This window comes from Perognathus longimembris, chromosome 20 (genome assembly GCF_023159225.1).
Source record: "Perognathus longimembris pacificus isolate PPM17 chromosome 20, ASM2315922v1, whole genome shotgun sequence".
Lineage (NCBI taxonomy): Eukaryota > Metazoa > Chordata > Mammalia > Rodentia > Heteromyidae > Perognathus > Perognathus longimembris.
The window spans coordinates 35,721,410-35,793,498 of NC_063180.1; the positions used below are offsets into that span (position 1 = coordinate 35,721,410).

Sequence of the window (72,089 nt, forward strand, 5' to 3'; positions counted from 1 at the left end):
ATTACCCCCAAGAGAAGATCTGACATAGTTTCTGGACATCCTGAGCTCTGCACTGATGCTCGTCCTGTTCACCTTGAGGCCCCTGCACAGCAAATGACAGTAAATGCTTCAATTTCATGGTAACAGTGGACTTCCCTTGGATTTGCTAATATTTAAACTCATAAACACCACACCCTTCCTCCACACAGTCATCATCTTCTTAAGCCTAAGTGGTGTGCCTGTAGGTAAGAAAGGCTGGATTCTATTACCCCCAAGCTCCAGTGATAATATTTCTGCATCCATTGTTAATCTTCTTACGTTTCTTCTTCACTGTAACCATGTTTAGCCTGTCATTTTTTTTTCCTTTTGTTCTGAAAACCAGGACCAATGTGCCTTAGGTAAAGGAAGACTCGATACAGTGTCTGAGGAGATTATCTAGGAGTAAGCTCTAAAGCGAATATCTCAGCCTCACGCAGCCCCATCTCTCTATAAATGCATCTTTACAAATGTCCCAAGGGTAAACTGGGTTACTAGACGCCCTTTCAGAGCATTTAGGAGAAGGCACTGGGGTGGGGCAGGACTCTGCCCCCTGCAAAAACTCTGTGCCAAGACTCCTGAGCATGCCATGAAAATGCATCTGTGACACACTCCAAGTGACTCTAAACCATTCACTTGTTTACAAATGTCCAAACTACTCATTATCTGCTTCTACTTCAAATAAGTTGGGTTTGGCAAGGACTCTGAGCTCAGATGCACAGTACTGCCTTCGGGTAAGCGCCAAATCCCTTCCCAAGCTAGTTTTTGGCAATTGGAAAACTAACCATGACTGAACTGAATGTCCATTTTACAGTTCTCACTGATCAAGGACCAAAAGCAAGCGGAGAGGCAGGGAGCAGAAGAGAGCAGGGTGGCAGGGGCGGGAGGGGAGGGGACATGGGGGGGGGAATGCTATGGCAGTATATGGCTCAGTTGAGTAGGATAAATAAATTTTAGAGATCTAACGTACAGCCTGAGAACTATCATCAGAGAAATGAGTTGGGCTGGGAGTGTAGTGCTGTGGTAAAGTATGCACAAGGCCCTAGGTTCCATCCTCAGCAGTGCAATAATAATAACAATAATAGTAATAACCATAGTAATAATGTATTATATGCTAGAACATTGCTAAGAGAGTAGATCATCAATATTCTGGTCATGGGAAGAAGAAAAGGGAATAATGTGACATAATGAGGAAATTCCACCTGCGTGCCTCAACTGTTCAACCTTTACCAGTTTCTCAGTAAATGTGGGGCTGAGGACATGTGGACATTAGTAGAAGACTAAGCCCCTTAAAACAGCCTACAAATCTACACAGGATGTGACAGTACCCTCCCCTGCCCCATAAGTATTCCAGATCAAGCATCCAGTACAGTTTTCAAGGCAGCCAGCAAGTTGATTCCCTTCCCAAACCACTTTATTCCATAGCTGCAATGTTCTTATATCAACAGAGACTCAGACTTTTCTAGTGTTGAAAGTCTTTCCTAAGAGAGGTGCTGGGAGAGCGAATCCGGGTTGTGCTCTCCTGCCCTGGGGTGGTGGTGGTGGTGGTGGTGTTCCAGGCCGTGGGGAGGGGCGATTCCGTTCGCTCTTCCCCACCCCCCCCCGACGCCTTGAAGATGCGGGGCCCGTCCTCCCCCACCTCTCTCCTCTGGGACAAGCTGGGTTGACCAGTTGCCACGCCCGGGACTAGCTACTCAGAAGGCTAAGATCTGAAGATTGTAGTTCAAAGGCAGCCCAGGCAGAAGTCTTAATTCCAACTCACTACCAAGAATCCAGAAATGGAGCTGTGGCGCAAAGTGGTAGAGTGCTAGCCTAGCACACTAAAACTCGGGGACAGTGCCCAGGCCCTGAATTCAAGGTTCAGGGCAACAACAAACAAAACACAAGTCCTTCCTAAAGCATGTGTTGATGGCTTATGCCCATGATCCTAGCTGCTCAGGGGACTGAGTTTTCATGATCATGGCTTGAAGCCAACCCAGGCAGGAAAAGTCCATGAGACTCTTAATGCTAATTAACCAGAAAAAAGAAAACATAGACATGTAACTGTGGTAGAGCACTAGCTTTGAGGACAAAAAAAGAAAGCTAAGGGCTGATGCCTAGGCTCTGAGTACAAGCTTCAGTACTGGTACAAAAACAAAACAAAACAAAACAAATCCCTACACATGTCCTTTCTTAAAGTGGCTTGCAATTCCAAGCTAGAAAACTTGGGATGCAATTGAGTAATGTGTTTTACGATTCTTGTTTTCTTTAAAATATTAATTAAGAAAACCAATGAGAGATTTTCCTGAAGGACTTCCCCAGGAGTTTGAGGACTAACCCTTAGATGGTAGCCATGTTGTTCTTCCCTCCTGATTAGCACAGACCAGCCATCACATTCCTAGTGATGAGCTCTCTTATCCATCTATCTCGCTTTGTGTGTGTGTGTGTGTGTGTGTGAGAGAGAGAGAGAGAGAGAGAGAGAGAGAGAGAGAGAGAGAGAGAGAGATCTGGCTTTCTCCTGCCTGAGGCTGATTAAATAGAGAGTAAATCTGGTTCTCTACAGAGATTCTAATGACTCCCCACTGAGCATGCATCAGGCAGGCCCCTGCAGATGCCAGCATCTCTGTGTCCATCCTAAAATGAAGCATCTGTTTGATGGGGGGGGGGGGGGGGGGGCGGTGCTATCTTTTAATCATCCACTGCACTGTGGTGGTCAGAGGAGATACAGCTCATTTGGTACCCCCAGGGACCCCTGAGGAAGCTTTCTTCTTATCAAGGGTCCAAAGTCACAACTTTGAGCAAAATTCAAAGTCTTCATGGCTCCTTCCTATCACACAACAATGTCCTTATTTATTTATTTATTTATTTATTTATTTATTTATTTATTTATTTTTGCTCCTTTCCTGTTTGTGCCAGTCCTGGGCTTGAACTCAGGACCTGGGTGCTTCCCCCCCCCCCCTTTTTTTTTCTCAAAGCTAGCACTTTTCCACTTGAACCACAGCTCTACTTCCAGCTGTTGGATGGTTAATTGGAGATAAGAGTTTCTATAAATAAGAGACTGGAAGGCACATTGCTATTAAGAAGCTGCACAACCATGTATTGAGTAGGAGTCCTTGAGCATTTCCTTACGCTGTACAGATCTTTGTCATGGATGGTCTCTAGCTATTCAAACACCCTTCTCAGTTGGCTATTCTTGGCCCTACTTTGTGGTGAGCTTAGGTATGGTGACAGCCCCATTCACACAGCTACCAAAAGGGACCCCATCACTAACAGTGGCCTGGCCCCCATTCTTTGACCTGCACCATATTGCCTGTCCTACCTGGACCAGATCCTGAACTGATAAGTGCTGACTACACTTCTTCAGCTTCTATCACTTTTTTCCCAATGGTTTGCCACTTCAGATTTTTTGATGTTTTGACTGATAAGCATGACAATTCCGCTTACATTGTGAAGAATTCAAGCCAGATGAGTCCACTTAACTTGTCATTAAGCTAGTCCCCCCTGTGGTAATAAAACAGCCTGAAACCTGGAGTTCAACTGAGCTGGGAACAAATCCTGGCTCTTCGTGCTTCATGGGATTCCCTATTCCTTGCACTAATTACACCATCATTCTTTTCTTCTCATCTACCTCCTCTAGTTCCACAAGCACATTTCTACCCTATTCCCAGCATCAGAATAACCCTATGGGGTTTAATAGGTGCTCAGTAAAACCCATGGAAATGTCTCAGCATGTAACATAATACCAAAGGAAAAGACAAATCATCACACCATCGATCCCAGAATTTCCTGCAGTGCTCAATGTTGGTTTTAAGTGTCTTGCCCTATGCCTTTCAAGGAGCTAACCATTTGGAGCATACTGAAACATGGGGAATTAGAAACAGACAAATAGAAAGTGGACTGAGGGCATAACTCACAATAGATGGGTAGATGATAAATGGATGAATAGATAGGCATGGATTGATGGAAAGATGGATAAATGGACAAACAGTTGGATAGATAGACAGAGAGGCAGATTGTGATGGTATTATGTATTTCTGTATAAAGGAATTCAATCTAGTGCGTACAGAAAACTTCATAAATGATCCTTGTTTGGCTTTCAATACCCTCAAAGCGTTTCAGTCAAATCATCATGCAGAATTTTTCATCTTTAAAAGACAAGAATAACAAAATTATGAACAGACTTCTTTTATGTGAAATTCTACCAATGCGGAATCAGATACACAAGCCTCAGAAAGTAGTCCTGGATTTCCAACCGCCTACCACGGCCTGCACAGGACCAAGGTGTAATGGGTCCACTGGACCAAAGACTGAATGGAGAATAGGCTTGAGGCTTGATCTGTAATGCAGGGTAAGGGATGTGTGGTCATGAGAAGTTATAGGGTTCCCCCCCCCATATCAAAAACCAGACATACTTGATACATTGTCAAAACTGCTTAAAGTGGGTTATATCTCCACTTGACTATGCAGTAAGTACAAAGAGAAAAAGCAGGGAAATTTATCAACAAAAGTTTCTGCCTTGCTTCAGCATTTAGGGTGAAAAGGAAAAAAAAAGAAACTTTCACGGACTCTCAGACGTACCACAGCTTGAATGTTACAAGGGCATAAAATATGTTTATTGTTACTAGGGCTCAAAATTTCCATCCTCTTCCACCCGAACACTGATCTGTGCACAAAAATAGCAGCAGCAACATCGCCAGAGAGATCCAATAACCTTAACACAAAGTAAATATGAACACAGAAAAGAAATGTAACCTTTCTAAAGTTCTCTGCATGCAAATACCATGAAGAAATCACCCACTACGGAACCCTCCCGCACTTCTCCAATAACTGCACCCCCACCGCCACTAGACAGTATGGCAAGCTTATTTTGATCTCTCACAGACCTTCTTAAATCCCTCCTCGTGTTCTCTGATCATTTCTGCATGTACATCCATCATCTAGGGGTAATAAATGTATTACGAGTCCAAGAAGCTACACACACACACACACACACACACACACACACACACACACACATCTTTTTATAAAATTTTTGGGCCTATTTTTTACCTATTGAGACTGAATCATTCTTTTATACTTAAGCCATGGTCCAAAGCAATCTATTAAAATAAATTATGTTGGGCTGGGGATGGAGCTCAGTGGTATAGGCCCAACTCTCAGCACTACAGACAGACAGACAGATAATGGTAGATCTATGATAGATGATAGACAGGTGGTAGATAGAGAGAGAGATATGATAGATAGACAGATAGATAAATAGATAGATAGATGATAGATACATAGACAGACAGATAGATAGATAGATAGATAGATAGATAGATAGATAGATAGATGATAGACAAACAGGCAGAGAGATAGCATTTGTTGAAGCAATGTGCTCAGATTTGGGGGGGCCTACAAACCCCTCCCATGCTAGCCCACCCACTAACATTGTTTTGCATGAGTTTATGGTTTATATAAGTGCTATTTTATTTTATTGTCAGTCGTGGGGCTTGAACTCTTGAACTCGTGGGGCCTGGGCACTGTCTCTGAGCTCTTCAGATCAAGGTTAGTGCTCTACCACTTGAGCCACAGTGCCACTTCTGGTTTTCTGGCGGTTCATTGGAGCTAAGATTCTCATGGACTTTCCTGCCTGGGCTGGCTTTAAACCATGATCCTCAGATCTCGGCCTCCTGAGTAGCTAAGATGATACGCATGAGCCACCAGCGCCCAGCCAGAGCTATTTTATTTTAGAATGTGGACTGAGAAGAGGTTTGGAGCAACTGTCGCTAAGAAAGTGTTCAGTGCCATACAGTGGGAGAAACGCAGTCCCATGAGAGAGAGGGGGGAAAGAAAAGAGAAGGAAGGAGGATGGGAGAGATGGAAGGAAGGAGAGAGAAAAACGATGAGGTGAGCGTTAAAGGAAAATATGTGTACATGATTTTTATCATTTTAAAAGCCTACATCTGTGGGAATCATCCATAAGCAAAGAAAAATTTTACATATGTCAAATGCAACGGCCAACATATATTAGTAACACAAAACACACTAAGTCTTTCAGGAGGTCCAACTTTCAAGATAGTTTAAATGACCAAAAAGAAAGAAAAAAAACCAACCCAAAAGAAAGAAACAGTTTGCTTCAGATTTTTCTTTTTGATATTTAAGGGACATGTTAAGGGAAAAAGCGAAAAGAAAGCAGCTCTTGTCAAAATAACATTTCATCTCTGGGTTTCGGTCTGTTCACAAGTGTAACAATGTTTTAAGTAGTTTATACTTCCCATCTTGATTAAAGACAGTCAAGGCCAGACCACATTTGTGTTGAGAAGATGTTTATTTGGCTTTTTATATTTTATTGTATTTCTTTTCTGCAGAAACAAATGTGTTTCCCCTATGCAGACATATGGGATGGGAGATTGTGTTCTCGGCCCAGAGGTGTCCAGCGGACATGGCTCTTGAATGTTCTTTCAAATCTTAGCTCCCCAAACAGAGGAGCAAATAATAAAAACATTCTGTCTGCCTCTTCAGAAGAGAGTCTGTATTTGTCTCACTCTAACTTACTGGTTTTGTTTTTTTCTTAAACGGTATGTGTACAAATAGGATTTGAACGAGGCAAGAACATTGTCATTCTAAAGGCAAATTGCTTCTTTTTCTGATTCGTGTTAATCATTCAGGTCAGTACCCCGGTGAGTATAATATAATCCCAGCAAATCCACAGTGATTGTGTGATTCTGTGTGTGTGTGTGTGTGTGTGTGTGTGTGTGTGTGTGTGTGTGTGTGAATCGTGTGCCTCAGGGCCTGGGCACTGTCCCTAAGACCTTCTGCTCAAGGTTGGCACTCTACCACTGTGAGTCTCAGCATCACTTCCAGTTTTCTGGCGATTAATTGGAGATAAGAGTCTCTTGGCTTTTCCTGCTGGGGCTGGCTTCCAACTATGATCCTCAGATCTTAGCCTCGTGAGTAGCTAGGATGACAGGCGTGAGCTATCAGCACCCAGCTTCACAGTGATATTTAAAACCACAAACTAACAAAAGCATCCTGAAGAAGCATGCACCAAATTCACATTTGTAACTTCCTTTCCAGGGATAGGAGTGTTCTTGTGGTCCTTTTTCCCAGCATAAATCCTCTGGCCTACTGTATACAAAGGTACTGTTGATTGTGAGGACCTCAACAGTTATGTGCAAAAGCCCAAGGGCTGGGAGTCCAGGAAACTCTCAACTGGTTTAACCAGATGGCGCACCACACCTTCAGCGAGTTCTAAAGTGACCAGAGTCACATAAAATCAAGCCATCAAGCCTACAATGAGAAATGGGAGAATCAGGGAGATAACCTCAGGTAGCTAGAGTCTAAGAGTTCAGAGAGGGCCGGTCATTCTTGTGTTACAGGTCACTCTGACCCATACCAGTCTCAAAAGGAAGAAAAACAGAGGGAGAGAGAGAGAGAGAGAGAGAGAGAGAGAGAGAGAGAGAGAGAGAGAGAGAGAGAGAGAGAGACAGTGGGAGGGAGCCAGAGCCAGAAATTAGATGAGGACCCATCCCCTACCCACACAATTGCCTCTTTCCAGATCTTGGTTCCGAAGCCCTCATGCTTCTAGTATGAATTAGCTTGTCCCATCTTCCTGTATATTTTTCTCCAACTTTTATCTTTCTTTTAGATCTATGGGCAGAGCACTGAGCTAGTTACCTCCAATGACCCTCTATGACTTAACTTGTAGCATGTGATCATTACAAGTTTGTTCCTGGGGCCCTTTATTGATTGATTATTTTTTATCCTCTCCTTCTGCCCCTGCTTTCATGTAAGCCATAATCAATGACAACGATTGTGTTTGAATTTGAGTATATTCTTGTAGAACACACAGAAGCTACTTCCTTTGGTATACTTGTCTCATGTATGTTTTAATGTCTTGCGTATGTGTCTTTAATTTGCCTAAATGGTATCTATGGACTTTGCCGTTCCTTGTTTTCACCCAAGATAGGTTTTCAGTTACTTAATCAACCCTGCTACATGACATGTCATGAATGTCCTCCCTACATCTCCTGACCCATCCCCTCAGTGACAAGAACCTTCATCACCCCCATGCTCACAAGGACACAGTGGCAACAGGCCTCCCCATCCAGCCCCCTTGCTCTGAACTCCGCTCTCAGTGGAACAGCTGGCTCTTGGGGTGGATGGACTGGTCTCCCTTCCTCTGACTCCTCTGTCTTGGGCGCCCCATGGTAGACGGGCCGTGGTGATGGGCCTGTGGCTCATGTCATGTAAACAGGTAGAACCTAAAGCTCCAAGGAGTTAAGTTACAGGCTCCACTCCACATTAGCCTATTGCTGTGCCTATGGCTAGGGCTTGTCAACCAAGCATTTACATAGCAGGTGGTGATATTCAGCTGTGGGGGGCTAATTTAGGAAATAGAATAGGTGGGGGGTGTTAAGGAACCCCCTCTCTGTAGCTCGCTGCTTGGCTGGCCATGCGATCTCCCCTCTTCCAAAGCCTTCTTGCAACTCTGATCACACCCGCCATGGGGTGAGGTGGAGTGGCCGTCCTCACCAGGGTTCGCCCTGTGCTGCTTTTCCGGGTCAGTACCCAGCCCTGGTGTTTCATGAGAATAGCAGAAAACAGATGAAGGTACTAGGTAAGTGGTGGGCTGGATTCCAGGCCTAGTGTCCCTAACTCAGATCTGTCCTGTACCCCCACTGCCCTCCGTGGAGCTGTCATGGTACCATGGATGGAGACCAAGGCAGCAAAGACACACCTAGGAATCCTGCTGGTAAGGAAGTGAGTAAACATGGTCTTCTCTCTACCAGACAGCCACTCCTAGGGTGCCATCCTGCAGGCAGCACAGAGTAGATCCTGCCACACTGTGCGGGAATAATCAGAGAGCGGAGCCCCATTGGCTGGGGGCCAGGCAAGCTTAGTTCCCACCCCTCCTGCCCTGCACCCTGCAGCCAGCAGATTAACAGCTGCCATCTGGCCACCAGAGGCAGCCCCCACCCTGGGTGAAGCACTGGGGCGTCCAAGACCAGTCAGACCCAATGAAACTTTGATGGCTCCATTAGGAAAGATGAAAACTCCAGATATGCCAAATGCAGATTAAATGGCCTCTTGGTAACGTGATTATCTCTGAATTACTAGCTGCATAGTGAGACAGCCAAGTGACTAATCCTGGGGAAGGCTGGGTGTTTTGGATGGAGGATTCACAACTTCCGACCTCCGGGGCATCTTTAGCTGAATCTGAAGAAGTGTTTGACTACTCAGCTTTTAAGCTCCAGCTTGGGGAAAAAAAAAAGAAAAGAAAAGAAAAAAAACACTGTCCAGGAAGTCACTCTTTTTTCAGAGATAATTTGATTTCATATAAGTTCTGAGGTTCCAGAATTATCAGTAACAAGATGAGGGGTGGGGGGAGGAACAATCACAAGACTGGCAAGTGTGTGTGTGTGTGTGTGTGTAGGATTCTTAATAAAAATCATTAGAAAGGAAAGGATCAGAGAAAAATCAAGCATCCATGGTTATTTGTTCCCAATTTCTCGGTGCCTCTCTCCTTAGCATGTTCTTGGTTAGCAAGGTCTTCTCTGCTTGTGCTTGTGTTAACTCCCCTCATCTCTGTGAGTTAAGCAATGCTATTCCCACTTTTTCTTTTTGTTTTCCTTCTCGTAAACAAGACTTGAACACAGTGTCTGAGACTTGCTTTCACTCTACAACCGAAGCCATGCTGACGAGCCAGAAAGGATTGGTTGTTTTTGGATTTCTTTGTTGTCGTTGTTTTAGGTATGAGATTGGGACTCAAACTTGGCACCTGATGCAGTCACTCATTGGTTAGTGGTCTACTGACACATTTGCTCATTGGCTAGTTCTCTTCTGATGCATTTGCTCATTGGCTAGTGCTTAATGACACATTCACTCATGGGCTAGTACTAGCTCTACCAACAGAGCCAAGCCTCCAACCCCTCCATTTGAGGAAATGTTAGAACTCCTCTGAGATTGGACATCTAATAGCTGCTTACCCTCTAAACTTACTGTGTGCTTAAGGAAGTATCGTACATTGACTTCGCAATTGGAGAGAGCTACAGAGAATTTTGAAGGGGGTTCTTGAGATTATTTCTCCAAAACTAATGGGAAGCCAACTCCAAAAGAGAGTTTATAAGTTCTTCTTTAAGGCAGAGGATTGAGTCTTACCATGAAAGGATGGTGTGGAAGAAATGAGATTGTTGGCGTGAATCTACCAATATTCTGATGAGGAAATGTCTTATGATTTATCTAGAATTATCTATATCTTTGTGGGGTGGGAGGGGATGGCAGTACTAGGTTTGAACTCAGGGCCTCATGCATGCTTGAACTACTTACTTTGTTGTTATTCTACCACTTGAACCACCCCTGTAGCCTCACTTCCTGCTAGTTATTTTGGAGATGGAGTCTCAAGGGTTTTTTCTGTCTGGGCGGCTTTGAATCACGATCCTCTAGATCTCAACTTCCAAAGTAGCTACTCCTGCAGGTGTGAGCCATCACCTTGGAGCTTGCAAGGAAATCATGACGTTGGCAACTATGAAATGGGTTATGAAATCTGCAGCCCTCCATGTAACCCTCCTAAGTAACTAGAAATCTTTTTCTTTTTTTTCAGCAGTTTAATTGTAAGTGGCCAAAGGGAAGTACTGATGACGTGTTATGTGGTCTAGGCAGTGTATTACATAAAGTGAGCTAAATGCCCCTAGAGAGAGTACAGACTTCCTTTTTCCTTCAGAAGTCATTTCCGCCCCATGCATCAGATAAACAAGACAGGGATTCTGAGCTTCCTGGTGTAAGGTACCTGTTTCAATCAGATGCATAATTGTGCCAGAGCTCTTGTTTACTTTTCAGACCCTCTCACTAGCAACTTTAATTTTCAGTTAAGGCCTTTCAAATCCATTCTGGGAAAGCAAATGAGATCACATTCTCCATTTTACTGGTAAGCAGTGTCTTTATCACACTGCAGATTCACAGAGCAATCAGCTAAACACCATTGTCATTCTGAATCCCTTCTCTCTTTCTCTCTCTCTCTCTCTCTCTCTCTCTCTCTCTCGCTCGCTCGCTCACTCTTTTTGTGATGCTTTTACAAACTCAAGCAAGTCTTCTGCCTTCTCAATGGAGAAGATTTTATAGAAACGACCATAAACGGCACATAATTGCAAAGGGCTTTAAAAAGCCATATGGAAGGATGAATAATCTTCCTTTTTGTTTCCATATTCCCTAAATATTCTAAGGCTTTGTGTTTTGCAGTACCTTTTTTTTGCACCCAGCATTGGTCAAAATTGTCACTGGCCATTTGCCAATTTGAAATGTCCTACAAAATGAATTGCTTCTTTTGTAAATAAGAAGACACTCAATAACTTTGGGAAATGTTGCTTCAAACAATACTCGACTGGAGTTATAGCTAGCTGGGAGCACTTTCTGAGCAAGTGAGGGAGGATGGTGAGTTTATTGTCTGTTCAGTGTATATAAATCATGACCCAGGGAATATTTTGTGCTTGCCTTCAGAACTTCTTGTGGCTGTACCATCACAAATATTCTCTCAGGAACAAATCACATATTTCCTGTGTCCGGAGAGCCCAGTTTGGGTTACATTTTCAAGTAACACTAGCACCAAGTGGAAATTGGGACACATTTTTAACCACTGATTTTGTGGCTGAGTTTTAATGAGGGCAGCGCAATGTTAAGGTGAAAGAGTTCATCCAATTTTAGGGCCTTCCTTTGTTTAAGATGTTCACTTATGTCTCTTACCATTTAAATGCCAATCTCTTCTAATACCATTTTGACAGGGTAACTTCTGACTTGTCCATTTTGTCTTCTCTTTTCCTTATACCACCATGTGTTTTAAAGAGAAAATCTCTTGAAACAAAATATCTAAGGCGAATATTTGAGTTGAGAGATTATTCTCAAATCAACATGGCTGTCAAAATTAATTCAATTGTTTATGGCAGGACAAGTCATATACAGGGCAGAAGAACATATAAATAATAATGTCCACTACTCTTAGGGACTTAGAAGTGATAGAGAAAGGCTATGCAAAGTGGACCATGCCTGGAATCTCAGCTTCTTGGAAGGTAAAGTTGAGAGGATTGGGGTCCAAGTCTACCTAAAACATAAACCAAGAGCCTGCAACGGTGGCTCACGCCTATAATCCTAGCTACTAGGGAGGCTGAGATCTAAGGATCGCAGTTCAAAGCCAGCACAGGCAGGAAGTCTGTGAGACTCTTATCTCCAGTTAACCACCAGAAAACCAGAAGTGGTGCTGTGGTTCAAAGTGGTAGAGTACTAGCCTTGAGCTAAAGAGTTCAGGGACAGCGCCCAGGCCCAGTGTTCGAACCCCATAACAGACAAAAAAATAAAACAAAAACAAAAAGACTGGAGTGGGATCCAAATGGTAGAGCATTTATATAGCAAGTATGAGGTCCTGAATGTAATCCCTAAATGATATTGGAAATTAACTAAAAATAAAATTTCAAAAGTCTAACTTCAAAAGACACACATTTAATGTGCTCCATTTTGTCCACGAAATGAATTATATATACAATTCGCTATGCCTTTATTACAATAACTTCTTTCTCAATGCTTGTCTAATACATGATTCTTCTTGACTCATATGTTTTAATATGATATTCAGACTTATGAGAACATAGTTCTAAAAAGCGTTATTGAAAAGATGGAATACTTGAGGAAGAAGTAAATTGATGATGGTCATTTAAAATAGTATCATGACACTTTCATTCAGTTTGTGGAATTGTTTTCTATTTTCATCATTAAACATCAGCTGACATAACATATATAATACCTGGGCAGGAAATCACCATCATCTGTGAACAAGAAGCATCTAATCTCTGCATCATGGAGGGAAAATGCAATCAGTCATACTAATACTTAGACAACAAGACAGCATATGCCAAGGACTAAAATATTTCCATTTTTTCCATTAAAAATCAGCTCGTGCATAATCTGTAATGAGAGGAACTGAAGGAATCAATGAATGAGATCAAAAACATCAAGCCTTGTTGATTTTACGTCTCTTTCCCACACACTTTTTTTTTAAATCATCTTAAGAATAATTAATTTAAATGTCTATCTGAATTCAGAAGGAAAACATCTTGACTCTCCTGAGACATGTTGAAAAGAATAATAAGGGCTACTCGGCATCGTGACATGAAATAATGCAAAGGCTCCATGGCACACTTGGCCAATGATAGCTAGATACTGTTGGATTAAGGACTTGGGTTTTATTGTCATTTGTTTGTTTGGGATTTTTGTTGTTGTTGTTGTTGTTGTTAGTTGTGGGGCTTGAACTCAGGGCCTAGACACTATCCCTGAGTTTTTTCGCTCAATGCTAGTGCTCTAACTTTGAGCCAAAGCTCCACTTCCAGTTTTTGAGTGGTTCACTGGAGATAACTATCACAAAGGGCACTTTTTTGCTTGGGCTGGCTTCGAACCATGATCCTCAGATCTCTGCCTACCTCCTGAGCAGATGCCCAGCCTGGGCAAAAAAAAAAAAGATCAGCCAGTTAAAAAAACACTGAATGTGCTGGGCACCCATGGCTCACTCCTGTAATCCTAGCAATTCAGGAGGTAGAGATCTGAGGATCTTGGTTCAAAGCCACCAGGAAAGCCCGTGAGACTCTTAGCTCCAATGAACCACCAGAAAACCAAAAAACAGTGCTGTGGCTCAAGTGGTAGAGTGCTAGCCTTGTGCTGAAAAGCTCAGGGAGAGTACCCAGGCCTTGACTTCAAGCCCCCAAATTGACAAAAACAAAAAAACACACAGAATGTGATGATGTGTGCCTGTCATTCATGCTATTTGGCAAGTGTCAATAGGAGAGCTGTAGTCCCTGGCTGGCATGGGCAAATGCAAGACTCTATTTGACAAATATCAAAAGCAGAAAAGAGCTAGAAGTGTGACTCAAGTGACAGAGTACATGCCTAGCAAATGAGAGGCCCTGAGTTCAAAACTCCAGTATCATAAAAAAAAGGAAGAAAATGTGGAGATTCTAGTGTTAGTAGAAACGTAATTAAAGCAACGGCTTCTAATGTCACTCCAAAATATAGTACCTTAAGAAGCATTAAAATGGGGGCTGAGAATATGGCCTAGTGGTAGAGTGCTTGCCTAGCATGCATGAAGCCCTAAGTTCGATTCCTCAGCACCCCATATACAGAAAAAGCCAGAAGTAGTGCTGTGGCTCAAGTGGTAGAGTGTGAGCTTTGAGCAAAAAGAAGCCCAGGGATGGTGCTCAGACTGAGTTCAAGCCCCACGACTGGCGAAAAAAGAAAAAAGCATTAAAATAACCAACATCTAGGCCTTACTACTACCCAAATACATGTATGTGTGTATGTGTGTGTGCATGTAGATTAACACAAATGTTGTCTACAAATAAACGACCACATCATTGCTCCATTAAGAGCTGCTGTGTTTTCATCTCTTTCCATGGCCTAGCCCACAGTTCTATAGTTGTGAGCAACTACATCTGATTAAAATCTGTCAGATTTATCTTTTCAGCAAGAGAGAAGAAATATGCCTTTCCCCAGAAAGGAAATCAATGTGCTCTCATGATAGATGCCGAGTGAAAAGCTGGATACTGTCACTTTAAGTGATGAAACAGAGGGGCAGGGTAACTATGGTCATTGGTTGCTGGCATCATTTCTCTGAGGCAAAGCCCCTGCTTAAATCTTATAATCCTTGTTTATAGGATAGACTTACAGTCACTGACCTAATAGTTATTACACCAACTTGTTAAGTAACAATGCCTTGCCTCTGAGGTGTCTGAGGTATGCTGTGTCTGCATTTCCTTACCAGCATCTAAGGGCCCAGAACTGTACTACAGAGCTTCTTTTCTCAAGGCAAACAGAAGGAGAAATCAAGTCTCATGCTTTGCCAGGTCATTCCTGGCAGGATGATTCCAGAAAGGTGAGGCTGCTTGGTAACCAAACCAAAAAAGAAAGAAAGAAAGTTCCACTATCTTCTTAGAGAATTCCTAGAATTCCTAGGGACTCCAGACAGAGCTCTGCTAACTTGGGAAAGAAAACCTAATTGACTCTGGTGTTGGGAATCAGAGCTGTAGACTCATAGCCAGTTGAGATCAGGTGAGCAAGGAGATCATTGACACAAAAGTATTTGTGTCTCCCCGGTTTCAACTTACATTCTACTGAGTTTACAAAGCTCCTTCAAAGATTGGAACAAGGTGTCTGAATTCACTCATCAGTCAAAATCCCTGTCATCTCTTGCCTCCTGAACGCCACCTGTCCATATGGGAAGTAGTTTGTTTGCAATCCGTTTCAATATTCATGTTCTATGCTGAGGTGGATATAACATCATTTAAAATAATAGGCTGGGGCGCTGGGAATATGGCCTAGTGGCAAGAGTGCTTGCCTTGTATACACAAAGCCCTGGGTTCGATTCCCCAGCACTACATTTACAGAAAATGGCCAGAAGTGGCGCTGTGGCTCAAGTGGTAGAGTGCTAGCCTTGAACAAAAAGAAGCCAGGGACAGTGCTCAGGCCCTGAGTCCAAGGCCCAGGACTGGCCAAAAAAAAAATTTTTTTTTAATTAAATAATAGGCTGGGGTCTGTTCCTTAATTTTCACTTCTCTCAGTTCTATCAGTGAGAGTGAATATATGTGTTTTGTATATTAACCCAGACCTGAGGATTATAGTCTGAGGCTGGCCTGGATAAAAGGCAAGACCGTATCTGAAAAATAGCTGAAGCAAAATGGGATGGGAGTAGGGGCATGGCTCAAGTGGTAGAGCACTTGCCAGGTAACCACAAGGCCTTGAGTTCAACCCCCAATAATGCCCCCCCCCAAAAAAATAAAAAAAAACAGGAAGGAAGGAAGGAGGGAATAGAGAAGGGAGGAAGAAAGGAGGGGGAGGGAGGGAAAGAAGGAGGAGCAGGAAAGGCAAGAAGGAGTAAAGTACCTACTAGATGGCTCTATTTGGAGTTGAAACAAATCTTCCTGGCCTGAGGAGCTTAAATTAGGCACCTATCCCTTTAAGGATACAAATCAAACACAGATGGCCTATTATGTTTATGACCTCATTGTCAATTACTCTAGATGGAGCATGGATTAATTATTGAAGTATTTTCATAGTATGCAAGTTTTTGGTGGTTACATTGCTACAGATAATTTCAACTTTCTGAATGGGAGCTGGTGTAAACAATGTTATTTATGAGAATTAATCTCTTGAATGTAGTAAAAGACTCCAAATACAGTAGTGGATTTTTGTTTTCCACTTCATGAAGCCAAAACTACAAATCTTGGCCTCTCTGTTTAGAAGTCAGAGTTATGCTAGCATTGCATGCAATACTTATAGTCTGCCAGAATCGATTTCAGCTGTAGTAAATTTTGATTACTGTAGAGTTTTTTTTTTTTACTATTTATGTTGAGAAGATAAAAATATTGAGAATAGTCCTTTTCTATTCAATGTATAAATCACATCCATCGAATATCATGTTTTTAAACTTTATTTTTTAAGAAAACAATTAACCTTGGTTGATGCTTCAAATCATTGCAGCTACTTCAGTTTAAAGCAATAAACATTTTAGATGATATGGACAGTTAGCACGAGTATTTAGACTTCTAATGGTGCCACAGGTTTGCTTTGGTTTGCTTGGGGTTGTTCTTGTTTTCCTGGCATTGCAAATAAAACACTGGGGATGTTAACTATAAGAGTGGTCCAGCTAGGTGCTGGTGGCTCACCCCTGTAATCCTAGCTACTGAGGAGTCTGAGATCTGAGGGTTGCAATTCGAAGCCAGCCAGAGCAGGAAAATCTGTGAGATACTTATCACCAACAAACCACCAGAAAACCAGAAGTGACACTGTGGCTCAAAATGGTAGAGCGATAGCCTTGAGCCAAAATCTCAGGGATGGTGCCAAGGGCTTGATTTCAAGACCTACAACCAGGGGGGAAAAAAGTCATCCTGTAAAATATTCAATGAAGGCAGGCAGAGAAAAACCTTGGAGATTCCCTAGAGAAAGATTTATCATTGAGCGCCAGTGACGCAGGTCTGTAATCGCATCCACACAGGAGGCTGAGATCTAAGGATTACAATTCCAAGCCAACCTGGATATGTGTGGACATATGGCCCAAGGGGTAGAGTACCAGCTTTGTGATTACAAGCTAAGGGACAGCACTCAGACCCAAAGTTCAAGCCCCAGTACTGGCACCAAACAGAAAGGAAGGGAGGGAGGGAGGGAGGGAGGGAGGGAGGGAGGGAGGGAGGGAGGGAGGGAGGGAGGAGGAAGGAAGGAAGGAAGGAAGGAAGGAAGGAAGGAAGGAAGGAAGGAAGGAAGGAAGGAAGGAAGGAAGGAAGGAAGGAAGGAAGGAAGGAAGGAAGGAAGTTTAGGCATTTTCACTCGGTCTTTCTGATGAGGAAATATTATGGGTTCGGAACAGTTTTTAAACTGCCTGGCCCCATTTACCCTTCATTGAAATTGGTTTCTTCTTCTTGGGGAAATCACAGGTGAAGTTATTCACAGAGACTAACTTGTAAGTTTAAGTAGAGCAGTAAAAGGGGTTCAGAGATGTTGGTATAGGCTTGTTATTGCTGGGTAATTTGAAAACAACTAACAAGATATTAACTATGCATACCCATGACCCAGCAATTTCCCTGTACCTATGTTAGAGAAATACTCACAACATACAAGTACTGTTTACCTTATGCATATCCTCAATACATGAGTAATGTAAGATGTGTATAAAGGTATTCACAAAGGTAATCATCAAACAGTGGGGAAAAGTTTGGTGCACATTAGGCTGAACTCAATACATTCTTACTTAAACATACCATGGGATATGCTTGCGCCATTTAGAAAGAATGACATATACATGTTCCTACAAACACATTTTCATGATTATCTGGAATGGAAATATCAAGTGCACAATGACACCTACAAGATGTCATTTGTTTTTGAGACTCATCTGGACAAAAAATCAAGAGAGATTAGCTAGTTGCATATTATTCATGATATAGATGGCGATAGAGAAATCAAATGGAATTAGAAGTAGTCTTTTTTTTTTTTTTTTGGCCCATTCTGGGGCTTGAACTCAGGGCTTGGGCTCTGTCCTTGAACTTCTCTGTGCTCAAGGCTAGAGCTCTACCACTTAAGCCATAGCACCGCTTCCAGCTTATTCTCAGTAGTTTATTGAAGATAAGAGTCTCATGGACTTTCCTGCTTGGGCTGGCTTCAAACCATGGTCAGCTCCTGTGCAGCTAGGATGACAGGTGTAAGCCACCGGTGCCTGGCTTAGAAGTAGTCTTTTAGATTGATCTATTTAGGAAGGGAATGAACTTAGGGCAAATGAGAGAATTTTTAATTCTTTAGGTCTAAAGAATCTGTTCTCTTTTTTTGTTGTAACTTGTAGATTATACTACAAAAATGTTCCCTATAAAAATGATTACTTAATTTAAACAAAATAAATTGTTTAGGAATTGGTTAATGGTTGATGATAGATGATAGTAAGATAGGTGATAGATAGATAGGCAGACAGACAGACAGACAGACAGATAGATAGAGACAGACATGGAGAGAGGGAGGGAGGGAGGGAGGGAGGGAGGGAGGGAGGGAGGGATGGCAGGTATGCAGGCAGGGAGACTGAACAATCTGGCCCAGCCTGTATGACTGCTTCTAGTTTTATGCGGGATTACTAATGCAGCATGAATCAGTGTAATCATGTACTCTCCACAACTCAAATACTTTGGCAAAATGGAAACTGAATGGCATGCTACTGAATTGCCAGTGCGGGAAAATCCTCCCAACTGTCAAACGGGAGAGTGCGGGACTGCAGCAGGGGTAGAGGAAGTGCAGGAAATTAAACCAATTTGAAATCAGAACTAACTACTAGAGACTGGAATTATACACTGGAATACTTTTGATGTTCAGAAATCAGTGGAAGCAAATTACTTTTGAAATGAGTGTCTACCATACCTGTACAACAGTTCCGATCCCAGAGGACACGTAGAACTAATGCAATTTTAATACAGTTTATCAGATCATGACCATCAAAAAGACATCATTTGCTCCCTTTGGGCTTGGTTTGTTTAAGAACATGATGGTTGCCCGGAACCAGTCGCTCACACCTGTAATCCTAGCTACTCAGGAGGCTGAGCTAGGAAGATCACGGTTCAAAACCATCTTGGGCAGGAAAGTCTGTAAGATACTTACCTACAATTAAAACCAAAAGCCAGAAGTGGAGGTGTAGCTCAAGTGGCACAGCTCTCGCTTTGAGCAAAAAACAAACCTAAGAGACAGAGTTCAGGCTCTGAGTTCCAACCCCAGTCCTGGCACACACAAAAAAATTTTTAAAAGAAAGAAAAAAAAAAACTTGATGATGGTTGGGGTCATGCATTTATAGAAGAGATTCCAGGATGAAAGAACAAAGAGAATATTGGTTCACTATGTTAGCAGTGGCTAGAATAATCCTTTCGATACTTAAAATAAAATCAGAACATTAACCCTAAAAGACAGCATAAAACTTCTTGAAAAACGCTACCACAGTTATCCTTGGTAATCTGGCTTCAGTGCATGTGAGTTATTAATTTGACTCTTTCATGTAGACATTATACATTTTAATTAAAACATCATTTCCTCAGGAATTTGAAAGTCATCGCCACTGACACTGGTTTATAAAAGTATTTCTGGGAGCCCAAAGTGAAACATCATCAAGCCCAGCACTGAGCCTCCCAAGAGCCACTCTGGGAAAAGGGTGTTTAATGAATAACTTTACAGTAAAGGGCTTTGAAAACTTCCTCTAAACATTAGACCCGTGCTCTCTTTCTGAAATACATTAACAGTCTCCAGAAGGCTCGTAGACGCTCCCTGACCCTGTCAGGCAGACTTCAGAAGTCGCTGACATTTCCATTCTGTCACAGGAAAAGGTTTCTTCTCCGTCTTCGCCCCTCCCTGCTCCCCGTCCCCCCCCCTCCCCCACCAGGGCCTCCATTTGGAGATGGCGTTGACTGGAATTCTGCTGGAAAGATTGATAAAGCTAAGCAATCGGAGTTATTTCCTATGCATGAAATTGATTAAATGCTTCACTAAATGGCTTATAAATTTGTTTCTCATATTTCTGTCACCCACTGAAAAGATTACAGAAACTCAGCCTATAACCATGTTGTGTACAATACCAAATTACAAAAGGTTGTAAAAACTAATGTTTTGTTTAAAAGTTTTGAGCAGGACCATATGCCTACAGTGACCTTGAGTAAGCTATTTTAATTCAAAACATTTCAAAGAATATAAAAGGGCAGAAATATGCAACTACATAACAAACCAGACTGAGAGGTGGGTGGGTGGACTCCAGTTTGCTGTGTGCTGGACCTCTATTCTTCTCTGCCAGGGTGCAGTGAAAACCTCTCTTAAAATCAATCGCCTTGTGCTATGAAAGCCAGGAGGCACATGTGGTGTCAATAGAGGATATATTTACAAAGGAGATGAAACAAAGCTTTTGAGACCTCCCAAAGTTGAGTCTCTTCTATTATTTTTAGTTCAGAAGGGTACGTTCTAACTAGTTCTGAGTCTTGTAGGGACATGTTAGGGCTATGTCAGAAAAAAAAAAAGAGGGGGAAAAAAAAGATGGCAAGTATTAGTAGGGTGGGCACGATTTTTTTATTTTATTTTGAGGGTTGGGGTTGGGTTTGAGTCTTTTACACATCTTTCAAATGTCGGCTGTGTCCGTTCCGTTTGTCTTCCATGTGAGAATTCCTTTGCACTGTTGTGTAATGATGGGAGTTTGGAGTGAGGGGTAGAGAAGAGATTTATAAGCAAGCAGGGGACCTGCTGATGTTACTTGGGAAATTAACCTCTTTCTCTAACGGGGCTTTCAAGAAAAGTACCTGCACTTGTACAGGAAAAGTGATATTCTCTCAGGACATTTATAAGACATCGTGTCCTCAGCCAAGAATTAACATTTGGTATCAATGCACAGTTCTGGAAGGAACTTTACCCATGGTGGGCTTGAAATTTCTACTAGCTTCGTCTCTCGTAGTGCATAAGCCAGATCTGTGTCACCTTCACCTTCAGAAATTGGATGGTGGAGGGAGGGGAATGGGGCTTTTCTCCAGTGGTAGAGTACTTGCATAGCAAACAAGTCCTGAGTTCAGGCTCCAGCACTACACAATAAATAAATAGACAGACAGACAGAAACACAATCGATAGATAGATAGATAGATAGATAGATAGATAGATAGATAGATAGATAGATAGATAGATAGCACCAGGACAAAGACAGCCATGATAAAAGCATGAGATTCAGGTAAGGCTGCCTTTGCTTGTCATTTCTGGGTCCTTGCAAAAGTGTCAGGATGGCATTATCACTTACCTAAGAAAATGCAAGTAATCTCACTAGTAAGACCCACGTTTGTTTGTTTGTTTTTTGCTTTCTTCTTCTTTTGTTAATTTTTTTTTCTTAAATGAGTCCCTGTTCTGGACCATGTGCCAATCATTCAGGGATGATTAAGCTGAGCCATCAGCAACTGGACAATGCATTGAACTCTTTGGTGATGATTCTGTGACCCTTCTTGTGTGCCTTAAGTCACCTCATAAGTAGTTTTGATGCTAGGTATACAGGGTTTAGTGCATTAAAATGAAGAAAGAGCTTTCCTACTGGATAATACAGAACTAGCTTCTGCACATAAGCACCTGCCATTTAAAGGCTTGAATTCATGACTCCTGGAGGTTGATCTTGGGCTGAGAATTCTGACAAACATGATCAATAGTCATGTATTCATGAAAATCACGTTGGCCTACTATTGCTCACTTGATGCCAGCCATCTTTTTGTTTTATTTTTTTTAGCCTTCTGTATTAATACTAGAACCATGCAATTGATTAAAACCTCCTCTGCACAAAGGGTGATTTCATTGTAGGGCATGTCTGCAGACTAAGTCCACCTTTGGGGAAAGCTTAGCAAGCTCCAAGCTACTCCTTCAGGAAGATGCTTCTCCATGGTGACAGGAGACTCTACACTACTCAAAGAGAATGACTGTCACTTCCTCCTCTTGATGAGATGTTAACCTTGGCCATGACATCTCCCCTTCTGGCTAAGGCATGTCATACGTTCTATGGGTTTCAAAGTTGGCATTGGAGCCAGACTCCAGTGGCTCACAACTATTATCCTAGCTACTCAGGAGACTGAGATAGAAGGATCGCAGTTCAAAGCCATCCTGGGTAGACAAATCAGAGAGACTCTTATCACCAAGGAAGTGGAAGTATTATGGCTCAAGTGATAGAGCACCAGAATTGAGTGAAAAAGTCAAGCTAGAATGTCAAGTCCTGAGTTCTGGAAAGAAGAAAGAAAAAACAAATGGATGATTGAACAAAAGAAGAAAGAAAGAAAGAAAGAAAGAAAGAAAGAAAGAAAGAAAGAAAGAAAGAAAGAGGAAAGAGAGAAAGAGAGAGAGGGAGAGAGAGAGGGAGGGAGGGAGGAGGGAGGGAGGGAGGGAGGGAGGGAGGGAGGGAGGGAGGGAGGGAAGGAGGGAGGGAGGGAGGGAAGGGAGGGAGGGAGGAAGGAAAGAAGGAAGGAAGGCCAGCCAAGTCTTATCCCTAATCATAGTCCTAGACACCCTAAGATTCAATCTCTAAGGGGATTTAGGAATCTGTCCTGTTTCCTTTCTCTTTTCTTTTCTTTTCTATCAATTGTACAGGTCATTCAAATCATCCAGGTGTGAACAACAACCAGAAAAGGCCAGGCTTGCCTTTGAGATCAAGGCCTCAGGTCTCAGGACCCCAGCCTGTCTCTAAACACAAGGACTCTCTCCAAGCTAAAAGTCCCTTCAAAGTACCAGAAGACTAAAAAGACATGGGAATTCCTCCTTCAATAACTTGTCCAGTAATTGGTCTATTGATGGCTAGTGTCATCATGTTTTAGTATATATTGACCCCCTCACTCTCTGACCCAGCCCCCCACACTCCCCCCAAAAAGTCATTGTTTATTCATGGTGGCTCCCAAACTGGCCCTGTCCACTCCTGCTAGTGGGCTGGCCTGATAAGAATCAGCAGCTGATTGGACGCACACATTCTTAACATGACTGACCCATGACAGCTCCCAGGGCAGCCGCAGAGCCTGTCATTAGAGCACAATACTTCTCTTTCTCCCTCCTTATCTAGCCCAGATGAGTTTTGAGATTTTTATTAACTCGTGAATGACTGAAGATGTCATTAGACCCAGTGGAGTGAGAGTTTCATTTTCTTGGCTTTGTGTGTGTGTGTGTGTGTGTGTGTGTGAAGTGGGGATAAGTATATGATTTGCTAGTAGAGGAGGGTAAGCCGGCTGATGCCACACGAAGACAGTGTAAGTGACGTTACTTTACTGCACTTTGAAGTCTGATTGATTCCTACTGGAATTGGAATCCTGCGGATAGACACATTAGCTTGTTTTAGGAACATGTTTGGGGAAATGGGACAAATTTGATCAAGGAAATAGCAGCCTATAAAATCCAACAATTTCTATTGTGCTGTGAAGCTCAATTCTTCCCAGCTAACAGCTAAATAAAAGAAACAAATTTTTTTTTTCACTGTAAGGCTACTAAAATCTCTAAACGTTTCTTAACCTATGCAGTCATTAAACTGTATATTGTTTCTGCGTGCCTTTAATTTTCACATCTGCAGAATTGCTTTGGAAAATCAAATTAGATCTTTTGAAGGCACTTAAATTGCAACAACCTTATGGATACACACACACACACACACGCACACATATTCTCTCTTGGACTTTGCCATTCAACTGAGCTGTGTTGCTGATTAATGGGCTACCTTATAGAAGTACTAATCATTTCAAAAATTTAAGACCATAAAAAGCAAGCAAGCAGAGTATTTTCATATAACTGATTGGGTTGAGAATAAACCACAGAGAAGATTTTCAATAATTATGGTAACTTTTTTAGAGATACTCTCTCTCTCTCCCTCTCTTACACACATACACACACACACACACACACAACTAAGAACAGTCACAAAAGGTGTTTTCATTGCTGCAAAGTCTTTGAAGTTCAATTTGACTTGATTCCTCTTTGGGGTTCAGACTGGGGCATGTCAGAAGGTGGCTCAGAAAGTAGGTTTACACTGATTTTTATCAGCTAGCATAATTCAGTTGGCAAAGAAAACAACTATTACTAGATGTAACTCAGATGTTCCTAAGTGTTTGCTAAATTTTACTATTGTCAAAACACACTGAAATTAATTGAGTCTAGTACTTGAGGAAAACTATTCCTCAAGAGAGAAAAATGATTGCCTGAACACCTTTGAAGAGTTTGCCTCTGGAAAATTAGGTTGGCAAAGTATGACCGGGATTTAAATATGCTTTAAGCCACAATTGATTCTTACATAGCCTAATTATGGGATTTTTTTTGGTATTTATTTGCTTGGGGTGGGAGGTGGTGGTGGCAGATTTTATTCATTCCATATTATGTTACAGAGGACAATTAGTTTGTATGCACAAATTAATTGAATACAACAGTTTTATCGAATTCAATAAGGATGATGATGAATCTGCCTTGTAGCCTGAGAGGGACAAACATGATGAAAACCAAGGGAACGAAAGAGTTAAAAACCCAGATGTTTATAAAAATCCAGATGTCGTCTGTCAAACACACATCGATTTTTTATTACTATATTTTTTTCTCTTTTTCACCCAGATGGTTGGTATCATATAGACACCGTCTTAATCTGTTCAGTCACAACTACAGTGTTACAAATATCATTTGCCAATATTTGAATTCCTTCCTCACACAATTATCTCAACAAATCCTATTTTCATTCATTGATAGGGAACGGGCTAGAATAGATTCCCAAAAAAAAAAAAAAGTAATGTCCAGCAAACTTAGGACACAAGAACATGATTCAGAATGGTACCCTAGTCTTTATATTGGAAAACATTTTATATCTGCATTTTTAAAGGATGAAAGGCAACTTGACTCTTTGGGTTCTGACTGGAATGGGAAGTTAATTTAAATCGTCATGCACATGCCCATTTCAATTCTAGTAAGTAGCCGTGGAAAGGCCCAGACTCTTGAGTATAAACAACAGCCACCTTCTCAATGGCTCCTTCTTAACTTACTTTTTCTGGAGATTAAAGCCAGGTGCCAGTGGCTCACGCCTGTCATCCCAGCTACTCAGGAGGCTGAGGTCTGAGGATTGAGGTTTGGCGCTAGCCTGGGCAAGAAAGTCTGTGAGACTCTTATCTCCAATGAGCCAGCAAAAAAAAAAAAAAAGCAAGAAGTAGATCTGTGGTTCAAGTGGTAGAGTACCAGCCTTGAGCAAAAGAGTTCAAGGATAGCATCCAGACCATGAGTTCAAGCCCCAGAACTGTCACAACAAGAAAGAGAGAGAAAGAGATAAAACTTAGCCTTTCATATCCATGTGTTCTATAGTCCATTCAACCATTCACATTCACATTCACATTCACAAATAAAAAAATATCCCAAAGTGACATGGTGCTTGGTACTGAATGTATGACAGAGGTTTGGAGGGTTTTTTTCCTTGATACTATTTCCTAAACAATGCAGTAGTAAGACTATTTACATAGCATTTCCATTGTTTTGTGTATCAATCATCCCAGGGTGGTTTCACATATACAGGATCGTCTAGGTTACAGTAAAAAAAGCAGGAGACTGGGACTGGGAATGTGGCTTAGTGGTAGAGTACTTGCCTAGCATGCGTGAAGCTCTAGGTTTGATTCCCCAGTACCACATAAACAGACAAAGATGAAAGTGGCATTGTGGCCCAAGTAGTAGAGCACTGGCCTTGAGCCAAAGAAGCTCAGGAACAGTGCCGAGGCCCTGAGTTCAAGCCCCAGGACTGACAATATATATATATACATATATATATGTGTATATATATATATATATATATGACTATTTTATATAAAGGACTTGAGCAGACAGATTTTTTGTATTTCTGGAGGAACCTGAACCCAATCCCTTAAAGATATTAAAGAATACTATACTTGATCATTTCAGGATAATTTCTGCTCTGAGCCTTGGCTGGGCACATTGTGTTCCTAAGAATCTAAAGATTCAGCCCCAGCCCTTCCTATTTCCTGTGACTTACTGGGTACGGAAGGGCACCGTGACATATCATACTAGCACAGGCTGGGTTGGCATCTTCTGTGTGTAACTAATACACAGGATGATGCTCATCACCTCCAGAATGGGTGGGGGAAGGGCAAAAATGATGCCTCATGCCAGCTCCTCTGTGCTTCCTACACCTCTCCCGACTGAACTGCAGAAGCCATGCTAGTTCTGAAAGTAACTCCTGGTAACTAGACTGATGAATCACAACGAACACCCGCGGAACACGGGGCCCTTCTGCCAGCCCGAGACACTCTTGTTGGCAGAGTCAACTCAACTTTGAAACACTCCCAACTCTCTTCTCTCCTGGCTAAGGGCCTTTTCAGACAGTGCCAGTGTGATGGCTGACTTTGGACACAGCCTGATGGTATCTGACATGAGAGACAGCCTTCATGGTTTTCGTTTCTTTTCTAATTTTGCTAGTCGAGAGTGGTCATCAAAGATCAAGCTATTGGCCAACCTTTGTTCTTTGCAAGAAAAATGGGTTTCTACCTGAGAAATCAACTCACACATTTGTAAAATGTTCATTACCCCCCCCAAAAAAACTGACAAATATTTCAATTGGATACATTTTTTTCAAGGGCTCCAAGAAGTTTGGAAAAGACTTTTCAACATTTTAGTTGGATACTGAAGATATTGAAAGTTTGGTGCAGGAGAAAGGGAAACAATAAATCAAAGGAATACACTTTGGTTCATTTTAAGTAAAACCATACTGTTAGTAAGCAAGCAATCAAGAAGAAAGAGAGAGGGGCTGGGGATATAGCCTAGTGGCAAGAGTGCCTGCCTCGGATACACGAGGCCCTAGGTTCGATTCCCCAGCACCACATATACAGAAAACGGCCAGAAGCGGCGCTGTGGCTCAAGTGGCAGAGTGCTAGCCTTGAGCGGGAAGAAGCCAGGGACAATGCTCAGGTCCTGAGTCCAAGGCCCACGACTGGCCAAAAAAAAAAAAAAAAAGGAGAAAGTGAGAGGAAGAGAGAGGGAGATGAAAGGAAGGGAGGGAGGGAGGGGGGAAGGGAGGGAGGGAGGGGGGAAGGGAGGGAGGGAGGAAGGAAGGGAGGAAGGAAGGAAGGAAGGAAGGAAGGAAGGAAGGAAGGAAGGAAGGAAGGAAGGAAGGGAGGAAGGAAGGAAGGAAGGAAGGAAGGAAGGAAAAGAAAGATGAAGGAAGGGAGGGAGGGAGGAAGAGAGGGAGAGAGACCACACTTTGGAAAATTTCTTTCAAAGTTTGGCCCATTTTTTTTTTCTCCATGCCATGCCTCTGACAAAGAAGGAAGGATAATCAAGTTTTAGTTCTGCAACTTTGAAGTCCCAAATCACTCATTAACCTGTTACTGTATTTGAACACTTGCTCCAAATTGCCTGAAATCAATACAAAAGGAAACAAATAAGAATAAAAAGGAAAGATTTCCTAGGGCCATAATAGAGAAAGGTGTGCGAGTTGGAAGAAAGCACAGTACAGAAGCCCATGACAAGTCATGATAAATGGGTCGTTATAAAATTCATGTTTAGGCCGCACCAGGCCGAGGATAATGCCATTCGTCATGGCAACCCTGGGCCGCTAATGAGCCCTCATTGTATATTCATGTACATGGTGACGCTTTCCTCCCTCCTACCCTGAGCTAGTGCCTGGAAATGTCTCTACCTCAAGCTAAAGCCAAGCTTAGGCCTTCTTCTTTCCTTTCTTCCTTTTTTTTTTTTTTTTTGTATTTGTTATGTTGCAGCAATTACACTGTAAAAGTGCTACCCAAGATTGATTGCTCTGATCTGTAGTTCAATTGTAAATTAGAATACACATCCCCCCAGGGACACACGGCCCCCTATTTGTGATTAAGGGGGGAAAAAAAGCCCTATAATAGACTAATAGCTAAAAGTTCTCTCTCTTTTACTTTCAGGCAATTAGCTTGATGAAATGGCCTCTCTCTGTGTACCCTGGAAGTGTAAACCGATATCATAATGAAGTATATGATGTTTATTCTATTATTTTCACCTTGCCTGTATGCAGGAACGCATAAGTAATGGCCGCTTTGTCTAGTTCAGTTTACCAATGCGCCAGGCAACTATTTCTTAAAGATGCGGGGTCTGCTTTCTGAGTTGAAGAAAGGGTTCAATGCTAGAGGATGGAAGTGACTTTCTCAGGTAGAGCCCAAAGCACAGTTCTGACATTGCAAGGGGCATCTGATCGCCCAGACCACTATGTGGAGATGAGTTGGGATCACTGGGGATCAAGGGAGACACCAGGGCACTTCGGAGAAGCACACAGTGATTCTGTGTCTCATGAGACACCAGCTAACTATCTTCTTCTCATTATCTCCCCAGCTAGTTGGGGATTATCTGTTTAGTCCACACTCTGGGAGAGAAAACTACTCTTATACATATGCAGTCATTATTATTATTATTCTAATGTACACTGTAATTCCCACGTTGGAGTTGATGAATGAATTACATACCAAGGCCATTTTTGTCACTTATATGTGATCCTTTAATATTTGTTTATCGTAGTTTAATATGGTAGACTAATATTCCAACTTTCTGCTTTGCTTTCTCTGCAGGTTAGGAAAAGTTGGTTTTACCCACCAACCACTGTGTGTATCTTATCTCAATTAATTAATTAATAATCTACCCTGGTCGCTCTAAAGTGAATCTAATTTGAGGTTTTTTTAATCATTTTTACAACATCTCAGTGATTTTCATACTGACTTATTAACTTCTGAAAGTCTTCAATTACATATCAATACACTTGACCTCTTACCAATTGTTTCAGGTGCTTCCAGGTTAAATGAAGTCTTTTTTAAAAAAAACTAAGTTTTTTACTGTATTCTAGAAAGTAACTCTTAGGCTACATAAGATCCCAAAGTACTACAAAATGAGCTACCAAAAAATAGCTCATGAAAAAAATCAATTTTTTTAATCAATTGTTATTTTAAGGTCTGACTTTTAGATTTTATAACCTTAATATTTGAGCCTTTACCCTTGAGCCTTTCCTAATTACAAGTCTAGAATGTACATGCCCACGTTTTTGTGGCTTTTAGGAATGTTTTTCATATTTGCAATCCAGTATTGTGATATTGATACTCATTTTTGTCAGCTGGAGACAGGAGGAAGAGAAGTGAGACGAGGTTAATCAATAGGTACACAGTTATCAGAGAGGAGAGGTGGGCAGTAGTGCTCTGTTCCACTGTAGGATAATTACAGGTAATATCAGCACACTGGCTGTTTCAAAACGATTGGAAGAAAAATGATCAATGCTGGAGGAGATAAGTGAATCGCCCTGATTTGATCATCACGAACTACATACAAGTTTCAAAGCATCCACATTTTACCCAGAAATATATACACTTATTAGGCGGCAATTACTGATTCTATATTATGCATGCCTCATTTTCATAATACAGTTTGGAAGTGTTCCATATGCACAGTGTTAGAAAATTGGTTAAGCGGGATGATTTTTGTATGACTTGCAAGGTAGAGGGGAAGTAACTTAAAGCCCAGAGAGCTGATAAGACTTCTCCAGAAACCACATACAAGTGAAGCAAAAATTAAGTCTTATCCCCAAGGGTTTCACTCCAAAGATCTGCATTCTCTCTGGCATGCTAAGCTGCCTCTTGTTGAACCAGGCATTTGCCAAGAACAGCACATTTTACAGCCGCCTGTGGTCTTGTATATGCCTGCTTTACCTGGGCAAGATTAACAAATGAGTTTTGCTTTTTGGCTCGTGGGTTGATTTCTATAGTACTTGGGTTTGAACTCAGGGCCAGGTACTTGCTAGATAAGGTGTTCTTATCACTGGAACATGTCTCCAGCTCAAAAATGGAAGGTAAAAAGGTGAATGTGCCCAAGCATGGAGGCTTGGGGATACACACACACACACACACACACACACACACACACACACACACGATTTTTTTTAATAGAAATTATAGAATTTTCACTGCATTGTTAGTTCTTTACCTAAATTTAAGATATATAATCCATGTGATATGGTGAATATACACTGGGCACATCCTTGCTACAAAATTGAAGCCATTCCTTAGATGCTTTAAGGGTTAAGTCAAAAAGATGGCCTTTGTGTTTTGTCTTATTTGGCTTTCATTTTCCATGCATCACATGTTTCACGACACAGGAGTGTGAATATCCAGGTACTTGGTTGAGTCTCTTCCCTAAACGTTTCTGCCAATCTTCACGTGAGTTATTTCCTCAACCCCACCCTTAACTCATGTCCCACCACCCCATCTAAGTAACTCAATCCTGGCCACCAGGGGAATCAGCAAAATGACTGCTCCTCTTTGGAGATGGTTCCCGACTTCCATCCTTTTATCCCACATCCCTCTGGCTTTATCACCACCAGTGAGCTTTTTTTCCCTGGATAACAGCCTCTCCTTTTTTGAAGCTGGTGATTTTCACAGCCAGATAGGATTTGTATCTGGATTCTAGTGGACAAGAATTCTTGTTGGTCACGGTGTGTTCCGTATAGAGATATCCCTGAGTGATAAAAGGCCATTTGCAGAATACTTAGCAAAGGAAGTCTGGGTTTGTTCTTTGTCAAGAAGCCAGTACCAAGCCGGTGGTTCATGCCTGTAATCCTAGCTACTCAGGAGGCTAAGATCTGAGGATCACAGTTCAAAGCCAGCCTGGGCATGGAATGCCCATGAGACTCTTATCTCCCATGAACTACCAAAAGACCACTGGAAGTAGAGCTGTGGCTCAAGTGGTAGAGCGCTAGGTAGCTTTGAGGGCAAAAAGCTCAGGGACAGGGCCCAGGTCCTGAGTTCAAACCCCAGGACAAGCACCAAATGAAAAAGAATGAGTACCAAATCAACCGGAGTTGGGGACCTTACATATGGATTATTTCTTGCTGGATTGGTCTTGGAATGATCATTGTACTAAAGAATTGTCCTAAAGATATTAATTGTACTCATTATACTAAAGATAATTGTACAAAAGTAGAAAACAATAAAGCAAACCAAAATGGCAAAAATCATAAAATGATGTGTGATTTCCCATGAGAAACTGTAGCAGCCTGGACTTGCAACAGAAAAAATAACCAAAAAAAAAGCCCAATCATGAGCTCAGTATACTATATAAATACTTCTAAATCTCACAGGTAGCACTTACCTCGATCTGTAGGGAAATGATAAAGGTGTGAGTTGTGATGTTTTTATGTAGTTTTTGTTTATGTGGTACTGAGGAATCGAACCCAGGGCCTCATGCATGCTAGGCAAGCACTCTAACACTAAGTGAACTTCCCAGCTATGATGTTTTTTAATTAATTCACTCAGTAATTCATTCAACAGATATGGAGCCCTGAGGAGGTCATCACAAAGTGGATATCATTCCTGCCTTTATGGAAATAAGGCTTTAAAGGAGGTGATGAGTATTTCATAAGCATACCAATGAAGATAAAAAATACGTGTACAAGTTAAGCACCAAGTGGGATTGATGATGGAGACCCGATCCCAGTCCACACTTGAGTATAGAATACCTCACAATAGACGCCTGAAGAATGCGGATATAGGTGAGGTCGTCCAGAAGGGAGAAGCATTTCTGCAAAGAGCATATACAAAGGTCCAGGGGTCACCTTGCAAGTCAGAGAAGATTACATAGGCCAGCATGATTGCCCCCACCTCCAGGGCCTGGTGGTAGGATGGAATGCGATAAGGCCAAGGCAAGGACGTAATTGTTCAAAGCCACATCCAAGAGGATCTTGTAAGACTTCACCCCTCAGGTGGGGATTTAGGATGCCATCTTAACTACAAAGCAAAGCAGCTGAGAGCCCAAGGCAGGATAGGCAGGGGGTCAGAGACACAGCAGCCTGAAGAATGAGAGTGGTATCCTGTTTTTGATAGGGGGTTGTTCCATTTCTCAGGACAAATGCATCCATTCGTCCCATACCAACCACCAACCATACAGGGTGCCATAATCCGTCCTACTGGAGCAGATGTGCTCTCTCTCTCTCTCTCTCTCTTTCTTTCTCATTCTCTTTTTCTCTTCCCCACCCAAGTCCTGGGAGAGTCAAGCACTACCTATGTTAAATAGGAAAGTCTAATAAGATGTATGAAATTAAAATGCTTGCAGTGGGGGGGTTGGGAGTATTCATGGAGGAATGTAAGAGTGAGCCACCTGCTGAAATGAAGAAATGAAGACCCTGAAATGATGATACTGGGTTGGGTCTTATGAAATGGAGTAAGAGCTAGGCCGATTCTCCACATCTCGAGAGGCTGACCTACATGACAGGTTCTGCTGTCATAATCCTACAGCCCTGAGCCTGATGAAGACCTCTCACTCACCCACAGGCCTCATGAGAAGTCTGGACTCCTCCACTGAGCTTCAGAATGAAAAACAGCCAGATCTCATTTACCACTTGGATATGCGATGCTGCCTTAGAGCCTGGGAATGTGGCTTAGTGGTAGAGTACCAGCCTAGCATGCATGAGGCCCCGAGTTCAATTCCTCAGTACCACATAAACAAAGTGTACATGAAATATAATATCAGTGTACTGAGCCAGCTACCAGTGGCCCACACCTTTAATCCTAGCTACTGGGGAGGCTGTGACCTGAGGATCAAGCGTCTGTGAAACTCTTATCTCCAATGAACCAGAAAAAGTGGGAAGTGGAGCTGTGGCTCAAGTGATAAAGCACTAGCCTTGAGCAGAGAAGTTCAGAAACACTGCCTAAGCCCTGAGTACAAGCCACAGGACCAGCACAATATGGGCATATAGCTCAGTGAAAACTGCTTGTCTAGCATGTAAATGACCCTAGATTAAGTCCTTAGGGCTGTAAGGAACACTGAGTGTTTTGTACCTGTGTATATAGAAATGTATGTTAAAACTAGCCAAGTCTGAATAAGGTTTCTCACCATGTTCACAGCATTGAAGTCAATCACCAGGATTTGTCATGCAATATAATTAAGTGGAGTGTTATCATTAGTAGAAACAAGGGGCAAGGGACAAGAGATCTCTCCAAATTATTTTTTTTTACAACTTCCTGTGAGTCTCAAACTATTTAAAATAAAAAGTACCTAGGTGAGTGCTACAGCACTTACCTTAAATGCACAACGAAGACCATAGCTTCTCCCTTTATCACCATAAAATCAAGTAGTTGTAATTTGAAACAAACTCATTTGCTATAGGTAGGTAAGTAGGTAGGTAGGTAGATAGATAGATAGATAGATAGATAGATAGATAGATAGATAGATAGATAGATTTTTTTTGTCTCTATGTCTAGGCTAAGAAAAATGGATGTGACTAAATAATGTTATTACACAACATACAGGAATAGCAGAATCTCCCTCCTGGTTTGTATTCTTTTTATGTAGTCAAGTTGACATTTAATGTATTCTGAGAATGAAGGGAAAGGACTTACTTTTGCGTCATTCAAGTATATCCTCAAAATGATGTTTTCAGAAACAAATTCCTAGTAGCTCTGATCTTCTCCTTTCCTTTTCTTCTCATTCAGGCCATCTGCAGGCATTTCTGCTCTCTCTGGTAATCCTGTAGACTTTGGAAGACAGAAAGCTCTGACAAGCTACTGAGATCCACCAGCAAAAATAATTATAGTTGCTATGCCTTTAAACTTCTCTGTACCTAATGCCCATTTCAGAAAGAGATAGTCTACATAAGGTTGAAGAGAAGTCCCAGTATTATTTAAAAAAAAAAAAAACACTAACAACAATATTTACAAATCATAAACTCTGAACACTTATTCAGAGTTTTATGTTACACATTTGAGATCCTACAGTTGGCTATTTATGATAGCAATGTAGGTCATCACATGAAAAATCAGAAGCCAAAAAAAGAGGTGGGGGGGGGGGGGCGGGAGGGCGGAGGGCACGCTTCCTTTTATCCAGGATATCTGAGAACTACTAGCAAGCAATCCATTCACCTGTAGCTCAAGGCAACATTCCAATATGTCTCAAAAATGACTTTAGCCATGTAAGTTCAACAAGGGCTCCCTCAAAGACCTCCAATCTCCAATATCATTCAGCTAATAAGCTGTCTGCAGTTAATAGCATAAAAGTTATGAAACGTGAAGTTGAAGTCCTTCTTTTTTCTGGAGCTTGAAAACCCTTTAGGAAGCACTTGCTCAGAATTTCCAGACTTGTAAGAAAACTTATGTAAATCAGCTTCAGTTTTGTATTGAGAGACTCACCATCTTTTCTAGAAGATTCTGAAGGGCTACACAGCCAGGTGCAGGAAAACAGTACGCTCTCTGTTCACTCAGATAACTCATTAGGGAAAGGCATCCAGCATTACTTCTTCAGGAAAATATCCCCAAGCTATAAAGACAGGACAGGACAGACAGTAAAGGAGAGAGAAGAGATGAGCAAAACTACTTTTGCTCTTTGCTTTACTGATACACTGAATCAAAGAAGAATCTATCATTGCCTCTGGTTCTCTCTGAACGGAGAGAGGTTCATGGCTACAGTCTTTTGCATGGCAGAAATAAAAGCTTCATTCCAAAGAAAACCCATTTTTAACTATCCCCCAAAGAGATTTTTTTTTAAATGCCTGCACAATCTTTCAGTTCTTTTGTACTAGCTATGGGCCAAATCGTGCAATTAGAATCAGTCACTTTAAGTGCTGAAGTTGTGGGATGCTAATAGATCATTTTACAATGTGTGCAGTTTTTAAAAGTCATATTTAATTTTTCCATTATTACTGTACTGAAAGCTGGCTGTGTCTGTCTGTTCCACTGTGGAGTCTGAGGCCCAGGAAAGGAAATAGATTGGTGTCTACTGGATTTTCATTCTGAGGCCTGAATTAGATCTCTGAAATAGATCTCGTTCCAACTTTGTTCATTATTGTGTTTATTTTCATTTCCAAACCAAACGATGAGAGATCCTTTTCTTAATTGTTTCATAATTATTTTATCTTAAAAATATACAGATTGAGGCTGCAGTAGTATGGGTGTACCCAAATGAGTGTGTGTATATATATATGAGGGTACACGCATAAACACAAACACAAGTGTGTGGTTTTCTTTAAGAAAAGGAAATGAACCAGAAAATAAGCCCTTAACAGTAACCCAAGAAAATTGTTGCGGGGTATGTCCAGATTCAATGGTTTGTAGAAGCTATCCGGAATGTGGAAGCAATTACAATGAAATTCGTGACTCATTAGCAAACATTCCATACTGTGTTTCTCATTTCTGGGTCAATGTCACTGGGAAATATAGACTTAGGATTTAGCTATTTCGTTGACTTCGGTGCTCCATTAGAGATAGTTGGGTCAGACCATGACACAAGGCAAAGACTTCTAAAGTTTTGTTTGTTTGTTTGTTTGTTTTCCATTGTCGGGCCTGGGTATTGTCCCTGAGCTCTTTTGCTCAAGGCCAGCATTCCATCACTTTGAGCCACTGTGTCACTTCTGGTTTTCTGGTGGTTGATTAGAGATAAGAGTCTCATGGTCTGGCCTGCCCCAGCTGGTTTGGAACCACAATTCTCAGATCTTAGCCTCCTGAATAGCTAGGGTTACAAGTCACCAGCGCCCAGCCGAATTTAGTACTTGAGATAAATATGAAAAAATATATATATCAAAAGCATATCAGTGCCCTACACTGGTGGCTCATGCCTGTAATTCTGGAGACTGGAGACTCGGGAGGCTGAGAGAGGAAGATCATGGTCCCGAGCCAGCCTGGGTAGAGAGTCTATGTGACTATTTCTCTTTTTTTTTTTTTTTTTTTGCAGGTTCTGAAGCTTGAACTCAGGGCTTGGGCATTGTTCCTGAGCTCCTTTTACTCAAAGCTAGCATTCTACCACTTGATCCACAGCCCTTCTTCTGGCTTTTTCTGTGGTTAACTAGACATAAGAGTTTCATGAACTTTCCTGCCCAGGCTGGCTTTAAACCCCAAGTCTCAAATCTCAGCTTCTGAGTAGCTAGCATTACAGGTGTGAGCTACGAGCACTCAGTTATGAGACCCTTATCTCTAATTAACCACCTAAAAGCTGGAAGTAGGTCTGTGGCTCAAGTGGTAAAGTGCTAGCCTTGGGCAAAATAAAAGCTAAAGGAGAGCTCTTAGGCCTGAGTTCAAGCCTCAGGACTGGTATGGATGAGTGCACATATGCACATGCATACACACACACACTTGTAAACACACACACATATACACACACATACAGTATATCAGTAAACATTAAGGGGTTGGTCAAAGACTTGTATATAAATAAAAATTCCATAGCACACATAATAGTCACTGGTGGTGTTGGTGGTGATTATGCGTACATTCTGCTTGGTACGCAAAATGGTGGGTGAGTTCAAGTACCCAGTACAGCATTAATGGGAACCAGATGTCTAAGAAAGAGAGAGAAATATTTTATAGCACTGAATGTGACATTGACTTTTAAAGGGTTTGCTGTGTTTAAAGAACTTCCTAGTTGTACGGGCTGGAAATATGGCTTAGTGGCAAGAGAGCTTGTCTCGTATACATGAGGCCCTGGGTTCAATTCCCCAGCACCACATATACAGAAAATGGCCAGAAGTGGCGCTGTGGCCCAAGTGGCAGAGTGCTAACCTTGAGCAAAAAGATGCCAGGGACAGTGCTCAGGCCCTGAGTCCAAGCCCTAAGACTGGCAAAAAAAAAAAAAAAAAAGGAACTTCCTAGTTGTACTTTGCCTTGCCTTTTAAAGTAGAGTAGTTTTGAGCAGACTGTGTTAGGAAGAATTACTTTCATGTTCTAAAAGATAAGGTATTTAACTTGCTACTAACTTCTAAATTGAATAATAGAGGCAATGATCTGAAAAAGAGAAAGAGATAATTTGGGAATTCTTTGTTTACCAAAGCACTTTACTCAGCAAGGCAAAAAAATTATATATATATATATGCACACATATGTATCTATATAGATATGTGTATATATATATGAAAACACAACATAGTTTCTCTTGCCCTTAAGAAACCCAAGATACACTAGATGTGATCAAATGCACACAGCTGCCTGAGGACGCGGCACAAATTACTCTGACAAACCAAAGGAGGAAGAGGAAACCCCAGGGCTAGAAGGCTCCCACACCCACCTGTGCTTCAGCAAGTCACCCTGTCTTCCACGTACATCTTATCAACCACCTCGCCAGGAAAGGCTTGGCGTTTCTCAGTACAATGACTAATTCCCCTTCCATAGTATTCCCCCTCCATGTCAAGTCCCAGATACTAGTTTAATCTCAAGGAAAGAACAGGAGTCAGATGCTAGAGGCTCTCGCCTATAATCCAGGTTACTGAGGAAGCTGAGATCCACAGACCACCATTCAAACCCAGCCTGGACAGAAACATTTGTGAGACTCTTAATTACCAATGAACCACCAGAAACCGGAAGTGGAGCTGTGGCTCAAAGTGCTAGATTGCTAGCCTTGAATGAAAAAGCTCAGGGATAGCACCCAGGCTCTGAGTTCAAACCTCATGACTGAAAAAGAAAAGAAAAGATGGAAGGAAGGAAGGAAGGAAGGAAGGAAGGAAGGAAGGAAGGAAGGAAGGAAGGAAGGAAGGAAGGAAGGAAGGAAGGAAGGAAGGAAGGAAGGAAAGAAGGGAAGGAAGGGAGGAAAGAAGGGCAGATATTAACCCAGCTCTAGCCAGATGGTCCCACTTTATTCTAGGTAACTTGAAGCAAGGGACTAGAGTTGTGTGAAACTTCTTCTAGAACACAGAAAGTGGCTTAGAGGAACTGGCCATCCAAGCAGTGATCTTTTTAATCTATAAAATTCGTTAATATGGAGGAGGGGAGAAGTTAAGAGGAATGCACATGAAGGTATTAATGGCATTTCTACCTATAAAATGTGTGTTATTTTGGGTGGTCTATGTGTTCCATTTTTTTTTCTATAGTGGAGATACATCACTTTGTACTAAGAGAAAAGAAACCCAGCTTACCTGAGGATTAAAAAGTGAATTCCACGGTGGGTGGTATTTGGAGACTAAAGGCTCAGACGATGTGAAAGGTATTTTTAGTTATGATGGCAGGTACAAAATGCTTACCAAAGAAAGAAGCGAAGCTAAGCAGCAAACCACACTTAGCTTGGAGCAAGACTGCCCCGGGAATAGGTCAAAGTTCATTGAGATGGAGGCTGGACTATGTGACTCTGTGCTAGGCATATGGCTCCCCAGCAAAGAGAGATCCAAAAGAGAGAAAAGAAAGGCCTGAGTCATGCAAAAAATGAGACCTGATTTCAGAAGACAGGAGACTGGCTCCCTAAGAGAGGAAATAAAAATGAAAAAAAACGCCTTACCTGGAGCAGTCAACTGAGGAAAGAGATTAGAAAAGGCAGAAGGGAGTTCATTTGATGTGGAAGATGGCGGAGGAGAAGCTAGGAAGTCAGGCAAAGGGGGTGGAAAGTGGGTCTTCTTTACACACAGGAAGAATAAAGTCCTGACCATGGTACTGGAAGGGATACCTTCTAGAACTATCACAGAGTGATGACATAAAGGAAAGGTTAGTGAGAGCCAGGTAAGGCAGGAGACAAGCACCTTAGCAGATAAAGTACTGGGACCAAACCCATGGGTTTGAACAAAGCTAACCAGAAGCCACTCAAAAGTTAGAGAACATGAGCAACTGTGTCCTGCTGGCCTTCCATGTTCTCCAGTAAGCAATGGCAGGCCTTCCTGTGACAGTGGCAATGTCCCTGATACCTGCTTTGCATGCACTCGCCTACCATCTCGCTCCTTTGGCAGAGGATGTAATAGATGTTCCATTGAATTCTCAGTAGACTTGTATGAGCATGTGTGTGTGTGTGTGTGTGTGTGTGTGTGTGTGTGTGTGTGTGTTGCAGGGAATTGATCCCAGAATACCCTGCCTTCTAGGCAGGCACCAGAGCACTGAGTTATACCCCAGTCCCTTAGTGGGACTAGACAGAAACACCTGGAGGCTGGAGGCTGGGCCGTTCTGGTGTGTGATGGTTGGATATTCTATCATTTCCAAGACAGTGCGCATGAATTCTGCCTCATAAGCAAGCCACTCTACCACTTGAGTCATGCTCCCAGCCCCTTTGCGCTTTCGTTATTTTTCAGATAGGATCTCACGCGTGTTGCTCGGGGCTAGCCTTCCACCATCATCTTCCTATCTATTCCTTCCGAATAGCTAGGATTCCAGGCGTGCACCACAACTCCTGGCTGCTACAAGTTCTCTCACAAACGTCTTTGAATCCAGAAATGCCTTCATTAGTGACACTATTAGTTCATCTATAAAATTGATTCATATGGAGGGAAAACAGTTGAGAGGCCCCTTCCGGCCAACCAAGATATTAATGATGTCTCTATCTATAAGGTGTTATTTTATACTATTCTCGGGAATCTGACATGACCATAGTGACTGAAGAACGAATAAAGGTGACTTAGCTCAGCCAAAAGGATGATTCCATTTTGGAGACTGAGCAGCCATAGTGAAGCCAAGGGGTGAGATACTGAGGGAGACTCAAGACACAGGGCACAATGTCACTCCAGTGCTCTACCAAGCCTTTCCAGCAGTGGCCAGTCTCTGCCACAAGACACATGAGAGCCTGAGAGATGTCAGTCTCAGTTTCTCAGGAAAGACCCAATCAGCACTCGGAGTCTTGACAGAACAGGATAAGAAGGACACCAGTGGCTCTAAGTTAATCAATTTTATGGTGAACTGTCATGCAGAAAGATAACAAAACCAGACAGATTTGGTTCTCGATAAATATCCATTAAATTTATTTCAGTCGTTTAGATAAGGGAAGGCAAAGTTGTCTCTTGGTCTTTTTCTTCTTCTTTTATTTTCTTCTCCATGATTTTCTGTCCCTTAAGTCAGAATTTCCTTAGGTCTTAATATTCTCTCTCTCCCCTCTCTCCTCTCTTTTCTCGCTTTTTCCATGCCTATAAAAGGCTTCTGTTTTCTTTCTTTGGACATTAAAAAAAAAAAAAGCACCTCAATTCCTTTAAGGAAAGAAAAAAAGCCAAAACTAGTCTCATTTCCTTGTTCTGTGCTGACTTTATTCCGCCTTCCTGTATGATCTTCGGCTCTTGTGTGTACTTTTCAGGTTGTAAAACTAGGAACAAGATACAGTGATGATCTTGGCTCTAATATCATCCTCATCTGGAAAGGGCTGTTATTTTTGGCTACTCCAGGACCTTCTCGTGGTTGTGCTACCCATGTGCTGCGGGAGTTCCAGCCCACCCCTCACTGTCAGCATGGGGTGGGCGGGGGAGGGGGGCAGACAGCAGCTGCAGCAGAATCTACGTGCAGGGTGGTCAGGCGAGCCCCTGGGAGAACACAGGGCCTCCAGTGAGGCCATGTAGGTGGAAGGCTCGGACACTGTGGCTTGGAGACCTGCCTGGCTTGGAGTTGGAAGGCAGCTGAGCAGCTGATAAAGCACAGACCTGGCACAAACGGGACCTGCTAGGCCCCTCCACCTCTCTATATAGAAGGGAGTCCATCCCATCTATGCTGTCCCCTCCAGGAGAATTGAATACCTCCTTGGCATGATGGAACCCAAAAGCCCCATGTATGTGGGTGCTCATTGACAGACCCAGAATTCCGCAAGAGAAGGATGAAGCCACCTGGGAAAGGCCAAATGCATTGGCTGTAAGGACCTTGTGCTGGGTTGGTTGGCCAGGCAAAGCCCTAGCATGTCAGGTCAAGGAGAATGCCCCACAGCCTAAAAATAGCTACCCTTGCCAGTTGCCACCACATCTAAAATTATACCATTGAAGATTTATTCCTTTGCACACCTCATCTTGGTGAGCGGCTGCTCAGGAGGGAAACTCATAAAACATCTCCCTATGAAGGTGCAAAAGGCCCCAGAGGCCTGATAAGTTATTTGGGAGCTGGGAGAAAAGGTAGGAGGTGTTGAAAGGGCAGAGGAAGTACTGAAGAGAGACTGCAAACTTTTCCTGTTTCAAGAGTTGCACTCAGGAGAACCTAGCTTGGCTGCTACATCGTATGACTGACCGAGGCCCACACATTTTGCCAGTGAATCTGAACCACGCATGTAAATAACACTAATAATTTGTTCCTTGAAATTGCCTTTATGTTCCATTATCATGCAACCCTGTAGATGCTTCTACTTCAAATGGCCAGAAATAGAGGGGGGAACATACACGGAAGGTCAATTATAAAGAATCACAAGAGGCAGTGTGAGGCTTTGGCCTTGGCCTGCCTGCCACACCGGAACTCAGAGGAAAGAAACCAAACACAGGTAATTGGATCGTTTCAATGTCATGGTTTTCCCGGAGGGAAAGATTTTTTTCTCAGAAATTCAGGCCAGGATTTTGCATATGTGTTTTCTATAGATACAGGATTTTATCTATTGAAGGACTTTATATGTTAAAGTTTGGTTAACCTGACCCCAGAAGACAAAGCAGTAAACAAAATAAAAGTAAATAGAGCTGGGTGAGCCCATCATTAAAGTCCTTAGGAAATGGATGAGAATTTCAAAACCGTACATGGTTTGAGCCACTTCTGGAACAGAGAGCTAAGTACCATTAAAAAAAAAAAAAAAAAGACCACTGTCAGGCAATGGGCAGAGGCAGGAACTAAAATGAGGGACTGAGAAAATGAAGAAGAGAGAAAAGGGAATGGCAATCTGAAGTGTTCAATGCTAAGATTAAGGAAATCTCACAAGTGGATCAGTAGCTCATGCCTGTAATCCTAGCTATTCAGGAGACTGAAATCTGAGGATTGAAGTTCAAAGCCAGCCCAGGGAAGAAGGAATATGAGCATCTTTACTTCAATTAACTACCAAAAATCACAAAGTGAAGCTGTGACAAATGACTGAACATCAGCCTCGAATGAAAAAGCTTGAAGAACAATGTCCTTTAAACCCCAGTATGTACTATCACACAAAATAAATAAACAGATAGATAATAACCAAGATTTCTATAGCACTTGGCAGCTTATTTAAAAAAAATCTATATATCAGGACCTCGATCCTCTAACCCCCAGGCAAGAAGCAAACTTTACTTCCATTTTATGAAGAGTATTTTGGATAAGGGTGATTAGGTGACTTCTAAAAGGTCCTACAAACGCTGCATTGGAAACTAATTTAGTGGCTGTGTTTTTATTTTTTTCTCCTGTAATAGTTGTCAGAGTTACAAAGGTTAGAGCAAGGTCACCCCCTGGATCTTTCAAGTCATTTACTAAGAGGGATTCCTCACAACTAAGATTTCCTTCAATTTGCTTATGCCCTTAACACAGAAACAGTCGATCCTGGGCACAGCTAATCATTGTTCTGGGCCTGGAACTCACAGGCATGGAGATTTTACCTGAATGACTACAGAGTCACTTGGCTAACATTTTGACCAGGGGAATCACACCTTTCATCTGGTCCCACATTCTAACCATGCAATCTAAGGTAGCTCTGAGAATACTTTCCCATCACTCTTAATCTGCCTTCAGTATTTGTAGGGGGTTGGTTTTAGCATGCCCATAGATACTAGACTCTAAGATTGGCTTTAGGATGCCCATAGATTCTAGACTCTTGCTCTGGTACCAAATAGGTAGGTAAGTAGGTAGGTAGGTAGGTAGATAGATAGGTAGATAGATAGATGGATAGATAGATATAGAATTTGCATATTGCCTATGCACTTCCTCCCAAACACTTCAAATGATTTCCAGATTATCTGTAATGTGATGTTGTTTCTCAATGCAGTGTCATGTCCTGGAAGTTGTTATTGTGTTATATGTAGACCACAACCTCAAGACATAAAGTCTGGTTGAGTCTGGGGATGCAGAAACCAGGTAAATGCATGGCGGATTGTATTTAATACCATGAGACACCATGTGGTTCTCACATTGATTCACTGTTTTCCTCTTGGTTTGCCTTTTAGGAAAATCAGATTGACCCAGATTCCTCCCCACCCCCCCCCAAAAAAAACCCTGTATCTACAACACTAAATCAGAAGATCAGTAAATATTTGTTCCATAGACATCACTGAATATCAAGGAGATCTTTTTTTGTATATTCCAGTGTCTATCTGTCCAAGGTAGCTTAAAGCCATTTCATTTAAATCCTCTCTTAATTAAGACCAAAAAAATGCCATGATAGACAATATACACAGAAGACAAGCGTCCTCGTCCTCATCAGCCGGGTGCTGGTAGCTCACGCCTCTAATCCTAGCTACTCAGGAGGCTGAGATCTGAGGATTGCAGTTTGAAGCCAGCCTGGGCAGAAAAGTCCCCATGAGACTCTTATGTCCAATTAACTATTCAAAAGCCAGAAGTGGAACTATGGCTCAAAGTGGCAGAACACTAGTCTTGAGCAGAAGAGCTCAGGGTTAGATCCCAGGCCCTGAGTTCAATCCCCACAACTACCAAAAAGAGAAAAATAATCATCATATTGAAGAAAGTATTTGGGGAAATGAAAGCTCACTTTGAAATGGCCTTGATTTCAAATGTCCCTTTCCCAAAAGCAGGGGCCAGCTATGACATTTTAAGAGGCAACAAATCTAAAACAAATAAAAGGAAATATGTGTTTTTATTTTAAGCAGCCTATAATCTACCGGTGGAATTCATCCCTACAGGACATTATTGAGGTACATGGTCTAGCAAGATTCAAGAAAGGATTAGCCGTCCATACAAGTAAGAATAATATTGGCAGGCTCACTAACTAGGTTAAAAAGTTACAAGCCATGTCCGTCCTGTGCTAGAGGGCATAACTGTTTGCCAGCTGAAGCGGAGAAGGAATTTTGCCCTGTTGATCGGACATTGTATAATTGGCCAGATGCAAAGGGGTATATATATAATTTATTTCTTTTGCCGTCTCCTGTAACACAGGCAGACATGACTGCCCAGGGGAAGGTCCTGCTCTAGACAACCCAAATGACCTTTAAACATAATATTTCTGTCTCCTTGTCACACCTACCCCAAACAGGACATTGAATGCACATGGAATCTTTGGGGATTTGGACCTAAGAAAGTGTTGTTGTTGTTGTTGTTGTTCAGTATCAGAAAGTAGAAATGGTAAGAATCATGCCCTTCTTATGAATGAAGAAAATATTTCATGAGATAAAGTCATGCTCTGGACTAAATCCTTTTAGCTGCACCAATGAAATCAGAACTGTGGTAGCAGGGCATTTTCCAACCTCCATCATTCAAGGTCTAGATGAGTCTGCTTGCTGGTAATTTGTGCCATGACATTTTGTGTGTGCGTGTGTGTGTGTGTGTGTGTGTGTGTGTGTTAGTACCAAGGTTTGAACACAGGGCATCACACTCTCATTTGGCTTATTCACTCAAAGCTGGTGCTCTACCACTTGCCATGGCTACACTTTCAGCTTTTTGCTGATCAATTGGAGATATTAGTTTCTTAGACATCCCTGCCTGGGCTAGTCTCCAACTGTAATACTCACTTCTCAGTTTCTTGAGTAGCCAGGATTACAAATGTGAGCCACCAGCACCTGGTTCATTTTTGTTGCTCTTTTTTCTTCTGTTCACTCTTAACATAGAAAACCCAAATGGCAGTTTTTAAGCATGGATCTAAATACAAGCATCCATAGTAACAGCATCAATATTAAAGAAAAATATTTGAAGTAAAAAAAATTGATGAGTTACTTACTTTACAATCTTTAGTCTCCAGGGTATACATAGCAGCCTGGAGAAACTGTATCCTTGCTCAAAAAGACTTCCACCAAACTGTGCTATGAAAACCATTCTGCAAGCCATATTAGAAAGAGAGATTTTCATTTAAGCCCTTAAACCAGCAATAGATAGAAAAGATCCAAGTAGACCACTTGCCTAGCATGAGCAGTGTTCTGGGTTTGAGCTCCAGTTCTACAAAAATGAAAATAAAATTAAAATAAGTAATAAATAAAGGAGCACTAAGACTCTTGAGTAAAAGTAAATAGACAGGGAAAGAAAGACATCCAATAGATAAAAATTGATACCAATCAATAGGCATCATAACAGCAAATAAATAAAAACATAATAAATTTGTAGCATCTATCTATAAATAGATCCATCAGTAGATCTATAGATGGATATAAACAGATAGATAGATACATAGATAGATAAATAGATAGATAGATGTTATGATTTTTTTTCTGAATAGTGAAAGAAACCATGGATTCCATTAATGTTTTTGGATATGTTCTCACATAAAATAAGTTTAAAAATACTTCTCTAGGCAACAATTCAAAGAAAGTCCACAAGTGAGGACAAAGTCCTCCTGAAGTCTTTTGGTCCTACACATAAGGCATATTTCTTTAAATTGACAGGGTATTAATTATTTTCTCCTAGGTTAGCAGCATTCTTGGTGTATCTAATTCTTACCCAGGGGAAAGATTTCAAGCATCTAAGTCTTGCTTCAGATAAAAATGTAAGTCATCTTATTAACTTGCCTTAGCTAACTTTTCACAAGTTTGGCTATTGTCTTTGATCTACTCTTCTCTATTTCTTTGTTTTCCTATTGTTACTATAAGAGTATAACTAGTCTGATACTTGTTTATGGGTATAAGTTTCTTTCTTGGGTTGGTAGTGTTTGTTTTCCACTAAAATTATTATTAGTTAAGACTGAAAATGCCATAGTCAACGTGCGTTGAAATCCCTCATTCTTAGTGTTACTTCACTTAAACCAATTAACTTTCCCTCCCCCCACCCCTTTCCTCATCTATAAACTGGGGTTAATAATACCACTATATAAAGCCGATGTGCAGATTAAATTACACAATGCCCCTGCTGTATTTAACAGAGTGCCTGATGTATATTAAGTAGACAAACATTATTTACAGTCTGCCTATATAGGTGTAAGCATTCAGAGTACCTCTCCTATTTCTCTGTTATTGCATAATTCTCATAAATTTTGATGGCTCTTTATAGACAGTACCAGTGGGTTACCAAAGGCTTTTTGCCAGTGTACCTTCCTTAGCAATTCAAGAATATCTACTTTCCCTCATCTCAGTGAACAACAAGAATGACAACTAACCAGGAGGAAAAGAACTTGAAATATACAAAGGGGGGAGAAAAGGAAATGAAGAAGGGAAGCTAGAAAGAAAAAGAATAAGAAAAGGCATTCGCTTATTCAATCTTTGGTGCCTCCAGACCTGAAAGGAATCACTCTGAGTAAATTCCCATTTTCACTCTCCACCAATTTCCTTCCAAGCACTTTTAGAGGTCTTAGAACTATCTCCTTCTAACATCACAAACCTGGTCATTTTTCTGGCGGAGTGAAGCCACAGCACGAAAGGACAGCTTCCTGATCTTCTGCAAGATCTCCAGGGCTCCCACGAAGGCCCAGGGACTAGGCTAGGTAAGGAGATGCCGGCTGGGCCATTCCCAGGGGAAACAAGACCTGGGGAAACCAAAATACAAATATTTTGCTGGAATCATGTAGAATCACACAGCCCACATCTGACCACAACTCACAGGAGGTGTAACCCAAGCAGGCATTGCACCTGAGCTCGGAGAGGGATCATTTGTATAGGAACAGTTGGTTTGTACAGCTTTTCAACAGACCTAAATAATACATGGCTTTGTGGGAAGAGCACAAAATAAAAAGGAAAGAGAGAGAGAGGAAGAAAGGAAGGGAGGGAGGGAAGAAGAGAGGGAGGGGGAAGAAAGACGGAGGGAAGGAAGGAAGGAAGGAAGAAAGGAAGGAAGGAAGGAAGGAAAGAAGGAAGGAAGGAAGGAAGGAAGGAAGGAAGGAAGGAAGGAAGGAAGGAAGGAAGGAAGGGAGGAGAAAGAGAACAGTTCCGCATAGAAAGAAAAGAAGGAAAGAGAGAGAAAGAACACTTAGGTGTTAGGGAATGAATTTACTGCCTATGAAAGAGGAGAAGCTGACAAGATTGGAATGGAAAATTTTCTAACATGAAGAAATCAAAATAAATGATTTTCCTCATCCCTTCCACAATCATGTCTTTCTTGTCTCAAAACAAGTTGTAAAGAGGAACTGGGAAGCCCCAATAGGCATTGTTCTCATACGAAGATTTCTGACCTCTGTGCTTATTGATATTGAATCTAATGCAAAATCTCTTCTGAGTCCATGTGCCTGGTTCAGAGGCTTCTCTTAGCTCAGTGACAATTGAGGACTGGTAGAGGAGGCACAAATTCCAGCTGATCTTTGGTGGAGGATGTGGCATTATTGATCAAGGCTCAGAGTCTGGTGCTAGTTAAACAGACTAGATTAGATGCTTCAACGTGGAGACCATTGTGGTATTCTGTCCTGCCTCTATGGAGAACTCCACACTGGAGGAAGAAACTCACCAGAGACAGAGAACATGGTGTAAGGGAGATAGAAAACATGGCATAAGAAAGACAACCCCATGACTCACTACTTGTGCAACCCTATAGATGAATTCACCTCCCTAGAACTCTGTGCCTGATCTAGTAAATGGAGATAGTAACACCTGTCTAGCTGAATTCTGGTAGAGCTCCTAGGACAGGGGAGATTTTATTTACACACACACACACGTACGTGTGTGTGCAAATATTCAGGTGTACTTGAGCTTTGGAAAATCAATTCTTGCTCTCTATCTTTATAGCTCACAAGGTGATTTTTTTTTTTGAGGAGTACATCAAGAAAGGAAGGAAAGAAACATATATTTTTCCTTCCAACACGAAAAAGCAATTAAATGTCAAATATTAACTAGTCCTGGGAGTAAATTTTTTTAATGGGTTAAAGGCTTGGCCATTATAGACCTCCAATATGTAATTTCTAAGAAAGGACCAGGTAATATATTTCTTAAATTAAGTGGAAGATAAAATGCGAGGACCAGTGTGTTCATTCAGAAAGCACTTTTTTATCCATTTTCAATAGCTTCTCAATTGCATCATGCCTTTTAAGAGGCCCAATTTGTTTAACAGCATTTTATTTTAAACCTTCACTTGTGAAGCGCATTGATTTATGCTAGAGCTGATTAAAGCAATGGTGTCCTAAGCAATAATGATTTCAATTAGAGGACTTCCACCAGTGTGCATTACTCTGATTTTTCTCTTCACCCTGTCCACATTTCTATTCACTAAAGAATGGGGATTGGGTCCCTAGACAAATTTAATATCGGAAAGGAATGTATGGACAGATGGACTGATGTGCCTCTCTTGATTATGTGAATGTATTGTATTTTAATATGCTCTGACAAACTCTTGAATGGCTCCCTGGTGAGCCCCTACCCGATATTATTAGGGTTATTTAGTACATGGATCCTGCTCCATTCCCTCTGGAGTAAAGTGGTGGAAATATGCATACTAGCTTCACTCCAAGTCTAGTACTTACAGTTTTGCCCTCTCTTTGTCTCTCTGTCTCTCTCTGTCTCTCTCTGTCTCTCTCTGTCTCTCTCTCTCTCTCTCTCTCTCTCTCTCTCTCTCTCTCTCTCTCTCTCTCTCTCTCTCTCGAGCCTTGAGGAAGCAATTAAGCTTACACTCAGATTTTTTTTTTGCCAGTAATGGAGCTTGAACTCAGGGCCTGAGCATTCTACATTCTTCTTTGCTCAAGGCAAGCACTCTACCACTTGAGCCACAGTGCCACTTCTGGCCTTTTCTATATATGTGGTGCTGAGGAATCGAACCCAGGGCTTCATGTATACAAGGCAAGCACCCTTGTGACTAGGCCATATTGCCAGCCCTGTAGATTTTTTAACTCATTCAAACCCAACAACAATAGAAATACAGGCCAAATAGTGTGGTCCAATCCTGAGGGCCTGTTTTAGTCATCTGTAATGGCTATGACAAAATACCTGCCAAAATACCAGCTTATAAGGAGGAAAGGTTTATAGACTTACAGCATCAGAGCTTTCAGTCCATGGTCATTTGTCACTGTTGCTTTTGACTTACTGGTGGCACAGTGCATCACTGTAAGGAGTGTGTGTGTGTGTGTGTGTGTGTGTGTGTGTGTGTGTGTGTGTGGCAGAGGAAACATTTTCATCTCACTGTGGCTAGAAAGCAAAGAAAGAGACAGGAAGGAGTTTGATGTTCCCTTCAAGGGTTTGATCCCAATGACCTAACTTCGCCCCACTAGTCTCCATCTCCTAAATGTTCTGCCACCTCCCAATGCACCTCGGGCTGAGTAACAAACCTTCCTCAATAGGAGATTACAGGGGAACTCAATCTGCTCATCTACAGCAGCATGGACCCTGGTAAGAGTGTCCAGTGACACTCACCAATAGCAGCAGAGAAGACGACTATCTGATGAGGGTAGTTGTTCCCAGTCCCCTCCCACCATCACTGTAAGGATCTGTGACTCTAACAGTGCAACATCTTCAGATGTGCCAATGGAATCCAGAAAGTCACATTGTCATGTGAAGCTGGAAGTTCTTCATTGTTAAAGGCTAGACAACAAGCAGTGGTAAAATTCTACCCATAGCCTGCATCTGCCATGTCTCCTGTTTGGTGCACAAATGAACTGTCTATTTATTAGACAGGAAATCTGTCTATCATATTAGGCAGACATTCTGTCCATCTTATTGGACAGACAATCTGTCTATCATATTGGACAAACAATGTCCATCTTATTGGAAAGATGTACCACAATGGGGCACCATGATTTGTGAGGTCTTAGAAATTAACAGAATGGGGGGCTGGGGATTTAGCTCAGTGGAAGTGCACCTCCCTGGCGAGTGCAAGGCCCCAAGTTTGGTCCTCAGCTCTGGGAAAAAAACAAAAACAAAAACAAAAAGAAAGGAAAAGAAATTAATAGTATGTTTGTTCTGCTATTTCAGATATTTAAAGACAATTTATTATGTTCTATACCCTGGGATTTTTTTTTTTAAGTTCCTTACTTCCCTTCAAGGATCTGATAGCCTAACATATATATATATATATATATATATATATATATATATATGTGTGTGTGTGTGTGTAATATATATATATGTACTATATATATGAAGTAAGAAAGATTACATATATATATGAAGTAAGAAAGATTTCTGATTTAAAAAAAATTAAGGAACAACAGAAAGTAATAGTGAAGGTGAACCACCTTTATATTTAGATGAGAACCTCCTTTGAAACCCTTTAAGTAAATTAGTTTGGATGTATGCTCTAATTTCAGAAAGGAAGGGGGCACGAGACAGGGGAGGGTTAATACTAGGGGTTGGACTCAGGGCCTGGGTACTGTCCTTGAATTTTTTTCCTAAAGGCTGGTGCACACGCCCACTTGTACCACAGCTTCACTTCTGCCTTTTGGTGGTTAATTGAAGATGAGAATCTCACAGATTTTTTTGTCTGGGCTGGCTTCAAATCATGATCCTCAGACCTCAATCTCCTGACTAAATGGAATGACAGGCTTGAAGCTCAGTTTTAATTAATAAAGTCCATGCAAGAAATATTCCCATTGAGGCCCCCATCAGCAACTGGAAGAGGAAACTCTAATCTCACCTTGATAGAATTTTCTCTATCAAGTCTATGCTACAGATTTCTTAATTAGGTGCAGATATGAACAGGACCCTTGTAAGTTTGAAATCTAGCTCCTCATCTCAGCCATGCTATGCTACTGTAGTTTGTAATCAGAGCTGAACAACTAATGCTGATTCTAGTACTATCTCGGGGGGAAGAGGGAGGCTTAATAATTTTTTTAAACTTTCTTGTATGAATAGAAGTCTCAAGACACCAATGAAAGCATTCAGCTCCAGCCATTGAAATTGTAGATTAGCACTTAAAAAACAATGTAGCAAATTGCCTTATGGAAGATAAATGTATTAAAAATAAGGTTCTTTTTAAACGGATTCCTCCTTAAAATGCCTTCAATGTATTCCACTAAATTGTATGTGGATTCTCTTTCTTTCTTCCTACCTTCCTTCCTTCCTTTCTTTCTTTTTCTTTCTTTCTTTCTTTTCTTCCTTCCCTCCTTTTTCCCTTCTTTGCTTTTGTTTTTGTGGTACTGGCATTTGAACTCAGGGCCTCACACTTACTTGGCTGATTGCTTGGCTGGCACTCTACCTCTTCGGCAACACACCCAGCCTTGCTTTTGGCTGGTTATTTTGGAGATGGACTATCATGGACTTTTCCACCTGGGTGAGCTTCAAACCATAATCCTCAGGATCTCATTCACATGAGTCTCTAGGATTACAGGCATGAGCCACCAGTATCCAATAGCAATATTCCAAAATCACTTTTAAAAATATAAAAATATACCTAAACATGTTCTGATCACTTTAGATGGGGTACATCAACGTACATAAAGTACTAATGGCCTCCTGTCTTACATCAAATACCATGCTCATTTCTAGAGACCAAATAATGAGTTAGCATGGTTCTCATGCTGATCCAATTACTAGTCAACCATATCCCTTACTGAGTCACTGAACTGAGGATCACCTAGACCACAAAGATTGAGAAGAAATTTGGAATTCCTGTCCCAATTTCTCCTCTTGCAAGAGAAAAAAATGAGACAAAATGAGTCCGAAGACCTAGCTTCTGTCACAGCAAGGGCTAGATCCCATGGCTATTAACTATTGTACCAAGTTCCTGTCATTTGTTTCCATATTTTTAATCTAATTCACAATGTAACCCAACTTCCATGGGGATCCAATCTAACACACTCATCACAAATATTCCCTTTGATATCCTTTAGGTAAGTGAGCTTGTGGCTATGGGCTGTGCTGAAGCTCCATTCTAATTTGAGAATGAGTCCTGTGAGTACCAGCATTCCCCACAGGATACATTTCCATTAATACCTGCAGTTGCAATAGACCATGGGTCCTGGGTCCCAGGGATTCTATACATCGAAACAAAATGGCAATGTGTACATTATGTAAGGTAAGTGCATCCACTAAGACTTCTGAAACATTCACATAAGAAAAAAGCCAGCATGATAAATTGCATGTCAACAAATATACTAGAACAAGCACTTGTACATCATCATGCTAATGTAATGTTTAGACTCCTCCTGCGCACATTTTAAAGTACTACCTACACCTTATATGTACTGTCCATGACCTGGTGGATTAATATTGTTCAGTAAATCTGAGCTGAAACTCAGATGGTAACTAGATCGCTGAAAGAAGTAAGTTACAACTTTTTTTTTAATATGGTCTTCCAGGAAGCTGCCTCTGGACATAACTTCAGAAAATTAACACAATAAGTAAAGCATTATAGAACAGCTATTAACTGATTACGCTAATAAAAACCAAATGGGGCCTTTATTCTGCCCCTCTGGGAAAGCTGGACACATAAAATAAACAATGGGGGGGGGAATATGGAGCAAAGGGTAATTGATTTTAAACAATAATAATACAAAAAACTCCTACCATGGTCAAAGAAAAAGAAAGAAAGAAAGAAAGAAAGAAAGAAAGAAAGAAAGAAAGAAAAGAGAGGAGAGAGGAGAAGAGGGAGGGAGGGAGGGAAAGAAGGAAGGAAGGAAGGAAGGGAGGGAGGGAGGGAGGGAAGGGAGGGAGGGAGGGAAGGAGGGAGTCAGGAAGGGAGAACTCTCTCTGAATTTGGGGAAAGATAGAATAAAACTCTCATTATGCTTCTTGAAAACTTAAATTTAATATTAATAAAAGTACTATCTGGGCTAACAAATGAGAAAAACTAAAGAGAATGAACAAGTTTCTTTAATGCCAGCCACATGGCTAGAAAGTTTCAATTTGCTTCATTATCTTCCTAAGAGGAAGTCTGTCTCAGTGTGCATAAGCCATGTTCCATCATTGTAGGTCAAGAAGCACAGAGCTCAAGGACACCACGCAGTCCAGCGCAAAAACAAACAGACAAAGGTGAACTCACGACCCCAGGCAGAAGTTGGAGGCTGTTTAACTATAATCCTCCAGTGCAGCCCTTCCTGTTGGAAAAAATTTTAACTTTCTTACCCTGCCTGGTTTGCCCTATGGAGGAAATCATGCTAGAGAAGAGTCTTTGACTCAGTGTCTTATCAACCATGGCCCCTATGCAGGCCCTAGATCAGACCCAGCAGTTTCTGTCCTAAGTACATGCTAGGTGACAAGTGTCAAACAAAACTGCCTAATGGAAGTTGTCTCTACTTTTTCCATTATCTCACAATTCAAAGGTGACAGGCTCAGAGCAATCTAAAGACAAGCTCAAAGCCTCTCACTTTCTTTTGGTAGGTCATGGGGCTTGAACCCAGGGCTTGGACACTGTCTTTGACCTCTTTTGCTCAAGGCTAGTGCTCTACCACTTTGAGCCACAATGCTACTTCCAGTTTTCTGGTGATTAACTGGGGATAAAAATCTCCTAGACTTTCCTGCCTGGGCTGGCTTTGAACCTCAATGCACAGAACTCATCCTCCTGAGAAGCTAGGATTACAGGTATGAGCCAACACGCATAGTGGCCTCTCACTTCTTAGGCCTGGCCCATCTCTAAAGACACTTCTCTGTCCTCATACATAGCATCTGTTTCTAACAAAAACTGTTAATATTTACCCCCTCTGTCTCGTCCCATCTTGTTTTAACCAGTCTAACCCACGAAACCATCTCTGTTTGCATGGCATGTGCAAAACCCAGGGATATTTTTACTTCTCACTGGACAAAAAGTCAACAAATTCAAATGAAATGATAATGTCTGCGTGAGAAAATAGTTTAGCATTTCCTTAAAATGCAAAAAAAAAAATTAATCTTACGCAAGACACAACTTTGAATTTAGCAGAAAGTAGACTGGTAGTTTTATATGACTTTAGATAAATAAAACCAGGGCAGTTCAGGGTTTTTGTTTTTTTTTTTGTTGTTATTGTTGTTGCTGTTTTTTTCCAGTCCTCAGCTTGAACTCAGGGCCTGAGCACTGTCCCTGGCTTCTTTTTGCTCAAGGCTAGCACTCTGCCACTTGGGCCACAGCACCACTTCTGGCTGTTTTCTGTATATGTGGTACTGGGGACTCGAACCCAGGGCTTCATGTATACGAGGCAAGCACTCTTGCCACTAGGCCATATCCCCAGCCCCCAGTTCAGGTTTTTAATGCTGGAAAGTTAAAGGAAGAAGTCTACTCTCAATGAACAAAGCATGTTTAGACCTGAAAAGAAGAATAAGTAGATGTAAGTCGGTGTTGTCTGTACTTAAAGAGAATGCAGCTACTGCTCATGAAAGGGGCAAAAATATTCCACACTTGGCTGAGAGGCCCGAGAGACAGAGAACAGGGTCCGGAAACAGAAGGTTCAAGAAGGGAGATTGAGGGCTGGGGATATGGCCTAGTGGCAAGAGAGCTTGCCTCGTATACATGAGGCCCTGGGTTCAATTCCTCAGCACCACATATACAGAAAACGGCCAGAAGTGGCGCTGTGGCTCAAGTGGCAGAGTGCTAGCCTTGAGCAAAAGGAAGCCAGGGACAGTGCTCAGGCCCTGAGTTCAAGGCCCAGGACTGGCAAAAAAAAAAAAAAAAAAAAAAGAAGGGAGATTGAAAGTTCAATCCAAAACACTCCCAAAAGTCAGAGCTCACCAAAACCCAATGTATTCAGTCCTTCATACTCTAACATTATGAAATGTTAGAGGCACTTATAATGAAGGGTATTCTCTAATTATTTGGAAGTTCTCATGTTTCATAATATAACAGGAAAAAATAAAGTAGTTATGTAATTTGGGGAAGGGGGTCAGATGTTTGCATTACCATCTGTTGGCAGATGATAATGTTGCTTGCATTAATAACTTAAAGTTGGTAAATTTTTGTACAAGATACCAATCAACGGGCAAATCCAGGAAAAAAAAAAGGATAAATAAATAACTTATCCCAGAAAACAGCAACAAAATGCAATAGGAAAATTCTATCCACCATAGCACTGAATAAGTTTGAGATTACATTAAAAAAAATACTACATGGAGAAATTTATAGAAAGGTCTAAATCTACAGAAGGTGAAAATGTAAAGGGGGGATAGAAAGAGAGATAGAGGAAGGAAGGAAAGAATGAAGAAAGGAAGGAGGGAAGGAAGAGAGGGAGGGAAAAATAATAAGTTAATAATGATTTTGCCTTGGGATCAAAGCCGCTTGAAATATGAAAGGAAAAGAAAGAATAAAAGAAAATATTTATGTACGAAAGTTCATAAACATACATATTAATGCAATACCAATGAAAACCCAGATGACAAAACAGAGAGTATTTTAATATAGTATCGAAAAAGGGTTAATAAACTTAAGAATTTTTTCTAAATCTTAAAATTTAGTGGGAAATAAGTGAATGGTTCTCAAGAAACACAGGACCACAGTCAAATAGATAAAATTGAAAACAAGCAATCAAATTACATAGCAAATAAGAAAGTCAAGAAATGTTTAAAAAAAAAAAAGGTTAGCATCACAGGAATAAAGATAGTTATCACAAAAAGTTTTTAAATGCAAATAATAAAGTCCTTAAAAAATACATTTTGCAGATGTCATCTTCCTCAATAACCCAAAGGGTACAATTAGCATATTCTTTGTTGTTTATCTTATTTTGAAAAGAGTTAATAACATTTCCAAAATTCTGCATTCTTGTTCACTGTGAGTAGAACTACTTGTTAGCTTAAGCACTTTGGAACAACTCTACAAGAGGTAACCTTTCACTGGGTGTTGATGACTCACACCTGTAATCCTAGCTACTCAGGAGGCTGAGATCTGAGGATAGATAGCCCAGGCAGGAAAGTCTGTGAAACTCTTATCTCCAATTAACCACCAGAAAAGCAGAAGTGGTGCTGTGGCTTAAAGTAGTAGAGAAGTGTCCTTGACATAAGAGCTCAGGGACAGTGGTCAGGCCTTGAGTTCAAGCCCCATGACCACCACCCAAAACAAAAACTAACTTCTCCCTCCCCTTAACTAATACTAAAAATAATAATAAAAGTACTTCACCCAAGATTTTCTTGTATAGTAATTTATCAGGAGGAAATAGAGATACACACAAAAATTTTATAAATACAAAAAAAAATTACAAATTATGTAACTCAACAATGGGTCAAATGAATCACAATGCATACAAACAAAGAGATAGAATGAGCATAAAAGTCATGTTTGGGCAGGTGCAATGACTGAAGTAGTAGAATATCTGCCTAGTAAGTTTGAAGTCCTGTGTAAAACCCCAGAGCAGAAGGAAAAGGAAAAGAGAAGAAAAAGGAAGAGAAGGAGGAGGTGAAAGAAGAAAAGGAGAAAGAGGAAAAAGAGGAGAAGGAAAAAGAGGAAAAGAAGCCATGTTTTAATAATGTAACTATTCAAGACACTTTATCAAATGGGCAGTTGACAAAACAGAATATGGATTTAATCTTATCAATTAAGCCCCCAAATATGTGTGTTTTAAAAAGAAGGTAGGGGGAAAAGATTAAATTGTGAGTGTCAATGAGTATCTGAATATTCATAGAAATTCCACTTCAGCAGGGGGAGGGAGGGTCGGAGCAATTCCTGCTTACTTCTGGCCCATCTCCTTTGGACATCTATCCATCTATGCATCCTGAAACAAGAAAAACACAATGTCCTTGTGTTTCTCAAATCAGGCTTGGGAGCAGGGTGTGAGCAGAAGGTAGCCTACCTGAAGGGGGCGCTATAAGAATTGAAGGACAGATTACACAAGGACCATAAATTTCTTCTGCTGTTGAGTTTTAAAACTTTTTTTTTTTTTACCTTATTTGCCCTTTTCTTTTTTTGTTGTATTCCCTTTCACCTACTGTTCAGAAAGCTTGCCGCTTCCATTACCATTTTCCTTGTTCCACCTATGAGTGACAGAGGAGACTGTCCCAAGAATCCTTCATGTATTTTGTGTCAGGGGCCTGTGGGTCAGTAAGGTTATTAATAAACATCGCCTCTTGTTCTAATTTCGGTGCCTCCTCTCCTTGGTGCCTCTCTTCCTGCCCTGCTTTTCCTTTCGAGTCTCCATCTGACCCTTTTCCCCTCGTCTCAGTTAGCAAGGATTCAGCCTTCATTTTAGCTCTGTTTCTGCCTCTTCTCCCAGAATGATGTTTTCCTATTGCTGGTGGTTCTGTTCAGCGTTCTTGGGGAATTTAGTTTTTGATGCAGCTGACTGGGATGTGTTTATCCCACAAGCATGGGGTGTGAAGGGCAAAATATGGGTGGGCAGCGAGAGGACTTTGTTTCTAACAAGAATTTCTGTTAGAAAAGATTCCCTGACCACAAAATTAGCTAGGATGTGAGAGGCCAGACCTCCATGGAAAGACAGGAGATTGAAAGCCAGAAGGAAGCTTTGCAATTTTATTATTTTTCTATTATCTTTGCTAAGGCAAAAATAATGCAGTTTATCACGTGCAAACTCTGATATTTTAATAGACAGACAGAAAGACAGATAGACACAGACAAATTGATAAGAATTACATAAAGAAGCCAGACACCTATCAGTGAGTGTTTACTTAACAATGATAAAGCCACATTTTCACAGAGGAAAATATGTAAAAAGGATGGCACAAGGAGTCTATATTGAATTATTCATACTCTTCAAATTAACGTACTGTACTTTTTTTGTGTGTAAGCATACTGGTACTAGGACTTGAACTCAGGCCTGAGTACTATTCCTTAGTATTTTACTGTAGGTGAAAAGCTACTACTTGAGCCACAGCTCCAATTCTGGGTTTTTTGGGGGGCGGGGGGTTTGCTGGTTAATTAGAGACAAGGGTCTATCAGACTTTCCTACTCAAGTTGGCTTTGAACCTTGATCCTCAGATCTCAACCTCTTAAGTAGCTAGGATTATAGGCGAGCCATCTCACAGCAACGTTATTTTAAGCAGCAATACTTTCTACACTGATTGGCATGCATTAACTTATTCTGGAGGAGGAGGAGGAGGAGGAGGAGGAAGAGGAGGAGGGGGGGAGGAGGAGGAGGAGGAGGAGGAGGAGGAGGAGGGGGGGGGGAGGAGGAGGAGGAGGAGGAGGAGGAGGAGGAGGAGGAGGAGGAGGAGGAGGAGGAGGAGGCTCACTCCGAGTTCCCACTGAAGGCCACACATGGCAACAATGCCTTTGCGGGCATCTGCAGCACTAAGAGTGTTTTACACTCACTTCGAATGGTGCCCTCAAGCAGCTCTGTGAAGAAGTTATTGTCAACCTCGAGATACAGATGAGAAAAATGGGACTCACAGATGTGCAAGCAACATTCCCAATATGTGCGATTCAGCGTGGCACAAAGAGGAAACTCAAACCCCGGCTCTGCCTGCCAAAAATGACTGCCTTTTCAGTGACTGTGACTCAATAGCCCGAGTTGTTTGCTCTATCCAAGGCAGTGACACCTGGTATGGACGCTTAAACCCAAACTTTTATTGCAACGAGGGCTGGAGGTCAGTTAACACCTGGTCACTTAGGAGATAACTTAAGAGAAGGTGTTTGAGAACCCTCAAAATTCACCTCCCAGAGAATCACATTTAGATAGAAGCATTCTGGGAAAATGGGACACAAAGTCTAACATAGCAGCGATGATATAAACATGACAGTACATACGTTATAGTAAATGATCATAGCCATATGAAGGTGTAATTCAAGCCAGAGAGATTAGTGATTGGCAGAAGCTGAGCCTCTTTAGGTCCTGGTTTTATAGAGAGAGAGAGAAAGAGACAGAGACGCATATATAAATATATATTCTATACTTAAGAGTGGTTCCTTTAAATATAGACAATGTAAAGGTATGCCCTTACATTGGCTAAATAAATATTCTGAAGATAATAAATGGCAAAGTTCCCCCTCCTCACACATTAAGGCTGGAAGCAAAGCACAGCAGGACATCCCTCCACAGACCTTTCTTTTTAAATACTCACTCTGTTTTAGCTACTTCCAAATCCCAGCCTGGGGTCTGCACGTTGTGGACAAGGATAAAGAGTGTGTTGAGTATTGGGCTCCAGTTCTTAATGCTCTCAGGGTAAGACTTCTTGGGAAAACTGGCAGCTATTTTTTTTGTTCTTCCTCTGCCTTTTGAACATGCAGCCAGGTCTCTCTCTCTCTCTCTCTCTCTCTCTCTCTCTCTCTCTCTCTCTCTCTCTCTCTCTCCCCTCTCTCTCTCTCTCTCTCTCTCTCTCTCTCTCTCTCTCTTTCTCTCTGTTTAGCTGCGCCCGCTGTGGTCATGACTGTAACGAGGCAGAATTTATGCTACTGACGCCATGTCCCATTGAAGTGTCTCAGTGGCGCAGTCGGTGGGAGCTGTGTGGATTGAAGCACAGAGGGCCTTGGCCCGCAAGTGTAATAGCATCTCTGCCTTGGGAGGTTACGGCTATGAGAGGGGCAATGGGAAACAGATACAGGGCTGTCTGTGTACAAATTTCAAATGGTTTGTGACCCCCCCCCCCCCCCGCTTTTTGAGACTTGCTGTCAAGAGGACCACCATATTACATACAGGGCAGCCACGTGTCCTATTACCCACAGACCCCAATCTGCAAAGGCTCCCTCTACTCGCCCAGCAGGTGCTTGCTTTAGGGTTGTCTATTGAACATACAGACAGAGGAGAAAACCCTGGTGAATTTTAGTCTTTGAGCTCCACGGTACTAATTCAGGAGGCAAATATTGAGCCCCTTTAAATTATCCCGGACAGAAAGCTCAAAAGAGAATCCTTTGTGAAAGGGTAGCTCTGAAGGATGTGAATTTTCTATCCTGATGAGAACTTGACATGGGACCCAGAGGACCATTAAGTTGCTGTGCACTTCAGTCACAACCTACCCTGAGAAATGTAGCTGCAGTGCTGGTGTTCATGGGAAGTGAGGACGATTGTTTATTTGTTTTACTGTGTGCTTTTGAATGAATCCTCCAATGGAAACGTGAAAGCAAAATACAGATCTGATTAAAGCATCCAACCTTTCTCATCAAACTCCATGGTGTCTGTGTGTGTGTGTGTTAAAAATCCATGACTGCTCTTCCAGCCCAGAGTGGTCACAGACTTGAGCAGAATCTCTGCTCTTTTCTGAATCCCCATTGCATTTGGCTGTATGCTTTTTTTCTGGTCTTCCCTGCTGAATGGAAGTCTGATAGATCTGTCTAATAAAGATACTGATGCCAGTGCTACAGGTATAGCTCAGTGCTCCAGCATGGCCCTAGCCCTGGAACAAATTAAAAAGAAAAGATACTATGCTGTGTTTCACAGTAAGATTGGCAGCAAAATGACAATCACTGAGATGGTCTGAGGTAGAATACGAATTACTTCTCACCTTTATGATCAAAATTGCTACTGGGAGCCAGATGTGGTAGCTGACACCTATAATCCCAGCTATATGGGAGACAAAAGGAAGATCACTTTCCAAGTCTAACCCAGACAGAAATTTTAAAACCTTCTCTGAAAAAAAATAGTATAAAGCTTGGTAGGAAGTATTGCATTTGTTGCTCAAGTAGCATAGAGCTTGCCTGGCAAGCTCAAGGTTCGGAGTTCTAACCCCAATACCACCAAAAGTAGAAGGGAAAAAGAAAACACAGAGAGGTTTATTTTTTATAATAATATGAGATATCTGGAAACCGTAGTATTGATGATGGCATCTGCTTATGTCCCATGTCTACACCACTGCCCAATCTTTCATCTTCCTTCTCCACATATTAGTACCAGATACATTCTTTTTACTGCCCTAAGAAGACACTGAGAGAGAAAAAACAACATCCTATTCTTTAGAGACCCTGCCTCAGTTTATTCTATCTTTGTGCATGCTATGTGCCACGAATTAATCTAAGTGCCTCACCTATAGTAATTCACTTATTCGTTTAGTCATATGCAAGCCAGCTACTGGTGGCCCATGCCTATAATCCTAGCTACTCAGGAGGCTGAGATCTGAGGATCACTGCTCAAAGCCAGCCCAGAAACAAAAATCTGTGAGATTCTTCTGCAATTAACTACCCAAAAGCCAGAAATGGAGCTGTGACTCAAGTAGTAGAGTGCCAGCCTTAAGTGAAGCAAGCTAAACAAGTGCTTGAGGCCCTGATTTTGAGCCCCATGACCAGCACACAATAAAATAATATAGTAACATTCACATTGTTATTACTTCCATTTTATAGTTAAAGACACTGAGACACCTGGCATCTTTACTCAGGATTTAAACCCCAGAAAATCTCATTTCAGAGATCTATTTATGAAACCGGGTACTAGTGGTTCATGCCTGTAATCCTAGCTACTGAGGCTGAGATCTGAGGATCACATTCAAAGCCAGCCTGGGCAGGAATGTCCATAAGACACTTATCTCCAATTAACCACCAGAAAACCAGAAGTGGAGCTGTTGGCCAAAGTGGAAGAGTGCTAGCCTTGAGTGAGAAAACTCAGGGACAGTACCTAGGCCCAAGGTTCAGGTCCCATGACTAAAAATAAAATTTTAAAAAAAGGACAGACCAGAGCTATAATTCTATATGTAGACACAGAGCAACCAAATCACCTATCACCTGTAACAATGGCTTTCTGATAGGTGGTTGTCTAGGATGGAAGATGAGACTCTGGAATAATGGAAATGTACCACATCTCGCTTACAGAGTTATGGACCCTGGGAACAAAACACATCCAGGTGTGAAAACTTTATGGTATGTATAGAAAGTGCAAGTGGTTACAAATGAATTAATGGAAAAGAATCGATTCTATGGAAAGCACAAATAGTTTAATTCTTACAATGAACAAATGAAAACAAAAAGAAGACAAAACGCAACAATGTAAGTACCAGGAAATGGGTACCCACAAGAGGGTAGAGCCGGACAAAGGGGAGAAGGGGAGAAGAATGAAGCAGGCAAGAATTCGTTGTACACAGCACAGAATCAAGAAATATAGGGGAAGGGGTAGGCTAGAGGGGAGAGGGGTAAAGATGTTGAAGTGATGACACAGATCAAGATGCATTGTACACATAAACAGTTTTATTAAGAGGCAAATAAAAATTAAATACATAACCTAAAGTTAAGATAAGTAAGTGAAGGGGTGGGTTGGGAGGGGTAAATGGGAAGGTTGAAAGACAGGGGTGGCATTGATCAAGATGCACTGTATTCATCCAAAGCTTTAGTACATGGCAACTCCTTTGTATAACTACTGACAGATAATAAAAAATATTTTCAGAAGAAAAGCCAAATTAAAAAAAATACTTTAAAAAGTTGAAAATAAAATTACGTATGCTGGGTAATGCAGTTAACAAAATTTTGTTTAACAACAGCAGCCTTAGAGTAAATGCTTACCCTCCATTTCTGGTCTAATCGATGGCCTTTTCCCAGCTCTTCACACTTGGTGGTGGTTGTTTGTTGTTGTTACCTGACTTGAACTTGCAACTCCTGATGTGATGCAGGCTTTATCTGTCAGATCACCTATCCATCTCCACAACTCTGGCTTTGAAGTTAGACCAATGGCTACAGGCAAGACTCTGTTTTCTTGGTTCCATGATGGAGCCTTGAATTTTAAAAAAACAATAAAATACAATAAACAAACAGATGAAGTCTGTCTTATAGGTGCAGAAGTGTCAGAGTGCTAAGGAACCATGATGAAATGCATGGTGTCTCTTCTAGGAACACCTAGATTCCTGCTCATACTCCTTCAGGACCAACTGCATCATGGCTACAGTGCAACCTGGTCCTAACCTTATTCTAGAAAAATTGGCCTGGTCCCCTGTGACCACTATATCATCTAGCTGAGTGCATACTATTATTTCTCAGTTAATTTGTGAGTTAATTGTAAATGTCAGGAAGCAGTGACATTGCAGAAAGCAAGTAGATGGTTGAGATAAACCAGGGTCAGGGGGGAGAAAAAGAAAAAAAATGTATAGTTGAAGAAAGTTGTTCTGATATTTTAAAAAAAGCAGTTTTTATCAGGAAAATACATGGAGATGTGAAAGGTCTAGAGAAACAACATGTATGGATTACCTCAGAATACATACAGCCTGCATGAAGAGGGTGCTAGATGAATCAATTTTTTTTTAAATGCTTCTCAATCTAACAGTCCACAATTACAGCCTTGACTCTGTTTTCATCTAAGGTTGTATTGTTATTGTTGTTGTTTTAAAGAACTTTAGAAAAGAAAAACTCAGCTCCCTATTGTGTCCATTTCTAACTTGATGGTATTGAGTTTTCTTAAATCTGGACATCGGACCTGGAGTTATAACTCAAGTAGCAGAATGCCTGCCTAGCAAATGCAAAGTCCTAGGTTCAAACCCCAGTCAGTACCAAACAAACAGGTAGACACCAGCATTGTGCCACTGGGTCCCTGCTTCTTAGGAGGGAGTTCATTTCATTTCTTCCTGTCTTCTGATCTATGTGGATGTTTTCCTCCAATGGTCCAACCATTAAGGCTGGGATTATGTTAAGAGAAAGATAAACCAGTGGCTCATGCCTGTAATCCCAGCCAGTCAGGAGACTGAGAAAGTGGAGCTGTAGCTTAAGTAGTAGAGCACTAGTCTTGATTTATTAAAGAAAAAGTTCAGGGGCAGGGCCTGGGCCCTGAGTTCAAGCATTAAAAAATAAAATAAAACAAAACAAACAACAGACAACTATTGCCCTAAAGTTCTGAAATTATTAGTTATTAATAAATTTACAAAAACAAGGACTTCTATGTAGAGGGCAATTTTTTTTCTCAGTCCCCAAAAATGCAAACCTCTAGCTTCTTGGGAGTTACAGCCAAATATTCCAGATGCTTCTGTGTCCATACTATCTGTCCTCCTGTCTATGTATACTAGTTCTTAGTAGCACCACTGCTATAATAAAAACTTCACTGTTCTACCACTGGTTGTGGATGTCATCCACAATGTCTTAAAAAACAGGGCTCTGGTAACGGAAGCAAAAGATGTAAGGAACCTTTATTTCCCAACTTCTTTTGCAAAGTAGCTTTTCTGAAGAGTGGCAGGCAGGATTGGGGGCAGAGGGGGAAGCAAACATATCCTGACACACTAAACCCAGTCAGACTCTTCTGACTGACTAAACTCCCCTTGATTGTAGGCAATCTGTGCACTAAATGTCTCACCTGGAAGACAATATTCACTGTCCTAGTCATTGAAATCCTCCTGCCGGCCACAACCTGTTTATCTGTAGCGCGTGCGCGCGCGCACACGCACACACACACACACTCACACACAGGGTCAACAGAGAAGTCAATGCTGGGCTGAAATGCTTGTAATTTACAAATGTGAACCCGAGCCAAAGGGCTCTGGGCTACAAAAGTGTAAACAGATCACCCTTGCCTCCTAATCTGAGTAATTGGTCCCAAATGCGGTGACCACTTCACACATCCATGCTTTACATACTTTCGAAAGAATCTGGAACTTTTCTCCACAGGGCAGAGACAGTTGGGAGTGTTAATGCAGTCTTTTCATCGACACTGAGATTCCTATAAACAGTCCAGGTGATTTCTGCTGGGAGCCTGCAGACACCCAAAGCTCATGGAGCCCCTGGGCAGCTCCACCTTCTCATGTTAATCCATCTCTTATTCAGTCCCACACCCAAAGCCAACAGCTCTATGTGTTTATGGCACTGGTACCTCGTGCACATTTTCTGTGAGTAAGCTGAGCCCGGCTGGGGCCACTTCTTCCAAGAGGACAGGCAGATTTCAGGAGGAGGATGGAGTTGTACCCTCAAGCATCCTGTGGTTCTCTTCAGTACATTCCTGGGTGGAACGCGCCAGTCATTCACTTGGCCTACATCCAGATGTTCCTTGACATCTGTTCAAAATCGTGGGGACATCATGTAAGAAGACAGCGTGGGATCCTGTGAAGGAAAGAGATGTGGAGTCAAATAAGAACCAGTGAGGCTTGTCTGCCCATGGTCACCTTGTATAACCTCCCTGAACCTTGCTCCCATAGTTGGAAAGCCAGAGGTGATCATATATATTTTGTGTGTTCATCCTGTGAGATTGTGAATATAAAGAGATGGGCAACTCTACATATGATTATTAATATTCAAGGCATCTTGAAGCATGCCTCCTTTTGTAGTCCATCTTTCTACTCCATGTTTTGGATGATGAGGGACAAAATGTTCTTGTGAAAAACGTTCTTGTGAAATCTCTGGTTTGGAGTGCAAAATTCCTTTAAGAGAAAAAAAAATCTTTCTTTGTGACAAAAATCTTAATTTTTTTTCTCTTAGATCTTCCTTTCTGCTTTCTTCCTGTCTCCACATTGCCATTTTTAGACTGCTGTTTTCTTTCCGAATATCTCTCCCATGCAAATTCTCCTTTAATGATTGCTTAGCCAAATTCTACTTGCTTCCATGTTTTGATCTTTCTTCCCAGGTCAATCTCTCCCCTTGGCATTTACTATTCCCCCCCTTAAATTCCACTCAGTCTCTTTCTCTCTCTCTCTCTCTCTCTCTCTCTCTCTCTCTCTCTCTCTTTCTCTCTCTCACACACACACACGTGTATACACACATGCACATGCACTTCATTAGTACCAAAGCATCCAACACATAAAGTAGCTTTCCAAGTAGAAGTTCATCAAACATACATGGGAGAGTTGGAAAACTGACCCCTTTCCTATGGGTGGAGTAAGAGTAAGTAGGAAAGTACCTTCTCTAGTTCTTAGTTTGTTTGTATGTTTGTTTTTTATTGTTTGTCCTTTGGGCCAGTGGGCTAGAATACAAGGCCTGGGCACTGTCCCTGAGCTCTTTTGCTCAATGGCAGCCTTTTACCACTTGAAGTCATAGAGCCACTTGCAGTTTTCTAGTGGTAAATTGGAGATAAGCATCTCATGGGCACTTTCCTGCCTGGGTTGGCTTTGAGCTGTGATCCTCAGATTTCAGCCTCCTGAGAAGCTAGGATGACAGGTGTGAGCCACTCGGGCCCAGCTGCCTTCTATACTCTTTGCTTTTCTCAGGAAATGTCCTCCGTGTTCCTCCATAATACTGACTGCCCTTGGTGGTCAAAGAATGAAGCCAATCTTCCTATTCAAAGTGGGTGGCCCAGTTAGTTGTCCACAAACATAAGGATTGCCTTGTCTCTGGAGAGGAAGTCTAGCATTGGACATAAGCACTCCCGGGTTTTGATTATATTTATGAAAGGATATGGGGCTGGGAATGTGGCTCAAGTGGTAGAGTGCTAGCCTTGAGCAAAAGAAGCTCAGGGACAGTGCCCAGGACCTGAGTTCAAGACCCAGGACTGGCAAAAGAAAAGAAGAAGGAGAAGAGAAGGAGGAGGAGGAGGAGGAGGAGGAGGAGGAGGAGGAGGAGGAGGAGGAGGAGGAGGAGGAGGAGGAGGAAGGGATACAACTTTGGGAAAACTACAAATTTCTTTATCATAATTCTCCTCATTTTCAGATGGAAATGCTAATTTACTGTCATAGTAAATTAAATTGTGCTTATATATATATATATATTTATATATGACATGGTGAGAGAAAAGTGCCTTAGCTTAATGAGTATCCCCAAAATGATTGTTAGTAATATTTCATCCTTGGTGGTTATTTATTTTTTTCTTCTACAAAATCTTATGAATATGTAACAACCCAAAGGTGGCTCATTTCCCCTATAAGTCTCTCATATTTGATGATTTTTCCCAGGTTCAGCTTTGAAATTTTCCTTCCTATACTGTTCTTGACCGTAAAACATCACGTTGTTTACATAAAATAAGACAAAACAATTTCAAACACATCTTTGAGAAGTCTCTCCTCTATGCTATCATCTATTCATCATTAGCTAACTTGGGGTGTCAGATTTGTTGTATCCCCCCAAATGCAACTACAGAGTAAATCTAGAATAAGTTGAGAAAATCTGGTTAGCGTTTTAAGCAAACTTGTCTTCTACTTCAAGCTGCCAAGAGCAGATTTTCCATTCCAGGTAGACACCAAATGTGATTTGGTAACTTCATCAGATTTTTTCTTTGAGTTCACTGTTTGAATAAATACAGATTTCCTACAGCTATCTTTACCTACATTGACAAAAATGAAAGCAAAAATGAGTACTGAGGTACTGAGTATGTGAACAAATGGCAATATAATAGAATGTGTGCCCTCCTTTTCCTCAATGACAAATACAGTTTTAAAGGTATAACTAAAGAAGTACCCAAACCAACAATACCACATTCTGGCAATGTGCTTTAAGAAGTAAGCAATTTTCTACTAAGTATTTTCCTTTATTTACTATCATGTTTATTTGACACGAAATTCCAAATTCACTAGAAGATAATTAGCAAATTTTTTTTTGTCCACTTCAAAAGATTAGCATTACTTCATCTTTTATACCTGGCTCAGTTAAACAGTGACTTTGGAGGGAGAAATTACATTTGTACAATTTAAGCTGTCTTCTTTTTTTTTTTCTTTCCTTTTAATATTTTTATCCCTCAGAAATCAGAGTGGAGACTTTAAGCTAACTAATTTCCTCAAATTATATGCTAGATGTTTGGAAAGATTTAAGGATAGATCTTTTATATCAAAATGTAGGTTAACAGTTTGTGATTGATGATCTTGTCCATGTAAGAGATATATACCCATTAGATGAAGAGACCTCGTAGGAGAGAGGAGTTAGACCACAGGGAGCATAGAGACACTTCTAAACCTTCTGTTGGTAGAGATATGAGAAAAATTGTTTCTGTTTCTAATTTAGTATAGGCCAAATAATCTTAGAAAGCTTCGTTTATCAATGAACTTCATAAAAAGATTAGTTACCTAAAACTACACTTATCCAAAAGTTGAATGAAAGTTTCACAGTTATATTATACTGAACATGTACTTTTTAATTTAAACAACTAAAATTACGCTGGCAAAGGTTGATGGTTTTTGTTGTTATTGTTTTGTTTTACTCTTTTTTTGGGGGGGGGTGGGGGGAAGGTTGTTGTTTTAATGTATAAAATACAAAATTTTCTCCAAACACTACAAGGTGATGTTCTATAAAATCAATAAATTTCATGCTGGTGAAACAATTAGAAATGGAAAATAGAGGCCAGGCACTGGTGGCTCATGCCTGTAATCCCAGCTACTCAAGAGGTTGAGATCTGAGGATCACAGTTCAAAGCCAGCCCAGGAAAGAAAGTCCTTGAGATGCTTATCAACAATGAACCACTCAAAAACTGGAAGTGGAATTGTGGCTCAAAGTGGTAGAGTGCTATCCTTGAGCAAAAGAAGCTTAGGCACAGCACCCAGGCCCTGAATTCAAGCCCCCAAACTGGCACAAAATAACAACAACAATAATAATAATAATAGCTAATTTAATTTAAACAGAATTCAACATCAAATTTTTGTTAGCCAACGGTTCCAGTTGTCATTCTTGAGAACAGAAACAGGCACACCAAAGAGCCAACTATAACAGTCATACAATATATGATTCTGCACACACACACACACACACACACACACACGCATATACATATAACCCCATCTCAAACATCAAATCTGACTGGGCTGTCCTCTGGAGCATATTGTGAACCCTGGAAAGAATTTTAATCTACCAGGTTTGAAAATAGAGGCCTTTTAAAATATGCTGCCTACAATTTGTGATGGTCGTCTCTAAAATGCTGTTCCATTATCCTTTTCCATTTGGAATGAATGAGGCTAATTAATTTCAGGCCATACTTGATGAGGTCAACACCATACGAGGGGTGCGTGCTAGACATTGCTAATCTCTTTCAGCTGAGAGTGATGAATTAAAGATGAGGCAGGCCTAATTTAGAATGTATATCAAAAAAAAAAACCTACAGCAAATAATACTATACCCTACAACAAAGGAAAACTTGTTCTCTCAGGCTCCCTGAGTTGTGTTGATTTTAAAGACATTTTCAGTCTTCTTTGGGGTTCCAGCTGTGGACGCGTGAACCATATCGAGAAAACCAAGCCATCTCTCCACACCTAGCCATTTGGACAAAAAAGTGGGATTAAAGGAAAGAAAGAAAGAAAACAAAAACAAAACACAACAATCAGGGTGTATTAAAATTCCATCTCCACACGAAGCTTCTTTTTTTTTTTCCTTTTCACATCTACCCTACTGAGAAAAGACCCCAAATTAGCAATGTGTACCTATATTCAAGCAGTGACCACCCAACTCTGCTGGGACATTTCAAAGCAATATGTTCAATGAAGCTGCCTGTTGTTCTAAGGCAGATGCCCTAATGAGGCTTATTAGATTTTTCCCTGTCTCAATTTTTAAAAGCCAATCGAGATTGACCAGGTAGATAATGTGGTACCTTTTATTAAGCCAAGAAAGAGGTTGTAATGCAGTTGCCTGCAGGCCAAAAATGTTCTTATGGAAGTGTAAGGTTAACCTCGTCAACTTCCGACTTGTGAGAAGGGAGCGGTCCTTGCGGCTGATCTAAAAACTCTAAAGAGAAGAAAGAATTAGTCATAATTTCTCAAGGATGACAATGCGGAGTCTCTAAAAGTGGTGAAAAACGAGGCGTAGGCCACAGGCTGAAAACTAGACCTTGCCATTAAAAAAATGCCTTAGCATATATATAGCAAAAAAGAAAAAAGAAAAAGGAAATCTTGCCAGGTTATTTGAATGCTTTTAAGGATTTCCAAGGAGTGGGCAGGAGCTATGTTGACTTTCTATTTCAGTAAGCTCTCATTAGAACAAAGCTGTGTCAAATTAGGAGGCCCAATCTATACACTGAATCGATCTTGCATCCTTTTGGTTGCTTCTGAAAATATTTATACTTTTTAATAATGCACATTTTTTTTTGTCTTACAACTTCTGATGGAACGCACACGGGGATTCCCAAAGTGGGCATTGCATAAGAAAGGATGATTTGAGAGACAAGGAAGATTGTTTTTAAAGTATAGTTATTATTTTTCCCATTGGAGAACCATTAGATAATATAAATCTAGCCATTTAATGGAAGCATCAGAGGTAGGTTTTGATAAAACAAACCGGAGTATTATTGGGACCTAATAGAGATTACAGAGTAATCTTTTTTTTTTTAGATCTGAGACTGGGACTTGAACTCAGTACCTGGTAATTTCACTCTGGGAGAGCTGCACTCTACCAACTGAGCCAGGCTTCCAAAGCCCAGAATATCCTATATTACAATGTGGTATTTCACTGCACTCTGACTGTTTGGAGGGTTAGCATAGTAAGCATTATGAAAGATTGCAAAAAGGACTTAGGGAAACTGCATATTCCAACCAATAACAGCCCCCGAGCATTAGCACACCATACAATAAAAAAAAGCTACCATTGAGACACAAGTGAATAATCAAAAGCACGCCCTTTTGTGGTTGTTGAATACGGAGCTTATAGGACTGGGGATATGTTTTCAGGGTGCTGGCAAAGGAAAAGGGGTTTGGATTTAAATGTGTTACCATTTGGCTACATCATCCTAAGTGATTCTCCTCAACCTTAAAAAATTTGGTGTTTGTTTTTATTCTTGCTTTTTTTCTGGAAATTAAGGGGTGGGATAAAGGGCAGACAAGTTTGAAATTCAAGAATTCTTTAGAGAACATTCATTCCAAGGCTACTCCCCTCTCTATGAACAAGTTCTACCAACTGACATTTGAAATAAACGATTCTTGAATTGCATCTGTATGAAAGACATACAGACTTAAACCAGACAGTACAATTACCCACATAGCCATTGGACTGGCTATATGGGCAGAAGTATGGAGATTACACACATGGGAAAGTACCATGCCATTTTATACAAAAGTCTTGAGAATCTGCTGATTTAGCTACCCAGTGAAAAATCCTGGGCTTGATCCCCATTGGATATCAACAGACAAATATGGCCAGGCACAGGTGGCTCTGATGATCAAGGTTCAAAACCGGGCCAGGCAGGATAGTCTGTGAGACTTCTCCAGTTGACGAGCAGAAAGCCCAAAGTGGAGCAGTGGCTCAAGTTCGGTGTTAGCCTTGAGCAAAAATGATCAGGGACAGTGTCTAGACCTTGAGTTCAAGTCCCTGGACCAGAAAAAAAAAAAATGTACTCAATGTACTCTGTGTTCTGGAGACAAGGAAAAGGAAATAGAGATGTTTTCTAATGCTGTAGTCTTCTAAAAAGGGGAGCATTGTACTTTCACCTAAGACTGAATATCATCTAAGACCAAATGTCCACTCTCTGCAGGGAGGGTTTGGATTGCTTCTCTGTGCCTCTCTTCTTTCATCTCAAGGATCCCAAGAAAAACACCCAGGCGCAATGTTCTTTGTCTCATTTAGTCCAACCACCCGATTTCAAAGAGGAGGAAAATAGGAAAATAACAGGTAAGGAGGTGTGGTTTATACTTAGTAAGAGCTCAGGCCAGAGCTTGAACCCAGGTCTCAGCGTCCTGGGATGTAGCTCAGTGGGCCGGCACTTGCCTGGTGCGTGGGGGGCCTTAACTTCAGTTCCCAGCACTTTAAAATGAGTAAATCCCGACGTAAATAAATAAGCCCAGATCTCCTTATTTCTAGAATAACAAGCTGCCTGAGGAATCTGAGGAATTTTTATATTCTGAAGACAAATGAGATTGCTTGTGACCGTTCAGTAAAATTGAAGATTCCTCACAAAGGGAGAATGGTTTTGAATTCAGATGCCTGCATTTGCCAGGTCTCAGCTTTCTGAAATGTGATTTTAGGCAAGGCCCCTGAGCAACTTAGGCCTTATTTTATTTTGTTTTTGTATTTATTTGGATAACGGGAATCATGGCAGTATCTAAGATAGTTGCATAGATATTAAATAAACTACCACAGTCCTGGAATAGAGAGCATGTTCGTGTGTGTGTGTGTGTGTGTCTGTGTGTGTGTCTGTGTGTGTGTGTGTGCACCAGTCCTGAACTTGGGACCTGGGTGCTGTTCCTGAGCTCTTTTCCTCAAGGCTAGAGTTCTACCACTTTGAGCCACAGCTCCACTTCTGGTTTTCTGGTGGTTCGTTGAAGAAAAGAATCTCATGAACTTTCCTCCTGCGGCTGGTTTCACACCGTGACCTTCAGACAAGTCTGAGACTCAGTCTGCTCATCTGCAAAATGGGAATTCCACATGTCTTCCTAAACAGCTTCCAACACAGATCAAATCAGTTGTGCATTTATTAAATAGGAAGAAGCACACACATACACACACACATACATACAGAGTTGATGTTTTTATTAAAGCATTATGAACCCAATGTTGGAAAAACAATTTCTAAATGCTTAGAGATTGTTAACTGGTAATTAAAAAGAAATAATGACTTTATTTTTATTTCCCTAATAAATCAACTTGAACATGAGACACAAACTAAACCCGGGTGTGACTCAGCCATAGACTGTAGAGCTAGCACTCTGAAAGTCCTAGGCTCTGTTCTTTCCCCAGACCATGCCCAAAATAGAATGCATGAAACACTATTTAATCATTTTTAAATGCATGACTCCAGCATGGCCAGCAACTGTTTAATTCCATTCTACCGTTGCCTGCCGAAACTTGCAATTCTCATATTTTATTTTTACTTAGAGCTTCATATTGCAAACCCACTCTCTGTTATTTGCCTTCCCAGGAAGGATGGGGGTG

At 41.3% G+C, this 72,089-nt stretch overlaps 3 long non-coding RNA genes across 6 annotated transcripts in view; all 3 read right to left on the reverse strand.

Annotated features, from left to right (window-relative positions):
* Positions 1-10,578: 10,578 nt before the first annotated feature.
* Positions 10,579-12,051, reverse strand: LOC125338477. Its single transcript, XR_007208321.1, has 2 exons — positions 11,032-12,051; positions 10,579-10,998 (listed from the first exon to the last, which is right to left on the reverse strand). It is a non-coding gene; the product is annotated as an uncharacterized LOC125338477 (long non-coding RNA).
* Positions 12,052-30,805: 18,754 nt separating this feature from the next.
* LOC125338476 lies at positions 30,806-48,768 on the reverse strand. 3 transcript variants are annotated; one of them, XR_007208320.1, is made up of 6 exons: positions 48,683-48,768; positions 46,113-46,257; positions 44,527-44,622; positions 34,185-34,311; positions 33,399-33,517; positions 30,806-31,581 (listed from the first exon to the last, which is right to left on the reverse strand). It is a non-coding gene; the product is annotated as an uncharacterized LOC125338476 (long non-coding RNA). The 3 variants fall into 3 exon arrangements; XR_007208318.1 differs by lacking the exon at positions 30,806-31,581 and having other exon boundaries at positions 32,859-33,517; XR_007208319.1 differs by lacking the exons at positions 30,806-31,581; positions 33,399-33,517 and having other exon boundaries at positions 33,687-34,311.
* Positions 48,769-61,918: 13,150 nt separating this feature from the next.
* The window catches only part of LOC125338475, a 24,876-nt gene continuing 14,705 nt past the window's right edge, over positions 61,919-72,089 (reverse strand). The window contains exons 2-4 of one of the 2 annotated variants that reach the window (XR_007208316.1): positions 67,132-67,202; positions 64,198-64,424; positions 61,919-62,121 (exon numbers count right to left, since the gene is read on the reverse strand). This is a non-coding gene — a long non-coding RNA (uncharacterized LOC125338475). The remainder of the gene's footprint in view (positions 62,122-64,197; positions 64,425-67,131; positions 67,203-72,089) is intronic. The other variant, XR_007208317.1, reaches the window with a different exon arrangement.